Genomic DNA, 72,089 nt, shown 5'->3' on the forward strand with positions numbered 1-72,089 from the left:
AGGGACATTATGGTCATTTACTTGCTTAACATTTTTTATAAGAAATTTTGCAATATATTTTGTTTATAAGCCCGGTACTATTTACTGATAGTGTATTTCGACTGACATCTAAACCTATTTGAGTTATTATTCTTATTTTGTTATTATAAATGTGGTACTCACAAATATATAGTGAATAACCGATTTTTCAATTACCAACACGGAGAGACGAAGGGTCAATATAAAATATATTAAACAAAAAAATCCACTTTTCAATAAGTTCTTTTAATCATCATTATGCTTTTCGATATACCACCACTCCAAAGAGCCCAATACATTGCCCCTGAAGAACCTGAATACGGTTTGTTCAAGTCCGAATAAACACCGCTGCTATACCACCATGCGCTCTTTTGGCTAACTGCATTGTTACCACTATATTTGTCATTGTCTTTGTCTTTTGTTGTAAATGGTTTACCATTAGCTTTGACGTCATCCCTAGGATAATTCATGGCATCTCCTACAAATGATTGAAAAATCCACTTAAAAAATCTCATATTATTATAAACTGTGGAAAATACAACTCAAAGCAATAATCAAGTACAAGGAACTGTAACACTTGTAGCAACAGCTGTTCATTGTATAACACCTAACGGTATGTTGTGCTAAAATGTAGATATAACGGTATCGTGCACAATTTTTTGAATTTAAGGCTTTATAGCCTTTTCAAGTTTGCATTTGATTTGGCCTACAATCTGTTTTGATGGAGTTTTGTTGGAGAGTTTATCTAGAAAGAAAGTGTGGTTTAGTTAAAAAATTATAAGTCTGGTATTTTTAATAAGATTTTCAATCACTGGATATTTGAAAAATAATAGGCTAGTGAAAACTCCTCTACAACAGTATGAGTGTTCTAAGTCATAAAAATCGACTGACACACTTTTTCTATTCAAATATGATCAAAGGTTGTCAATTCTGTAGTGATTTTTGTTAGTTTACAGTTTCGTTATTAGCTGATTGCAAGCTCACTTTATTTCCGATACCACACTTTTCAAATAGGAGCAATTGATTGCAAAGCATGTTACTGTCGGTCCTCAAACGACTTCTGTTGACACATGTCTCTCTCGTTTTTTTTTTTCTTTTTTTCATGTTAACGTCTGAGTCACACTAACATTTCCCAATTAACACGTAGTTTATAAATTTTTACCTAATGTTTCCGTTTGTTTTGTTCACGAATTTGATGCGACTGTCAAACAAGTTAGAGGTTTTTTTTTAGCCATAAAACTAGGTTCAATCCTCCAATTTCTACCTGAGAAAATGCTTGTACCAAGTCAGGGACTCTCCTTTTTGTATTTTCCTCGGAATTTAGTATTTTTGTTATTCTTTTTTTGTATGAATTAAACATGTTTAAAGTTTTTACGAATAACTATTCATCAAGCCTTCCTTTTTTATTTACTGTATATTTAAATATAAACTTATTGTTTCATGAAAAAAAAGTATACACCATAAAATTGCCAAGGACTTAGGTGATAAGATATAAAAATGCAGGTCGACTTAATGTTATTTGGTTAGACTTACGTCCTACAGTTCCGGTATAGCCGGTAACAGTTAAAACATACAAGGACTGTTCGTCACTGACTCGAAATGTGGTATAATTCGCTGTGATGTGTTGGCCATCTGGTATTTCCATATATATACTTATTTCGTGACGACCGATTGAAGTTATTAAATGGAGATTGTCATTTCCTTGAAATAATTATGAAATAATAGAATTTATAAAGGGAATAAAACAAATACTGGTTTAAAATATATGTAATACAATAATGGAAGGTTTGATAATGTGAACAGGGAATGTGTCAAATAGACAATAACCCGAACAAAGAGCAGAAAATGTCCCAAGGCAATCCCAATATCATACATATGCGGCCTTCTGTTGGTCCCTTAACAATAATGTTAATTAGTTCAGCGAAAGGGATGCCACACTCGACTCCAAAACACATAAATTGGCTTGATCTAAAAAACACGCAAGACTAACAAATGCTAGATTTTACTGACATAGGACATGCGCATATAAAAGCAGAAGGGTTAACTATGCTTAAAGATTCCTCTTTACCTCAAGCAAATGTAGACATTAATGTATTTAACAGTTTTGTATGTGCCGCAATATACAAAGTGTACGAAGTTATATTCACTTCCATATGAAATAGGAAACAGTTTTATTTCTGGCACAGCGAATTTTTCCTCAGTTCTCATATTCGCTTAGTATATATTTAATATAATTTCAACTTTTTGCACATAATAATGCATTACAAAGTATCAAGATACGAAGACTAGGTAAGCATCCATCACCCATCGAGTCAATCAATAGTCAGTTCAATTGGCGCCATCAGAAATATGTCTCAAATTAACAGATCAAACAACTTTTCTTCAATGAAAAGAATTAATTCCGCGAGTATACATCTAAAGTTGTATGTGAGACGTAGATAAATTTTGTTGGTTATATATGTGTGGGTTAAAAATGTGTGCTGATGACAAAAAAAAAAACAACTGCTGAATGGATTTAGATAATTCTTTCTTTAACTGTGAGTAGTTTATGTGTCAGGAAGCAAATCTTTTACAGACATCCAATACATATAAACATATACAATGAGTTGGGCATAGGGGTGTACTATAAGAAAATAATTCATGATTTCCTTAAAACTGATGTTTTGTCGAGCCAGTGACTTTTTTTGTGAAGAACATGAGACATGTGGATAGTGATCCAGAGGCGGTGGTGTTAACTTACTTTTTAAGTGCTTAATAATTCAGAATGTAGAAGACCTGGATGCTTCATACTTTATATATATATATATATATACAACTCGTCTAAACATCAACCCAACAATGTTAGATCTGTAAATTTGCTTTCGAAAATTTTTGGTTCTTCCCTCGCCGGGATTCGAACCCATGCTACTGTGATATCGTGACACCAAATCGCCTGCACTGCAGCCGTCCCGCTAGACCACACGACCACCTGGGCTCTCAAAAAAAGAGCTTTCGGTGGGCATGTGTTACCTTTCCACGTCAGTTTTAATCTAGCGGCGTACTACAGTACATGATATATAAGGCATGAAGATGTTATTGTTACAGATCAGCTAAATTATCTATAGTAAAGGATCCTACAAATTAATGTAAGATACAGTCACAGAAAATAATTATATTCATAAGTACGTCTGAGTCAGTGACAACCCTACAACAGATGTATCCATCGGATCGCCATCAATGATAGCATGGGTTCGAATCCCGGCGAGGGAAGAACCAAAAATTTGCGAAAGCAAATTTACAGATCTAACATTGTTGGGTTGATGTTTAGACGAGTTGTATATACATTATGTACACAGCCATGTATCACCATCATTGATGGCGATCCGATGGATACATCTGTTGTAGGGTTGTCACTGACTCAGACTATATATATGCCTTATGTCCTTAAGTGGACATAGCCCTTGACCTCTTTGGCATGGTTCATTGATTACTTACAAAAAGTTTAAGATTTTTCCATCTTAATTTCTTCATTTATCTCTTGATACAAGTAATATGATACGTATATTTTGTTTGTGGGTACTTTTCAAGGACTTCATGCCTGTCAGACAGACTTTGAATTCAATTTCATAAATCAGATAATAAGGTTTAGTTTTCGTCGTCTAGTCCAGATCTCATATACTATAAACAATCTGGCTTTATATGTCAACCATGATTAGTGTATTGAATTCTTGTAATGTGTTCATATCCAACTGGTACGTATCATATAACCTTGACCTCATTTTCATTGTTCAGTGGTTAACATTAAGTTTCAATGATATTTAATGTATGAAAATATTTTACAATGTATGTCAGTCTGAAAGGTTTTTATTTACCTTAAAATCATTTGTTAGGTTTATTGTTCAATATAATTATTTGGTGTTTCGGTCTGTTTTTCAGAAATATCTCGAAGCAAAAGGAACACATGAAAAACATGTTGTGTACTTCTTGATTTACGGAACTAGTAAGCTCTCATACAATATGATTATTTATTTTTTGAACAATGTATTGAATTTATTGTGTTATCATAGAATAGATGTAGGCAGATGTGATATGAATGCCAATGAGACAACTCCCCATCAAATTCACAATTTTTAAAAGTAAACAATTATAGGTCAAGGTCAACACGAATGTCTACCGCTTGTTTTGATTGTAAGATAAAATGCTTACTATTGCCCGCAACTGCCGACTTTGAAATAGAGAGCAATGCATTTATAGTTTGATGTCCTTATCTTGACATTTCACCAAAAGTGGAGGTTAATCAAACAACTATGATTATCAATCGAACAATTTAACTCATAAAAGATAAGTTTGTTTAATATTTCAATATTTTTTACTAACACTTCAGAGAGATTACAGTTTGTAGAAGGAGATCATTACCGGAATAGCCATAATATTAATTTTCGATTTCGTCCTTTGCTCTTGTTTGTTTAATTCTTTGCCATGCATGTTTTGATTTTGTCGCATGGATGGATACCCCTTATCCTTTATTTTTCTATTATATGTTTAAACAAAAAATGAACCATCTTGTAAAATCCTGATGGCCCTGACATTACCTGGTCAAGATTCTTCTTGAAATTGGTTTATAATTGTATCTATTAATATGATTAGATAGAAATAGTGAAATTACCTAACCAATATTCCCCGTAAGCCGATCCAAATCCTTGCTTGTATTCATTCCATGTTCGATAAAAATCAACAGAGCCATTTACTCTTCTTTGTATGACCTTTTAAATTGATAGACAAAACATGAAATAAAGAATGTCAAACAGAAGAAAATACACAGTTAACTCTTGTTATTTGTAAGGCAGTCGGACCAGAGAAAATGTCAAGATACTCATACATCAACTCAAAGAAAACTGAAAAGCCCAGAGATAGACTCATGCTTAGCTTAGTAAGGTTAAAACAAATGTATGAATTTAGAAAGGACTCGATATTCTTTCGTAGATCGTTGTATCTGTATGTAATAATATGTAATAAAGTTCGTTAATTATTATAATTAAATGAAACGATTATTTTTTGTTTCGTCGTTTTTATTTAATAGAGTAATTTTTAATCGATCTTAGCATGATTTAAAGTTGACAAAATTGTTCATTCTCGTATACAAGAGATTTTAGAAAATTAGATTTCTTTTCATTTTCTTATATTTTAAACTTTTTCTAAAGGATCAAGTACAGAAAGATTAAAGACGACGATTGATCTAATTACTAAGTCTCATTCCCTCTTTTATGGAAGACCAAGATCATATTTATATAATTACGGTTAATAGTTTTTAAACATAGTTAATAATTGTGTATTAATTATAACAATGTACAACTATTAATTTATCATGGAGATCATAGATCATCTAAGGTAAACACAGTGGTCAGTGACTGGAAATTCAATACACGTGTATTGTCAGTTAAAATCTTCAATCCATTTAAATACCCGAGGTCAGATTTTGACAAACATGTATCAGCTTTAAATAAATAGTGCAATATAAAATTGAGAAAGGAAATGGTGAATATGTCAAAGCGACAACCACCCGACCATAGAGCAAACAACAGCCGAAGGCAACCAATGGGTCTTCAATGTAGCGAGAATTCCCGCACCCGTAGGTGTCCTTCAGCTGGCCCCTAAAATATGCATAATAGTACAGTGATAATGGACGTCATACTAAACTCCGAATTATACACAAGAAACTAAAATTTAAAATCATACAAGACTAACAAAGGCCAGAGGCTCCTGACTTGGGACAGGCGCAAAATTGCGGCGGGGTTAAACATGTTTATGAGATCTCAACCCTCCCCCTATACCTCTAGCCAATGTAGAAAAGTAAAACAATAACAATACGCACATTAAAATTCAGTTCAAGAGAAGTCCGAGTCTGATGTCAAAAGATGTAACAAAAGAAAATAAATAAAATGACAATAATACATAAATAACAACAGACTACTAGCAGTTAACTGACATGCCAGCTCCAGACCTCAATTAAACTGATTGAAAGATTATGTCTTCATCATATGAATATCAGGTACAATCCCTCCCGTTAGGGGTTTAGTATCATACTATCATAAAATATATGAGAAGAACATAACCCGTGTCATATGAATGCTTTTGCTGACCCTGTGAAAGTTAATTAGGTACGAGTTATTACAACTTTGACACATTAGAAGTCCAAATACATATATCTTTATGGAACAAAGTTCGGGACAAAGAGAAAACTTCATCTCAACCGAAATATCGAGTCAACTAAATTGTAAAAAACGAGTGTCAACTGTTTATTTCAGTCATAACACAAAGTTTTGAAATCAAGCAATGCATAAAACCAGTAAAATAATTCTGTTGTGGCACGTTTTACTCAACATTATCACTTTTTGGTAGATTTTAAGTTCAATATTTTGGAATCGTTTATTTTCGATGAATTAGATTTTGTTGATCGAAAAAAAACCTGCATTTTAGTGGATATCAAATTTTGACGTTCTGCAAGATGATCTCTAGAAAATTGAAGTTTGTTGATTTTATGGGCCCACGCAATCTACGGAATTTGTAACTCAAAAATAATGGATCCAAAATAAATCTCAAGCTGAGGTCAAAAAAAGAAAAGAAGAAATTGATAATATCAACGTTCAGACCTGAACTTTAAAAAATTTTCTGGAATTCCAAATTTGTGTTGTATATAAATAAATAACACGTGTTCGCTGTTGATGTTGGTCCATCATGCATTTTTACTCATTCAAAACCCTAGGTAAACGAAAATTACGTCGTAAGAAAATAAACAATTATTTTTTGGAGGACATTAGTATACTTATTTATTCATATCCATATAAGATAGTAATCTGGACCTGTTGTGTAAACCAGTAATCTCTGTTTCTACTTTATTCGTATCATGGAATGGAAATATTGATAAAACTATTAAACTATTTAATTCATTAAATTATACACTTACAGTCCATTTTTCATGATGACGAACTATACAGAAAACACGAACCGGTTTATTTTTGCCGTTTGGATATATTGTGTATATTCCATCTTTTGATATTGGTAGATCAGCACATTCAAGGCCTCCTAACAAAATAATAATATTCCCATCAGAACCCTATTCGATTCAGAATTCTTCTCATACACATAAACATTATAATGTCTACTAATGTCTGTTCAGTGGTGTTCGAGGACAAAATACCCAAATGCGTTGTAAAGGACGAAGTGCTTCAAACCAAAAAGGACAACAAAGTTTAGCCAAAGCTGGTCAAGGAATCAGAGCTTTGCATGAGGATGATGCATTCCTTAATTTTAAATAATTTCGAAAATTTTGTAACAGCAAATTTTAATAACACAAAATACACGTATTTCCATGCCAGTACCGTAAGTACTTGCTACAGGTGGTGATCTAGGTTAACACAATAATACAATATGATTGACTAAAAGGTAATTACGAATAAGGACACAAATCAATTTAACGTTTAAAACGAAAAAAAAAAGGATCTTCCCTTTGCATGATTTCTGTTTTGATTAAACGTATTAGAAAAGGTAAATTGAATACATAACCGATATTAAAACTTGATATTGTGATAAACAACCAAATAAAATATTTTCGAACGAAAGTCTGTTAGAATACATCATAACATAAGTAAATGTATGATAAACGTGTATACTCACTTAAACATTGAGATCCAGACCAATACTCTGAGATTAGTGGACATACACATTTGGAATCAATGCATCGAAAAGTTGCACATTGTTCATTTGAAGTACATGTCGAATTAAAACTCTTCCCTACAATTATATAATATGTAAACTAGGTAGCTATGAGAATTTCGATCAATATGTGTATCCACAAATATGCAAAGTTTATCAAATCATTAATTGAAGGGGAAATCCGAGTATTCCTTCCTTCCTTCATTCATTCATTTGAGTATAGCATTTAAAAAAACCCTGATTATAATGCTTTTTGTTTTAGCTGCATATACCATTTGCTAAGAACACACATGTATCAATCTGTTTCCTTGTTGTTGAGTTGTGCTGTAGATCTCAACATTTTACACATTGGTTCAAACGAACTATTTCGTCAGTCAGGAGCATTACTCTAACAAGTAAATTTTTTAGCAACTGATACAGATAATTTTTGTTTTTAAGAAATATCAAATAGAATTATCTTAAATTCCAATAGAAGCATAAACTATATGTAGTTTTAATGATTTTTTACATCATTTTATATCATAAAGTTAAAAAGTTATTGGTTTGAGAGGAGTATAGATATATAGAAATAATAAGAAAAAATGTTACTTATATATATATATATATAATATATATATATGGCGATCCGATGGATACATCTGTTGTAGAGTTGTCACTGACTCAGACGTACTCATAAATATAATTATTTTCTGTGACTGTATATTACATTAATTTGTAGGATCCTTTACTATAGATAATTTAGCTGATCTGTAACAATAACATCTTCATGCCTTATATATCATGTACTGTAGTACGCCGCTAGATTAAAACTGACGTGGAAAGGTAACACACGGCCAGCGAAAGCTCTTTATTTAGAGAGCCCAGGTGGTCGTGTGGTCTAGCGGGACGGCTGCAGTGCAGGCGATTTGGTGTCACGATATCACAGTAGCATGGGTTCGAATCCCGTCGAGGGAAGAACCAAAAATTTGCGAAAGCAAATTTACAGATCTAACATTGTTGGGTTGATGTTTAGACGAGTTGTATATACATTATGTACACAGCCATGTATCACCATCACTGATGGCGATCCGATGGATACATCTGTTGTAGAGTTGTCACTGACTCAGACGTACTTATAAATATAATTATTTTCTGTGACTGTATATTACATTAATTTGTAGGATCCTTTACTATAGATAATTTAGCTGATCTGTAACAATAACATCTTCATGCCTTATATATCATGTACTGTAGTACGCCGCTAGATTAAAACTGACGTGGAAAGGTAACACACGGCCAGCGAAAGCTCTTTATTTAGAGAGCCCAGGTGGTCGTGTGGTCTAGCGGGACGGCTGCAGTGCAGGCGATTTGGTGTCACGATATCACAGTAGCATGGGTTCGAATCCCGTCGAGGGAAGAACCAAAAATTTGCGAAAGCAAATTTACAGATCTAACATTGTTGGGTTGATGTTTAGACGAGTTGTATATACATTATGTACACAGCCATGTATCACCATCACTGATGGCGATCCGATGGATACATCTGTTGTAGAGTTGTCACTGACTCAGACGTACTTATAAATATAATTATTTTCTGTGACAGTATATTACATTAATTTGAAGGATTCTTTACTATAGATAATTTAGCTGATCTGTAACAATAACATCTTCATGCCTTATATATCATGTACTGTAGTACGCCGCTAGATTAAAACTGACGTGGAAAGGTAACACACGGCCAGCGAAAGCTCTTTATTTAGAGAGCCCAGGTGGTCGTGTGGTCTAGCGGGACGGCTGCAGTGCAGGCGATTTGGTGTCACGATATCACAGTAGCATGGGTTCGAATCCCGTCGAGGGAAGAACCAAAAATTTGCGAAAGCAAATTTACAGATCTAACATTGTTGGGTTGATGTTTAGACGAGTTGTATATATATGAATGAATTAGTAATAACACTTATTTAAGGAACATATTACTTGTTTTGAGTTTCAAGTCATAAATAACTTAAGTCTTATTTATTTACAAGTTTTTATCTATTTCTATCCGTCTATCTTCAATATTTTCAAGAAAAACGATATTTTAATATTCCATAGATATTTGTTGTCTAGCTTTATGAACATCGATGTTAAATGAAATATAAGTGAAGGTTAAAATGTCTTCCTACCTTCATTAAAGTATAATATTAATTGCGTACATGTATCACTTAATGTATGTTTCACCTACTGTTTGTGCATGCTGAACCCATCCAGTAGTCAAACGCATAATCACATTGGCATTTTCCATGAAGACAAAACAAACTTTCCAAGCACTCTACAGAAGCATCACATGTAAAATTTAAACTTTTCCCTGTAAAATCAAAGAAACTATACGTTTAGAAGTATACATAGAAAATATTGCGTTTTATCTTTATGACTATTTGACTTACATTGATGTTTATGTTGGTGTCCGTTTAGTGTATTCAACGTGACGGATCGTTCATTTAATTCATTCACATTTAAGAAATATTTAATATTAAAATTTATATGACCATATATTAGACCGTTGGTTTTCCCGTTTGAGTGGTTTTACACTAGTAATTTTAGGGCCCTTTATAGCTTGTTGTTCGGTGTGAGCCAAGGCTCCGTGTTGAAGACCGTATATTGACTTATAACGGTTTCCTTTTTTTAAATTGTTGTTTGGATGGAGAGTTGTCTTATTGGCACTCACACCACATCTTCCTATATCTATATAAGTCGAAAAAGTGCTGATCCACTGGTCTATAGTGCGAATTTTCTTGCTACTAGTACTTTCATTAAATACCAAACGTGTCATGTTAAACTGGTGATGTCTTACTTTGTAAACAACTTGTTCCATTCCAATACTATGTAGAAGGGCAGCTACATATATTTCGTATGCATTGTAAAGTCGCATGACATTGTCCTTTGTCTGTGCAAACCTCGCCATTTGATCTATCTGAAAATTTCAATAAAATTAAGTTTGTTTTCACAATTTTGATATATATGTGTACATTATTCTCTTATTACTTCATATAGAAAGTGCCTGTACCAAATCAGGCATATATAACGAGTCGCGATATCGTACATGGTAAAAGATCACTCGACCAGAAATTTAATGAAATAGAATATTCATAACAAAAGAACAGTTTGATGTACTTTTAAATTAAAATTGCTTGATAAATACAGGTAACTCTTGTGAGAAAAAAATAAGTCAGATAGAATGTATACTTTATTCAAATTTAAAGATAATATATGGTGTGATTTATAAATACATATATAGATGATGATTACATGTACCTATACATTAAATTTTGTACAAGGATAGATGATATTCATAAAGATAGATGTTAACAATTTATAATCATTGGAGTTTTTTTCCTCATTTGCTTTTCCCCTGGACAAATGAGTCTGAAACATCGGGTCCCGTTAGTTGCTTCCCTGGGCAACTTATGAGTTTGACTCTCCCTCTGGTATATTTCGTCCCTCTTTTAGGGTTGATTTAACAGGTGATTATTATAATAGTTATCAAAAGTACCAGGATTATAATTTTATACGCCAGACGCGCGTTTCGTCTACATAAGACTCATCAGTGACGCTCAGATCAAAATAGTTAAAAAGACAAATAAATACAAATGAAAACATATTTAAGATTTAAAAAAAAGTCAGAAATATGAATGGTGTTATTATCCAGTCGTTTGATGTGTTTGAGCTTTTGATTTTACCATTTGATAACGGACTTTCCGTTTTGACTTTTCCACGGAGTTCGGTAGGTTTGTTATATTAATCTTGAATATATATTTAAAATAGGTTGGCTGTTTTTCAGTTTTTTGTTTTACCCTTTTCAATTTCTAGAACAAGATAGTTTTGTCACTTCATTCTTACATTATTTTTCTCTGAAATTGTAAATGAAACCTGTTTTTCAAAGACTTAAAATTATATTGAATTGAGAATAAGAAGACGTAGAAGAAAATCCATGCATTTATCTTCCGCCATTTATAAAGATATGTTTATGATAACAGCGTGCTAAGTGTTTCGGCGAAGAAAGAAAGAAGAAAATTTCAGAACCAATAGGGGATGTTAACTTGACCTAGCAGCTTTGTGATAGAAGAGGGACGAAAGATACCAAAGGGACAGTCAAACTCATAAATCTAAAACAAACTGACAACGCCATGGCTAAAAATAAAAAAGACAAACAGAAAAACAATAGTACACACGACACAACATAGAAAACTAAAGAACAAACAACACGAACCCCACCAAAAACTAGGGGTGATCTCAGGTGCTCCGGAAGGGTAAGCAGATCCTGCTCCACATGTGGCACCCGTCGTGTTGCTTAAGTGATTACAAATCCGGTAAATAGTCTAATTCGGTAGGTCATATTCATGAAAGGGAAGGGGATTGTAGTTACGACGTAAGGAACATATCCGATATCATTTGTGAAACGGTTATTCCATAACGGTCAACCAACTCGTGATGGCGTCCGTAAAATTTACGAAGGGATGATTTCAACTTCACCATTTGGAACTCTTGGTTTAATAGCTTCCTTGTGAGCAGCAAACCTCTATCAAGAAAATCATGATAGGAAATGCAAGCACGGGAATATCGTATCAATTGGGAGATATATACCCCGTATGCAGGTGCTGCTGGAATGTTGCTACTTAGAAATGGAAAGTTCACAATTGGAAAGCTGAAATCATCTCTTGTGATAGATTTGATGATAGATAAACTTTGCAACATTAACTACACAAATTGTGACATATATACATTACGTTGTGTATATTCATTTTAAATTGGTTAAATCATATGACAAACTTATTCAATGGTTCTAAGTCTTTCCAAATTTCTGTAATTTAATCATTATATAACTTAATCTGAACTTATATTCAAAGTACTAAATAAATTATCCTTTTCAGTAGTATTCATAAAAAAAACTTTTTTTGGATTTTTTTTTTATAACTTTTCTGCTACATGTTTGTTAAATATTTTGATCAGATATATGTTTTTCTTATTCTTGATATTGTAAAGGTTAATATATTTTTATTTATATGTTAAAAAAATCTAACATCCGCATAAATGTTCAGCAATTGTAAACGTACTTACTTGTAATGCATGAAATACTATCCCAATAATACTTGTTTGACGCACATTGACATTTTCCAGTTATACAGACAAGGTTACTGCTACATTCGGTTGTTGATGTGCATGACGCATTCATTTTTTTTCTATATTGATAGAGTTGTGAAATTAGTAACAATCACATCTGTATAGCAAGGTAACCATCTGGATTTAGATAATGTCCGTATCTAAGATTTGTCATTGAATTAATATTGAAAACACATGTCTGGTTTACTATAGTAGGCAACAAAGAGGGCAACCTAACGCGATATGATTTTTCATGAAAATGGAACTTTTCAAACAAGTGTGACTGTATATTGATTTAATTCACTCATCGATAAGCATTTGAAAACACATTTTATATGTTTATTTTATCCACCAATATAGACTGCTTTACGATTCAAACTGTAGACTAAAATATAATGTTAATAGAATAGAAATATTTCTTCTATTCTTTTATCGCAAGTAAATATGTAAAAAAACACAAGATGATTGATTGAGCAATGTGTTTTTATTTTGGATTTTGTTTAGTAAAACAAGTACTCACGCTCCTGATGTCCACATTGGAGATCAGCGTTACAAAGTTCGGTTCCGCCACAACATCTTTCACATTTTAAATGTCTACCAGCAGTTGATCGGCGCCCAAACAAATTCGTGTTTGAACCATGAAGACATAACTACGACAACGTTATAAATTAGAAATGTGAGCAAGGAGAAAACATTAACATATTGAAATTGATATTAATACGAATACATGTATTTAACATGTTTTACGCCGCTACATTATGTATGTATGTGCCTGTCACAAGTCAGGAACATGTAGTTCGGTAGTTGTCGTTTGCTGCTGTGTAACATATTCGTTTTTCGTAAAAATTTTGTACATACATTATGCGGTTAAATTTCTTATTAGAATTGCTTAACATTTGTGATTTCGGGGTCTTTTATAGCTATGAAATATTGGCTTTCCTCATTGTTGAATGCCGTACGGGGATCTATAGTTGTTAATTTATGTGCCATTTGGTCTCTTGTGGGGAATTGTCCCATTTTGCAAGCATACTACATCTATTATATATATATATATATTATTCGTGTCAAATTTACATGTAGCCGAACATTTATTATCTTCAAATTTGCCCTAGCAAAAATTAGATTTTCAAATTTGAAGTAGTACATTTTTTTATCTCCCTTCAGCAAAATTCTACCTCGTGCTTCTGTATAATCGTATGGCACCGTGCATGAGGTATAGTATGTATAGTTGAAAATTGTTGCTATTCCTTTATATCAGCTATTTAGTTTGTGTTAAAGGATTATGTTGTTAATAACCATGCCGCCACATCAAATTATTTAACACGTCTAAACATGTTACAACTTTATGATGGACATTCTCCATCAGGTAACATGTGGTTATACATGGCGAGCACCATAATATATATATTACTTGTCTCAAATAAAGCTCAACAATGTTAGATCTTAAAATGTGTGCTTGCAAATGTTTGGCTAAACTAGCCTAAAAGGCCGAGTGAGCTTGTCTCATCGATTGGTGACCGTCTTCGGCTGTCGTCCGTCGTTCTCGTTAAAATCTTCTCCTCTGAAACTCCTCGCCAAATTTAACAAAACTTGATCACAATCATCATTTGGGTATCTAATTTAAAAAATGTGTCCGATGACCCCACTTCCCAACAAATATGATTGACATGGCTGACAAAGAGGATAAAATACAAGGTATGTCATTTCTTTTGAAAATCTGTCTTCTTCACACTAGGGATCCTAAAACATACTTCTGTGATATCCGGGCTAACTTAAATTTGAAGAGCCAACATTTTTGGACTGAGTCATGACATGTTTAGCCCTATCTCAAGTTTAAAATGGCTAATACTTTTGAAACGAATTTAGGAAAATAAAATGCTGGTGATTCAGACAGTCAATCAAACAATAAGAAATAGTTCAAAAGAAAAGCACAAAAAAGTGTTTCGAACTCTCTGGTAATATTTATAAATAAACTGTTTTCAAAATTTTGAATTGAATTTTTGAAATACTTCGGCTTCCTACCTCAGGGATAGATTACCTTAGCTGGAGTTGGCAAATTTTTAAGAATTTCGGTCCTCAGTGCTCTTTTACTTCGTACTTTATTTGGCCTTTTTAACTTTTTTTGGATTCGAGCGTCAATGATAAGTCTTTTGTAGACGAAACGCGCGTCTGGCGTATATAAAAAATGTAGTTCTGGTATCTATGATGAGTTTATTTGTGTATTAAAATGGATAGAGAAAGTTTTTTTCATTACTCCTAGTTATATTTTTTTTTTTTTTTCTTTTTGTGCGCTGAAACTTTGTTTGTTTGGTCTTTATTTTTTATTCTTTCCAATGAACTTAAACATACCGTTGAGTGTTTGCAACCAAGGTCATACTTTACATGCTGCGTTTCAGTCAAATACTTATGGAGGAAACAAACCTGCAGGGAAGTTGAATAATGTTATATATTTATCACTTGTATTATTAATTCACTCGTATTTATATGTCTTGTGATTGACTTGCGACATGTCAATTAATATATTTATAGTTAGTCTTTATATGTTTTGATGTTACACTATTGTTTCACGTAAGAATGAAGGTTTGTACGTTACCAAACGTTTAAACCCGCTGCATTTGTTAATACCTGTCCGAAGTCAGAAACCTGATGTTCAGTAGTGGTCGTATGTTAAAGTGGTTTATAAGTGTTTCTCGTTTGTCGGTTTTTTTTTATAAATTAGACCGCTGGACTTCCCGATTGAATTAATCCATTATATTGAAAACAATGTCAAAGAGCGTGTTTGATATTTCATTCTATGTTCATTCGGAGCTCTGTTTCTCTTTTATAGCCTCATCAATCGGTATAATTTCGTTATTGTCAATGGTTAATTCGATTTTGTGTTATTGATATTGAACACATTTCTATTTAAATATATGTACCTCATCTTTGTCACATGTCACAGTACTATTACAGATATTTGGATTGTCTACATTATCACAGAATAAACACGTTTGTCCTGGAACTAAAAACATATGAGATAAAGTATTTAATAAACCATACTATACATTTATTTTCCGTGCTGTAGGGAGATATCTAAATGTGTTCACAGAAGAATATTCATATTTCACGAGGGCTGTGCCCGAGGGAAATATATTGTTTCGAGGGATAGCAAATCTTCATATCTCCCATAGACAAGGGAAATGAATGTTTTATTCCCTTCTTTGCATGCTATCTGAACATCAAATATTAGTTTGCATACAATTGGTTATTTTTTTATTATCAGCCTGTTAGCTTAACTAAACACGACTTACACGTTCTCATTGATAAACAGTATAGAACAAAAGTTATTTATAAGTCTTTTTGTTATAACGTCTGAAATAAATTTGAAGATGATAATGATTTTTGCTATCGGTATTTAAAAAAAAGAAGATCAGCACGTTGCAGTCCTGACTTTTCAGAGAGGAATATGATACTCAGAGGGGAGTATAAAGATTTGTTAATTTACACGTTTGATAGTCTAAAAAATTCAAATATAACAATTGATTAAAATATCAATATGCATTAACAGTGGAATAAAAATATTAATTTTCGTTAGGGGTAATATTGCCATTGATTTTATTATATCCGTCTGTGTTAATCTGGTCTTTCTCAAAATACATTATCTATGTTTCTAATAAAGATATACTCGACATGAATACATTGTCTAGAACATAAGTTAACAAGTATTGCAACATGTACAATGACAAATATTGGAAAAAAGAAAAGTGTTTGCAATGGAATAAAAAAAATAATTTCCGCCTCTTTGTTTCTCTATGAAGTTTTGTAACCGTTTCAACTCAAGTTTCATTTTATTTGATAAACACACCAAATTAAAAAAAAGACGGTTGCCTGGAAATATCCGAGATATATGCAGGGCTAACTCCTAATTACGACAAATTTCAGGGCTTTTTCCGTTCCATTTAAAATGAAACATGGTTTAACGCACTTTGCTTTGGTCGTTGTGGCAACTGAAGTAATAAATGCTGGTTTTGTTTAGATATATGCATATACTAGACTGCAATAAATGTGATAAGTCTTATTTAAGTCAAACATTAAAATAAATTGTTTCATTTTGCTTCATACCTGTTATTGTATTTTGACAAGACAGATCATAATTGCAGACGTTCGAATCATTGCAGCATTTCTGGCATACGATATGGGCATGTCCATCTCTCTTCCCCAAAATATGTCCTGTTATATCCTTTTGGCATAGCTGAAAAAATAAATTTGTAAAGTGATAAATAAGAAATTAAGCTTTTCTAGATTAATAGCATTAATGCAAAAAACGGTTGAAGTATTGAAGTTTAAAAGAGGGTCAAAAGATACCAGAGGGACAATCAAGGGAGATCTAATAATATGCAGCTATTGAAACCAGTTAAAATTTCTTATCAATCAAAACATTTTTATAAATTAGTCAGCATTTTGGTTGGGTTTTTATTATATTCTTGTCTGATTTGCTATATTTGTTTTTTTTTGACTGTCTGTTATAGCTTAAATATTTAACCATATTCATTTGATATATTAGATATATTGCACGTGTTACCACTAATTATAAATATCAGCCACATCACCAAGAAACTATCTTACAATAGTCATTATAGATTAAGATATAGTTTATATATACCTCTTGAAATGTACAACCAACATCGTATTTAGTTTCATTGCTAACGGTGTGGTACTTTTGAACAAAACACATCTGAAAATTGAATATCAATGTAACTTAAACAACAATTTAAACTCATATCATGTTCCAGAACGGCATAAAGTCCAACATTGAAACATTTTGAACGCTCAATTCCATCAGAGAATCAGTGTTTTGCATTAGGGAGATGCATTTTTTTAAGGATAAATAAGGGCAACAGTAGTATACCGCTGTTCAAAACTCATAAATTTAATTTATTGCAAAATTTGAAGTTACGACGTTTTGTTCTTAACTGTCTACTGACCTTAACATTTCACTCCAATGTTTAAAAAGAAGAGAAATGTCATAATTGAAGCATTTATTCGAAATATTAAAACTTTCAATTAAGAGCCGAGGACTCTAAAGTGCGATGGTACTCTAAAGTGCGATGGTCACGCTAAAGTGCGATGGTCTACGCTAAAGTACGATGGTGTTTCACGCTAAAGTGCGATGGTTGATTGTTTGCTAAAGTACGATGGTGTATCACGCTAAAGTGCGATGGACCAAAAGGTTTATTCCATAGGGCTGAAAACGTGAAAGAACATGGATGTTTAAAAAAAGTATCTTTTTGCAAAAGCTAGTAAGCTCAAGTATAAATATGTGATAGGCTTTATAATTTACCGGTAGGCTTGATGAGTGATTGTTTCTAAATCTAGAAGACCGACCACGCTTTTATTGCTTACAAGGTAATTTAGGTGTCACCAAAAATACAATTCGTACGCATCAAATATTTGGATCAATGGTGTAGCTTACCGTTCACAGATCTTCACACTGTATAACAACTATGTGAATTAACACATCCCCCAGGCCTAGTATAAAGTCGTTATTGTAGATAACTAATAAAAAATTCGTTGATCATAGTTTTCGGAATGTATAACATTTATTGCATAAGCTTTAATTCAAATGCGAGAGAAAGGAGATGTTGTCCATGTTTTCTACATTTTCGTAGCGAGAACAAATTAAATGTGATATTTTCCTAAAATGTACAAACTAATGATTTAGCGGACAATCTATAATTTACGCCTGAAAAAATGTAGCTTTATTTTACAGACGTTTCTTTTCCATTAAATCCACAATATTGTATCCACGGGGACTGCAAAGTAAGTTATACTGAACACCAATTAACGTAAAAAGAATTTAAATGTATCCGTTCACTTCCAATAAAAGCAGGATACAGGATAATTATGCGTATACTATTTTGTATCCTTACATTAAACTCAGATTCATGTCCTCCTTCAAGCAACCTAGAAAAAACACACATTTGCTTCAGCCGACAAAGCACGGTTAGGTTTAAATTAATAAAGGCGTGAACTCTTGCTTTCTAACTGCATGGTTTATAGGTTCTTAATGTACATTTATAGTTTGTAAAAACGACTGTTGACGTCATAATCCAATCACGTTTCCTACGTCTATACTTTCGCGGACCATCGCACTTTATCGTATGTAGGCATCGCACTTTAGCACAGACCAACGCACTTCAGCGTGACCATCGTACTTTAGCGTCCCCATCGCACTTTAGAGTCCTACACATATATTCCCGGTAAATTTATATTTTCATAGGTTTGGATAGGTACCTATTTCAATGCAAAAGTAGTCTACAAACTTTCGCTTGTTTCAGTGATTTTTTTTAATTCTTTCGGTTGACAATGACTACAAATACCTGTCTAGTTCTTATCATTTTCAATTATATAACTTCTTAAAGTTACAACTTGTTTATAATTCATGAACATGTTTTTGTTTGTATGGTTAATAATAATAATCCTCAGCAGAGTTATAGGCAGGTGAAAATATTTCACTGTAAGTACATTCAATGTAATGTATGATACTTCGTAGTATTCCTTGAACATCAATATAATATTACCTCATTTTTATCACAGCTGATAGCATGTTGACATTTTTCACCTTGTCTCATTCCGCTGCATGAAAAACATATTCGTTCACTGTCTAATAAACAAGAAAAGGTTTTACTGTATTTGTTGCTACACTAAATATAAAATATAAATGGCTCAATTATCATTATCTACAAAAACAATTAATTCAATGAATTTAAAATGCAATTAAACTTATGGTTTATATGTCCATTTTTATCAAACGTGACATTAAAAAACAATCAACACTGAACCATGGAACATGTAAAAACAAACGCGAGTTGATGACTATACAACAGAGCAATGCTATATACTTTCTTTTCTATTTGTTCATGCGTTTAAATTTGTTAACTAAACCTCATCATAACTGTTGTAAAATATTTCTTTAAACAGAAAATTTCAATACTTGATTTCCACTTGTGTTTACATTTCTTTCATCATGGGTATCCGTTGCAATTGCGCTATGCAGTTTCCAAGATAACGCGTACGAGAAAATATGTTGGAACTAGATTGAAAACGAAATCCAATTAATGATATATTTATTACTTTACGGTTAAGTCTATTAATTTTTTGGTTAACAACGCTTCAGGTTTTAATCGAAATGTTATCATTATATTTACTTATACTGATCACTAGAATTGACAGCAATATCCATCCACTACGCATCAAGCCTGACAAAAGAAAACAAACAAAATGTTATGTAGCAGATGTAACATATTGCATTATTGCACTGTTTGTGTAGTGTGATCAATGCTGATGCAGTGCTTTCTGATTATGAAAAACCATTTACTAATAATTTTGGTAAACATGTCCATATGTTATTTCGCACTGTTGGTAAAGGTTTGGCTAGATTGATATACAAAAATGTATGTAGGTTTAGGTAGATCGATATATGTGGTACACATGACCAGTGTATTATGATCTATGCTTTTCAACTTCGTACATGTTTTAACTGTTTGGCTTTATAACAATTTTGATATGAACGTCACTGATGGTTCTTACGTAGACGGCAGCGTCATGCGTATCAAATTATAAGCCTGATACCTTTGGGAAATATTTACACCACTGGGCCGATGCCACGACTTGTGGAAGTTTCCTCCCTGAGTGTATCACCAATTCAGTAGTGAGCACTTCGGTGGTTGACATGAATATCATTTATATAGTTATTCTTATATAATTTATTGTTTACAAAAGTGTGAATTATTAGAAATACTAAGGATTTCCCATCCCAGGAAAAGATTACCTTAGTCGTATTCGGCACAACTTTCTATGATTTTTAATGTCTTCAATGCTCTTCAACTTTTGACTTGTTTGGCTTTCTAACAATCTTGATATTAGCGTCACTGATGATTCTTATATAGACGAAAGCTTCTGACTTATGAAATTTTAAGCCCGGTACCTTTAATAACCATTGGACTCGTATACGAATATAATGTGCCTGAATCTCAAGTTACTCGCAACATGTTTCCATGGGTTTAGATTTTTAGAAATCAAAATAGAGCTCTTCATTGTGAGTGTTGATTTGAATGGCTGTTTTACCTGTAGAGCAGGAGTGATTTACCTAATTGACAAAATGGCTGTTTTACCTGCAGAGTCTCGCTCCTTTTTTGCTTCAATCAGTTTTTCCTTTGTACTTATATTTTTAGTGAATTCGCGATCGGTAGTCTACTTTTTGTTTTAAATATTAATTTATACTGTCCATTTGTTTGATATGTTTGAACTTTTGATTTTGCCATTTGCATAGGGACTTTACGTTTTGAATTTTCTTCCAAGTTCAATATTGAACTTTTTATAGAAGTATATATGATTATTAAATTAATTATTATTCGTTGGATACCAATTTTAGTGGATTTCATGGGTAAAGGTAAACCACTAGATTAAAAGTTAATGAATGATAAAAAAAAATTACAGACTTTTATGCAAACTTCGGCGAAATCACGAATTAGATATCCACGAACATGTATAAGTTTTCCTTAATCCACGAACATAAGTGATTCAACAGTAGTGTCTTATAATTGTGGATATGTAAGTTTTATACGTAACAATTTAATTTAATGCCACGAAGTTTAACATGTGTTTGTTTTTCTGTTCTTGTTTTGTTACCAAACATTTAATATTCCACGAATCAGCATGACGAAAAGATACAATATACAGAAAAAAAAATATGGTTATCAAAGATATATGCATATATGGTAACAAATACAACTTACTAGCTATCATTCTGGCCTGACAATGAAGAATAGTAGACGTTAACTGATTGTCTATTTATCAAAAGATCATGCACTTAATGATAAATATAGGAGATAAGACATGTCAAAACCGTAAATAGGTTGTATAATATGGACTGTTTTATGGATAATTCGTTGTTCTTTTTTTTTTTGATAATTATTTCTTTACTTTTGATAATAGAAACATCATTATAATTTATGTTTTTTTTTTAAAAACAAGGTGCATTTTCTCAGAAAAATCTTGTATCTCTCTTTACAACATAAGATATCTAAATGTAAAGTAATCTTGGGATCCGCAGAATTCCTTCCTAAAAGAAATTTGCACATATGTTTAATAGTTAACACTGTTTGTTCTATGAGAGCTGAAAATTATTAGCGCTGTTTTCTATGTACATAGGACTTTGAGGTGTTAATGAAATCATGACCTACATTTCATTTTGTTTGTCTAAGTTCGTATTCTCTTTTATCTTTTAACAGTTTCTAGTGTATGTGCGCTTTGTCTAAACTGACAAACGATATGTTACCAATTTGTTTCCGTATAGCTATATCTCACCAAGTAGAAACAAGTCTGCTTTTAAATATTTCTATCATAACTAAATTCATATTTGATTTACATTTTGATAATAACACAAAATAAATATTTACCCTTTGTTATATGCACTTTTTGTGGTCTCTTATTAGCGAGGCTGACCCATGATCTCGGCTAATACATGTAGGTCAACATTTTTTTTGGTTTGGTAACCTAATTATTTACTATTATTATGTGTCTATCGGTGGACACTGTATCATTGTGGCCCTTACATGTATTTAAATGAGATAAGCAGAATGTCCTGTCATTAACATACTTATTTCATATTGTCTTTTGGCATTTATAAATACAGGTGAAATATATCAGTGCCTTATTTGAGCTACGCCATTGTAGGGAAGACTTTATTTGCTTTTAAAAGAGGGACGAAAGATACCAAAGGGACAGTCAAACTCATAAATCGAAAATAAACTGACAAAGCCATCGCTAAAAATGAAAAAAACAAACAGACAAACAATAGTTCACATCACACAACATAGAAAACTAAAGAATAAACAACACGAACCTCACCAAAAACTAGGGGTGATCTCATGTGCTCCGGAAGGATTAGCAGATCCTGCTCCAAATGTGGCTCCCGTCGTGTTGCTTATATGATAACAAATCCGGTAAATAGTCTAATTCGGTAGGTCACATTCATGAAAGGGAAGGTGATTGTAGTTACGACGTAAAGAACATTTCCGATATCATTTGTGAAACGGTTATTCCATAACGGTCAACCAACTTGTGACGGCGTCCGTAAAATTTACGAAGGGATGATTTCAACTTCATCATTTGGTACTCTTGGTTTAATAGCTTCCTTGTGAGCAGCAACCCTCTATCAAGAAAATCATGATAGCACGGGAATATCGTATCAATTGGGAGATATATACCCTGTATGCAGGTGCTGCTGGAATGTTGCTACTTAGAAATTGAAAGTTCACAATTACAAAGCTGAAATCATCTCTTTTGTCGTAAAGTTTTGTTTTCAACCGACCCTCGTTGTCAATTTCTAGATGTAAGTCAGGATATGAGGCCGACTTAACTGTATCTGTAGTCCTTTGTCTCTATTTCGATGGGATAGATGCGTTCCACATAGTCAACAAATTTTGAATTATTTAGTGAAAGAACATCATCTATATAGCGGAAAGTAGAGTTAAAGGTTATCGCTAACTTCTTATTTTTCTTCCTAAGAAGTTCCTGCATGACGTCAGCCTCATAATAATACAAAAAACAAGTCGGCAGGTAGAGGGGCACATTTTGTTCCCATTGGAATGCCGACAGTCTGTTGAAAAACACGTCCTCCGAACGTAACAAATATGTTGTCAATCAAGAAATCAAGCATCTTGATAAAAGAGGGACGAAAGATACCAAAGGGACAGTCAAACTCATAATATCAGTTTCAGAGAATTTTTTGTTAGAATCAGAGTGATCTTTTACAAAGTAGGATTTATCCCTACATAAGACAAGGTACTTGTTTCTGCGTTGGCCATTCTTTTTTATGAAGCAAAGCAATACCAACTCTTTCAATTTGTCTTTCAGTTTGGAATGTGGAATACTTGTGTAAAGAGTAGAAAAAGTCAAATGTTATAATACTATTACAAGATGAAAGAGAGTTAGATTGTATGTACTCTAAAAGATCTTTGGAATTTTTAAGTATCCACATCTGATTCACGCCACTTCTAGAATAGGCAGTTTCACATTAACTTTGAAGCCCGTCTGTGATTGCTGATAAAATAGATGATAATAATTTAGAAAGAGGTTTCGTGGAGCACTTGGAAGACCCAGCAATATATTGTGTTTGTAAGGACACTTGTGTAGTTTAGGTATCAAATACAGTCATTGAAGATCCAGTTCTTCATCTTTGGTTGAAATTCCAAAGGAACATAGAACAGACCTATGATTATCCAGGATTTCCTCTTTGGTAAGTGTCGTGAGAGCATATGTTGAGTTTCCAAGTGAATTGTCAATACCTAATTCGTTTATCAAGCAGTTAATATAATGAGTTTTACACACAAAAACGATGTTGCTTGGAGCTTTATCTGCGTGGACAACAACATATTTGTCATGGAGGTAGGATAAGTGTTTTGCAACATTTGGGTCTTTAAAGATTGACGTAGCATGGGCATTGATAGACCCATTCAATTTCTTAATTCTGATTTGTATCAACGACCTCACTGCCTTAATCCATTCGTCCTTCTCGCGATTTGCCCATTGCCTGGTATAATCCTCGACTGAATCTATCAAAATTTTACCGTTGTATTTCCAATTGATGGTTTTAGGCTCACGATATTTCGGACCTTTCGATAACTTATTTCGTAGAGAACTTACCAAACAAGAAGCAAGTAAAGAAGATAGCAATATTTCCGTCCGTATGGTGTTCATAAAGACGCATCACTTTAAAATCAGAGGAAAAGGTTTATTTGATGTATTTTTCACTTTAAGAATAGTAGCATACACTATACAGTCATTACTTTGGGATAACATACGACACATTTTGATAATAGTGAACAAAAAGGTCAAACATGCTACACAAGAAACAAATGATCAGTATGATGATGCTGAAGTTTCTTATTTACAACATATTTGTTGAATTTGAAGGTAGACTGTTTCAAGGTAGACGCCATCACGAGTTGGTTGACCGTTATGGAATAACCGTTTCACAAATGATATCGGATATGTTCCTTACGTCGTAACTACAATCCCCTTCCTATTAGACTATTTACCGGATTTGTAATCACACGAGCAACACGACGGGTGCCACATGTGGAGCAAGATCTGCTAACCCTTCCGGAGCACATGAGATCACCCCTAGTTTTTGGTGAGGTTCGTGTTGTTTATTCTTTAGTTTTTTATGTTGTGTCATGTGTACTATTGTTTTTCTGTTTGTCTTTTTTCATTTTTAGCCATGGCGTTGTCAGTTTGTTTTAGATTTATGAGTTTGACTGTCCCTTTGGTATCTTTCGTCCCTCTCTTTTCAACAAATCGTCGGCATTCATATGGGAACGACCACTTCACATATCCTTACAGACCTCTGATAACCTAAGGTTACCTTGTTTTTGGAAGGGCTCCTTGATAACTATTTACACCACTGGGTCGATGCCACTGCTGGTGGACGTTTTGTTCGTCTCCTAGGGTATCATCAGCACAGTAGTCAGCACTTCTGTGTTGACATAAATATAAAATATATGGCAAGTTTTATAAATTTCCTGTTATCAAACTGAATTTATTGGTTTTTTTACAATTTGATTTTTGAGCGTCACTGATGAGTCTTATGTAGACGAAACGCGCATCTGGCGTACTAAATGATAATTCTGGTACCTTTCGTCCCCGAGGGTATCACCAGCCCAGTAGTCAGTACTTCGGTGTTTAAATGAATAAGGCAAGTTTTAAGGGTTCAGGTTACTCAGTCTTACGTTTTCCAGTAAAGGCCAGGAGTATACTGTTGTTCACCATTCGTTTTAACTGAACCAAATCCGGGTCACAAACCAAAACTGAGGGAAACACATCAGCTATAAAAGCAAAACAACAGAAACATTCGCCAACATACATAGAAACGGACTATGTTCCTGAATTGATAATGGAGATGGTGAGTTGATCCTGGTTGATTGGCTAGCCGAATCTCCCGCTTTTATGGAAATATTAAAAATACCAATTTAATTACAACATCACGTGACAGGAATACAGTACAAATAAATGCAACAACTTTCAGGACAGAGTTTACATAAATACATACTAAAATAGTACATTTAAACATGTCAACCACAAATTAACAGAGAACACCTTCAATTTATTTACGTCGGAACAAAAATACAGGACAATATAATAATGAACTTTGCGTCCTACGAATGTATCAAGCCTATTTAAAATGACTTGACAGGTAAATATTTTAAAAATAATAACATAAAATTACATGTAGGATCAAGTGTGTAATAGTGTTATCAATATCAAATGATATATAACCTTTTTGAGAATCTTAAACCAACCCAGGCTTTTCCTGGTGTTTATGTTTATAAAAGTTAGGTTTCTAGTGAAATATAGGCACAAGATGCTAGAGTAATATTCAAACTTTACACTAAAGATAAAATGAAAGGTCATGACAAAAACGAAGACCGTTTTAAAGACAAAACACAACTTCCGATCAAAAACGGGATTAATCTCTTGTGCTATGGAGACTACAATGTTCTTTTAAAATGAGCATTTGTCATTTAAACTTTTAAGCGTCGAAGTGAGTCAGGAAAGACTTTACATAGAAGAATATTTTATGCATTCTTTTAATAATCTCCAAAGACTTTCTTGTAAACAGATATTGCAACCTTATTTGTTTGGTCAACATGACAGTTTACATTACACATGTTACACTACAAACTGCTCAGAGTCTTCACTTGATAAGACGCGACACTATCCAGTTAGTACTTAACTGAACTTAACTGTACTTGCCTTGATCTCAACTTTACCTAATAAATCTGGACTTGTCTCAGTTCGTATTAAATTCAGATAGGCATCTTTAATTTTGTATATATTGTTTTTAAATCATTTTTTTTGCATTAAACTGTACAGCTACTTTATTTATACATTGTAAGCCAAGTTGTTTGGTAATTTGGTTTATTATTTTTAAATTGAAGGATTTAATTAATAGGTAAAAAGCTAGAATTTTCAATTCAGTCTGAGTTCAGATAGTCACCTATAATATGTTTTATTACTTTTTCAACTCAACAGAGAGTTTCATAAAACTGTACAACTATCTAAATTGTAGAATGATTTTATACAACTCCAGATTGTCTAATAGTTGGGTGTATTGCTGACAATGACAAATTAAATAAATAAATAAATAGTAAATGTGCAGTACTCATTAAAGTCATTTTTTAATTTTTCGATTTTTTGTTCAAATCAACTTAAATGTTTATAAAACTCTTCGGCTATCTCAATTAGACCATGACAGGTTGTTTGGTAGTTTGATTTATTGCGTCCGAATGTCAGGATTTAATTATTAAGTGTTTTTTTCAAATTAAATATTTGCCTTTAGATCTTATCAATTTGTATCTTCATCAAATTGGATATACTGTTCAAAGGTATACATTAATCATACCTTCTTCGAATCGGTAGTTTAGATTTTTTCATGAAATTTTTTACATCATGATAAGTGGATAGGGATGGATTGGAAAGTAACATTGTGAGCAAAACCAACTTGTTGACCCTCCGAACATTTAGTGTACAGCACCCTGCTTTTGTTTTTTGCAATTTTATGTTTGTGAAGCGATGACATTGTACTTAATGTGTTTACAATCATGTTTATTAAACACATTCTTGGTTGTAATTATCTGAGTATCCATTTGCAATAATTTGAACGACAAAATTATTTTATATTTCTCCCTGTGTCACGTTAACAATTTCTGACATCAAACACGCGAAGCAATGATTTGGATGCAATGAATGTGGTTTTTAAATTTGATAGATGATTTTCGTGTTTTTTTGTTAAATCTTTGTTTGTTTTGAGATTGTGACACAGTGATGACTGCTGAAGCTATATTTTGTTCATTATGCCTATTATGTCTGTTTTGTTTACGCATCGTTGTAAATATTATGGAATTTAATGCGACTGTCATACAAGTCGAAGGTTTAGCGCTATACAACCAGGTTCTATCCACATTTTCTACATTTGAAAATGCCTGTACCAAGTCAAGAATATGGCAGTTTTTGTCCATTCATTTGATGTGTTTTATCATTTGATTTTGCCATTTGATTAGGAACTTTCCGTTTTGAATTTTCCTCGGAGTTCAGTATTTTTGTGATTTAACTTTTTGCAAGGAATCTTAAGATTCACTTCATAAGAAGTCATTTTCTCGATTTATGGTCCCAGATTTTGTGTATCTTCCAGACTTCGGCTGTCGATCGTAACTGGTGCGCTATTTTTGAAACCTAATATTATGCATTAGTTTATTACATATAATTCAATTTGATCCATTATTCAATGCTGCAATACCCTACTTGAACCTATGACTTCATTTTGAATAGAAATATTTTTTGTAAACTTAAAGAAAGCCATTTAAAGTGAGGCCTGGACGATTAGACTGACATGCTTAATAAATCTTCTGCTTGAATTATTTCCCTACACAGCTACTTTTGCATAGGTACTATTTCTGTACTGAAATAATGCAGTACTGGAAATTTACTTTTAATATTTAGTACTATATCTTTACTTTAAAACTATTGTAATATTTAGGTACTTGTAATTTACAGTACTTGATTTGTACTAAATATTTTGGTACAGAAATAATACAATATTCCATGTTTGAAAATCATAACTTTAAGAGATTTGAAATAGAAAAACTTTCAAAATGCTGAAAATGTAACGGTAGTAACCAAAAATCTGAAGTACCTAAATTTCAAGTACAAATAAAGTACTGTAAAATACAGGTACCTAAATATTACAATAATTTTAGAGTAACAACAAAATTAACGGTACCAATTTTTTTGCACCAGAAAATAGTACTGAATTTTGAAAGTAGATTTCCAGTACTACAAATTTTTAGTACAGAAATAGTACCTATGCAAAAGTAGCTGTGTAGGATGTCACCAATATATTAGTCAGTATTCCTATGTTGACATGAATTATCATTGATATGGTCGAAATTATATGTTAACAGTTTACTAAAACTTTGAATTTTTCGAAACACTAGGGATTTTCTGCTCCAAGAATTCTTTGCTGTATAAGCCAACACCTTTAGGAAATATAATAAATGTTTCTCAATTCCATACATGTTTCAGCTTTTTTAGCTTGTTTTTCGAGTGTCACTGGTGAGTGTTTTAAAGACGAAACACACGTCTAGCCTACACAATTTTATTCTTTGTATCTATGATGAGTTTTACTGACAAAGTATAATTGGCTACTAGGATTGAACATTATTTGAAATGCGAATCTGGTTGTCAATATGAATCAGTTTTTATATGTTTGATATTTTCCAAACGGTTAGTAAACTCGTTTTGTGTAAGTGATAAAAAACAACAGGCGAACAGTCTTAAATTTACTTCCTTGTATAAAATAAAAATGCTTTTAGAATTTAAACACTTTAATGCAAATAGCAAAATAATAGATAATAATATAAAGATAAAATATCAATTATGTATATATAAAAAGTACACATATATTTAAACTCTAAGAACTAAGTTCCGTGATAACATGCTCACTTCCCACATATTTGCATAGCTATAGTGAATGAGTTCTGGGTCATTGTCATGTATTTTGACGATTGCTCATATCATCGCATAGTTTTTTATGCTTTCCACTGACACCAGTTCAGTTCGGTTAAAAAATCAACAAAAATCTAAATGGAAAATTTGGGATTTTATTTTGATCAAATATTTTCTGCCTAGGATTTAAAAAAATAATAACTTCTGAAAATTCAGGCACAATAAGAATGTGACAGGTAAGATACTTCTATAAATGACAGTTCTGTAACAATGAGTTGTAAATGGCTTAACTAAATGAGTTTGTACGAAGCACAAAAACAACTAGCAATAATTGACAACAATAGATACAAAACACAGGAAAAAAAAGAACTAGAAAATACTCAAAAGTTACTCAAAAGTAAATTACAAAATTAGTAATAAGTTAATTATGTTATAACAGATTTCAGTATCAAGCAGTACCAATTTAATGGAATCATTTCCAAGACGTCCAAAAATATTCTAAACGCCTAATTTTGTGCAATGTCGACATGTCGGTATCACTTGGAAAGAGGCTCATAAAAATTTACAACTGTACATGTAAAGCAATATATTATTACATATAATTTAAAATAAAATTATTGTTAAAACCCATAAAACTACTATTAATATTTCATACAGGTAAATACATTCTCAAGTTCTTTATGGTGGTACCTAACACTGCAGGAAGATAACTCTGTAAAATCAGCTTACATTTTAATTACGTTGTGTTGTTACGGAAATATTAATCTTATCAATGATTTAAATTAGTGTCTTACAAACTGCTATAAAACCAGTGTATTTTTTCTGTTAAAATGATGGTTCTTTTTTTCTTTTTTTTTTTTATCAAAGGGACAAAGTGAATACTTTGTCAAAATTTTATGAAAATTAAACGAGCCAAATTAATTTTTGTGAAGGCGTTTGGTAACACCTTAAACAAGTTTTAAAATGTATGAAATGAATTCAATATTCTAAAGATTTCAAATTTTAAAAAAGGTTACTTACCATATCATGTCATATTATCAATATTGATTTTATAATATATAAAGTCATTAAAAATATGATTTAAAACTTGTTATCATTTGTAAATTAAGACACTTGTATGACTACCTGCTAATCTTATTAAGTTTATCACTATTTCAAAAGCACTAACATAAATGTATGCGTAAAATTTACGCAGTCATTGTGAGCAAATATAATTACTTCATATATCCTAAGTTTGCACATACTTGCAACTTCTCGTCCTATTAAGTTGCTTGAATTTGCCTTTACAGTTTCATAGTAAACACTTTTAGCGTGTGTTTAGTAGATAAATGGCCACATGAGAAACATTTTATTATATCGTTATTAAGATGACAAAAACAAACAGTGCAATTTGATATTTTGGCATACAAATGTGTGTCCCAAATATAAAAAAAAGGTTTGCAATTAGTGTTCACAATGCATTTTATATATCCAGTTATTAAAATATTCGTTTAAAAAACGGAATTTGAAACGTTAGATTTCTATCATTGAGATTAAGAAAAAAATGGGTTTCTTAATACCTTGATACGGGTGCACAACAATATTATCATTGTCGAAATAGAAGCAACTTAATGATTATAATGAGGAGGAGAATGAGTAAAAGGAGGAGGTGGATAAACAGAAGGAGCAGCAGCAAAATGAAAACGAGCAGGAGGTGGGGGAGAAGAAGAAGAACGATCAGTAGAGAGGACGAACATGATGAGGAGGATAAACAGGAGGGGCGGAGAAGCAGCAGCAGTAGGATAAGGACGAGCAGGAGCAGGAACAAGAGGAGGATAATGAGGAGCAATACAGTACGAGCCGGAGGACGAACAGGAGTATGATATGGAGGATGAGGAGGAGGAGGCGATCAGTTTTAAATGTTCTAACGGAACTTGATCATTTTCAATTGCTACTTGCTAGTCAGCTGGACTACCTTTTACCTAGACTCTTTGTATCTATTTTTATCAAATAAATTGAACAAAGATTTTCTTGTAGTACGAAATTGAAAAATGTTTTCAAAACTTGTAAAACACCCTCTGCAATTCACTTTGATTACCTGTTTTGTTCAATTATTTTGCAATTTTATCATGTATAGACAATAATAGTGCATTGACTTGACATATCAACGATATAAGGATGAGGCTTAGAAACGGGGAAATGCTAGGATGTGCCGAGCATTTTCCCCGTTTTGGGCCGAATCCTTATATCGTTGATATGTCAAGTCAATGCACTATTATTGTCGTTATACTGCAAATCTAAAAAAACATTTTCAATTGTTGTTTATTGTGTTAATGTTATTTATTTGATTTAAATATTGGGAAAAATCCCACTTTAAAAAGGCCTCATATCACACAGACGGAGAAATATAAAACACGATGAAATGTACATCATTACCGCAATCAATGATGAACGAATCCGTTGCAGACTAAAATATCAACAATAAACATAAAACATAATGATTTATAGGTTGCAAACAAAAAAATATGTTTTCCCAAAAATTGCAAAAGAAACCAGTTTGAATCGTTAAACGCATCATTGTTTACATTGGAAACAAGAACAGGTTGAAGAGGTCGTATGAATAATTAAATATAATTTCGGCAATTTCTTTTTAAATATTCATGAGGAAAAGTGATATCAGGTCAGTGACTGTATATGGCATAGAAATATACAGTCAACGCATTTTGACTGCTCAAATAGAACGAGTGCAGTATAAAAAGAATTAGAAATCTCTTTATTTCAATAGACATGCTTAACCAGGACATGTAGGAAATACTGTTTGTTATTCACAGAATAGTAATGATGATATTTATAATTTCCAACGACTCTCATTTGTTATCCTCGCTCTCTTTTGACTTTATCGTTAAATAAATATAGACGTGATTCATTAAACCACACAACAGAAAGATCCATAGATTTTTATATATTTGCATAATAATTTCACGACAATGTATAAACATTCTATACTATAACTTTCAGACAAGAATAATGTCTTGTGGACCGGGACCGTGAATTAATACTGACGTATAAAGTTACTGTATCTAAGCACTCAAACTTCTTGAATATAAAATACATTAATAACTTCCGAGTTAACAACTTGGTTAAAACAATGAAAATAGGTTTTAATATTCATATGTCAACCTCAAAATTATACTTATGCTGTTATCTTCGCAATTACATTGACCTCTGACCTTTAAGAGTTTAAAATATATATTTTATTATTAAATGTTACTTTTTATGAAAACCGAAAATCAGTAATGTTTTAGAGTAGAAAATATTTCCAAAATTGAGTTCTTTGCCTGTACTAAGTAAAACATCTCTAAATAAAATTCAAACATACATAATGTTCCAAATGTCCCAAATCAATTGTATATAAAAAAAGAATGCTCGAACATTTAGTTTGATTTAGAATTTTCAAATAACTTCTCTCTCTCTTTGTCTCTTGTTGTCTTTTTCTCGTGCTTCTTATGAACGGTTTCAATATAGACATTGGTCCTAAGATATTGTCATCGTTCACCAAAATTTACAGTGTCTAGCAATCCTTATAACGCCAACAAACTGATTTGTCACGTTTTTGTCTCTTTCCCTGTCTCTTTCTGTCTCCGTTTCTTTCTCCTCTCTCTCTCCGTATATCTGTCTTTCTCTCTTTGTGTTGTTCTCGGTCTGTCTGTCTGTCTGTCTGTCTGTCTGTCTGTCTGTATGTATGTATGTCTGTCTGTCTCTCTCTCTCCTCTCTCTCTCTCTCTCTCTCTCTCTCTCTCTCTCTCTCTCTCTCTTTCCCTCGCTCTTTCTATTTCAATATTGACATTTGTTCTAAGATAGTTTTCACCAATATTTACAGCATCTTACAATCCTTATTACACGAATAACTAGTGTATCACGTAGCTGCTTACTCATAACAATGTAAACTATAAAATTCAGAGAAAATCCGAAAATAATATTAATGTCACTATATGGTATCAGTGCAAAGTAAATTTCCAAAAGAGTCATTAAGTAAGATGAGTCAAAATAATAAAGCATAAACGTGAAATTTTGGACAATAAGCGCTGACTCTGATAATAAAAAAATGATACAAATGATCATAACCGTAATTGCTGACATACGGTTTCTTTTCTGAACAGCCGGACTATCGATCCATGGTAGATTTCTTCTCAGGCATGTTAATTTACATATAATATAAATAGTACATATAGTCACTACCAAACAGGATGCAAGGTAACAAGCGTTAGATATAGAGTAATGGTATTTAAATGCGTCATCAGACAAAATTGTACAACATCTGCCATTGACATTCTTAATGCTGAGAAGATTTTCTACGAGTTTTGGTGAATTGATGCAAACGCTTATAAAAAAGGCAAAAAATGAAAATATAAAACTGACTCTGCTATTTATTGATCGTTTACTCCACATTGGAAAAAGCAGAGCTACAGTTTTCTGGAGACATAAAAGTGTTGTTATTAAGACTGATGTTAAATGGAATACATATACTAATTCGAAGGAAAACCTATAAATTACACATTCTGGAAATTCAAGAAATAGAACAGACGATCTTTCATAGGAAATAAACAACGGAAGAGTCATCAATAACACTGTAGTAGTATCAGAAACAGCCAGAAGCGAAAGAAGAATTGTGACAGGTGTTCGGTTCTCTTTTTGTAGAAATATAAATAGAAAAATGCTATTCACTAATGTTACTTCAACTGACATTACCATTTGTACATAGAATGTTGTGGAAGCTGGTAAATATCTTTCTATTTCATGAAGAGTTTCAGGGCATGGAAAGCGAACATCCAAACAATTACTTTCATTAGAAAAAATATTTATATTACCAACACTGATAAAAGCTTTATCGCCAAACGTTTTCACATTCCGATAAACGTATTGATGAAATAACTCCCTACAAGATTTGCGTTTCATTATGAACCCAATACGTTTTTGAAAAAATCGGTCAGTATATATATACCCTGAAATGATATTTCCACTACCATTTCTTATTTCGTTCAATTGTACAGTAATGGTTATTTGGTTAGTAAAGAAAGCATACTTCGAGCAGTTTGATCGATTAGTTAGAAAATAATTAACGTGTGCATTTGACAAAATGCTCTTTTTTGATTCAATGAATTTGTTAAAAAGTTCAGTGCAATTGTTAATTCCATCAGCAAAGAAGATACCCAAATCGGAAAAGTAGGGTATGACGTCATTGACTAAACTGATATTATATGTCACGGAGGGGTTGCATAATAATTTTTGAATAACTGTTCCATTTTCGCAGTCTTGTAACCGTTGTAAGTCTCTTTCTCTGAAATATGTAAAGGGTTCTGGCATGAGGTTGGTACAACTGTTGCTGAGAGTAACTGAAATATAGCCTAAGTCATAAAACCATACCCAAAACATACGACTGGACTTTTCAACATGGTATACTGCTCCCCAGGCAGAAGGAGACACAGTATTAGTTATATTGATAATGTCACATGTCATCTGTCCTCCAATCACTAAAATAAGAAATTATTACAAAAACTGAAATGTATATAATATGTGTGTTGATGCGTTATGTATATATTGAAAATGTTGGTGTTCTTTTCGTTTTTGTCTATGTAAACGTCTTGTTTGTTTTTTGTTTTTTTATTTGTGTTTTTATATGTTTTTTTTTATCTTTTCTTTAAATCTTATAAAAGCAAGTAAATCAATTAGAAAATGCAAGAATGATAATAAATATCGGAACCAATGCAACAGTTTCCTCTTGTTATTAATCATTATTGAACCATAAATCTACATAACGCATACAAAAGTTAACAAAACACAATCAGCATTCTACCAAACTCAAATAACGGTCTGTAAAACACAATACGTGGGGTGGGGGGGGGGGGGGGGGTAGTCATGTGTGTTCAAAGGAGTGAGCATGTCCAGTTATAATACTTTAGTCATATTCCACATACGAATTAAGACGATTAAATGATTCAAACTGGTGATAGTATAGATTTGTAGTAATCAAAAACAACAAACTTAGAGATATTTTACTTTATCAATATTACACGACATAAAGGAGTAAGTGCGTTTAATAATTATCAAAGGTACCCGGATTATAATTTAGCCGCCAGTTGAAGATCATTGAGGATAAAAAATTCCAAAGGTTGTGCCAAATACGGCTAAGGTAATCTATTCCTGGGATAAGAATCTCCTTAGTTTTTCGAAAAATTCAGTTTTGTAACAGGAAATTTATATAAAAAATGCCATATAATTGATATTCCTGTCAACACCGAACCTTGTTTTGAAAAGGAGTATGTTCAGTAAGACCCCTTTTTGGCACAAAAATTTAGCAGTTTTTACAAAATCGTGAAAATGTAATCTTTTAGCTATTTACTAGAAAGTGGAATGCTTCTGCTACATAAATATGGGATGTTTTTGACAATACAATGCACATATATTGGGTACTTGCATCATTAAGTCATGCTAAATTACTGAAATCTTCACAATTTTAGCATTTTAGTTTTTTTGTTCAATTTTAGACGGTTTCCGTCTCAAATGAAAGTGGCCGCATTCGTGTTCATTCATAATATTGAAATGTAAGTTGTATTTGATGATAAAACATAACATATACGAAGGTTGAGGATGAACACGGATGAGGCCACTTTCATTTTTGACAAAAACAATCTGAAAAGTGACGTTTCTTGGCATATTTGATAGATTTTTCATATTTAAGCTTAAATCGGAGCGTTTTTAATGACTAAATCAGTTAAAATCTTTCACAGAACCTAATTGAATCAATTGAAATAGACACTTTTAAGTGTTTAAAAAGTATCAAAAATCTTTCGTATGATGCGGCCAAAATAGGCCCTTACTACTTCTTTATCATATTTTCTTTTTCATACGTTTCCATGTTCTCATTACCTTGAGTGTGTAATAATATACACTTCACAGATCATGATTTAAACACTTAAAAGAAAAGTTATAAAAAATGTGGTATAATGTATACAAGTATAGCTAATAAATTATTTGGAACAACTCACAAAGGATCAAACAATACAACAATATTACGGTAAATTAATCATAATTGATCTTCAGGAAATAACAAATGGAATACGTAATATATATAACTGTAATAATAGAAAAAATGCAAATTAAACAATGATCTTCTGTCATACTTTAGATCGAAATGAAATGGAGCATTTCTTCATTAGTGAAGGTAAATTGGTAATATCTTTTTTAGTATACTGATCGAGAATTATAACAAAAAAGGAAGTAAGTAGCTTGACCATGTGTCAAAAATAACGTTTATCGTGTATTTCAATCTTGTATCAATTGCTCTTCAACGTCGTACTTTATTTGGCCTCTTTTTTTTACTTTTTTGGATTCGAGCGTCACTGATGAGTCTTTTGTAGACGAAACGCGCGTCTGCCGTATATACAAAATTTAGTCCTGGTATCTATGATGAGTTTATTGATAACTATTATTATCTCTTATTTAGTTTTTGTCATTAGAAAGATTTTGTACTATGTTAATAAACATAAGATTAGTTTTAACAATCTTTATTCATTTTTCTTTTTCCAAAAATTGACATAAAGGAGCTATACATGAACACAAATAGTCATGCAAAATAAAATATTTACTAATAACACATATTGACAATAGATACTATTGTGAGATATCGTTTCTGTAAACACTCACCTGTTTTCTCCTCAATGTATACACTTATGCCTGGCTCTGTTGTAACACCATTATCATACAAATGTTCTGTGGTCCCCTCTGGATATACACCATAAACATACTTAGAGGTTCTGGTTCCCTTATGGTATAAACTATGGTCATACTTGTATCGTGTGGTCAGTTCTGGTAACACACTATTGTCAAATATTGACGTTGTGGTTTGCTCTGGATACACACCATAACCAGCCATGAATCTTTTGTTTCGCGTAAGATGTATACCAAGGGCATACTTGTTTGTTGTGGTTTGCCCTAAAAGAATTTTTATATCTATATAATTTTATATAAAAAAAAAAAATACAAAAACAAAGAAGTAACTCATTCATGTCAAACAGTAAATTATTCTTCTGGAGCATTTCTTCATTAGTGAAGGTAAATTGGTAATATCTTTTTTAGTATACTGATCGAGAATTAGAACAAAAAAGGAAGTAAGTAGCTTGACCATGTGTCAAAAATAACGTTTATCGTGTATTTCAATCTTGTATCAATTGCCCTTGAACGTCGTACTTTATTTGGCCTCTTTTTTTTTACTTTTTTGGATTCGAGCGTCACTGATGAGTCTTTTGTAGACGAAACGCGCGTCTGCCGTATATACAAAATTTAGTCCTGGTATCTATGATGAGTTTATTGATAAATAGTTATCCAAATGTTATCAAATACATCCAAACTGTAATAAATGTAACGTCAACAATGTAGAACTGATCCGATTTCAGAACCATTATATATAAAATTGAAAATGTTGGTTTTTGAAAATATTTTAGTCCTTTTTCCTTGTACATACAAATCACATAATGTTTAAACACTGTGATAAGGGTAAAATCTCAGTTTAAAAACAAAATTACACATGAGTATATTTATTTAAGTGGGATTGCTTATTTAAAAATGTATATATTAAACACGCCGTATAAGCACTAAATAATCAATAAGCATTTTCTACTTTTACGTTCTACATGTTCTATGTCATAAAACATTTTGTTCACTTAACATTCAGTTGAAAATTGGAACAGTATATCTAACGGGAAATGAATCTGACAGGTTTTTCAGTATAACATTGATAAAATCTCGGACTCCCCGAGACTTCGTGAGATTTATGAAATGTACATTTACAAATGTTTATTGTTTGAAAAGTGATCGTTTCAAACGAGAGTAAGTTGTATGCTTTTTGTTTGTAAAGCAAATAAAGATTATTGTGACAATTGTTTTCCGATGCCTAAATCTCGTAAATAGAGTAGGAAAAGACAAATGAAGGTTATGGTGACAATTGTTTACCGGTGCCTAAATCTCGTAAATAGAGTAGGAAAAGACAAATGAAGGTTATGGTGACAATTGTTTACCGATGCCTAAATCTCGTAAATAGAGTAGGAAAAGACAAACGACGGTTATGGTGACAATTGTTTACCGATGTCTAAATCTCTTAAATAGAGAAGGAAAAGACAAATGAAGGTTATGGTGACAATTGCTTACCGATGCCTAAATCTCGTAAATAGAGTAGGAAAAGACAAAAGACGGTTTAGATTTATGAGTTTGACTGTCCCTTTGGTATCTTACGTCCCTCTTTTATGGTGACAATTGTTTACCGATGCCTAAATCTCGTAAAATATCGTAAATAGCGTAGGAAAAGACAAATGAAGGTTATGGTGACAATTGTTTACCGATGCCTAAATCTCGTAAATAGAGAAGGAAAAGACAAATGAAGGTTATGGTGACAATTGTTTACTGATGTCTAGATCCCGTAAATAGGTCTTTTCTGGAATCATGTCTTTCACCGGAAAAGATCGTTGATTTCGCACGCCTTTATGACGTCATTTACAAGATAGAAGGCGTGCCTGTATCCCTGCTTTATTAAAAAATTCCAGCACTTTTATAATCGTCATTATGTAGGGTAGTATATAAATAATTAATGTTCCGTAAGTACATAATCGTGATTGCCGTCTGACCGAGGGAAGGTGACCATCCTTTTAGATTTATATTTCCCAAATATTTTGTGCAGTATAAAATAAAACTTTTTCACCCGTTTGCTCAACATGTATTGGAAATTTCTATGCATACATTTTTGTCACGTGGTGATAGAAGTCACATGACAGATTCGTCTGAAACCCGTATCCCGGAACTGGCCTATGTAGGAAAAGACAAATCAAGGTCACACACAAAATTTATAAAAGTGCATGTACTCAATAATGAGCAAGACTTGATGCGTCGGCAGGGTATCATCTCCTGACATGCATGCATCACCAATCATGCGAACCTGCCATGCATGCATCACCAACCATGCGAATCTGCCATGCATACATCACCACCCATGCGAACCTGTCATGCATGCATCACCAACCATGCGAATTCTCCTGCCATGCGTTCATCACCAACCATGCGAACCTGCCATGTATGCATCACCAACCATGAAATTATCCTGCCATGCGTTCATCACCAACCATGCGAACCTGCCATGCATGCATCACCAACCATGCGAACCTGCCATACATGCGTCACCAACCATGCGAACCTGCCATGCATGCATCACCAACCATGCGTACCTGCCATGCATTTATCACAAACCATGCGAACCTGCTATGCATGCATCACCAACTATGCGAATCTGCCATGTATGCATCACCAACCATGCGAACCTGTCATGCATGCATCACCAACCATGCGTACCTGCCATGTATTCATCAGCAACCATGCAAACCTGCTATGCATGCATCACCAACCATGCGAACCTGCTATGCATGCATCACCAACCATGCGAACCTGCCATGAATGCATCACCAACCATGCGAACCTGCCATACATTCATCACATACCATGCGAATTCTCCCGACATGCATGCATCACCAACCATGCGAATTCATATTCAGTCAAAATCAGACTCGGGAAAGGACATGATTGGTAGATCAGACAACTTTACTGGTATCTAAAGATTCAAGTCAACAAAAACATGTGGTTTATTAGAATTTGGTACATAGATAATTTAAAAATTTTGCACTGTTATTAATTTTGTTTTATCATATAGAAGTATTTCTGTATACACTTTCGGTTAAGGCATTATGGCATTATTGGATTATAAAATAGCAGAGAACCTAAGGTTCAGATTTTCAATGAAGTCAGCATGATTTGGTGAGGAATGCGTTTAACTAATGTGAATTTTTAATTTAAAAGACCAAATTTATAAGATTTTAACTTAAAATTATTGATCTTTTTATAACGTAGATTACTTTTGCTGGATTTTCAATGTTTTTAAATTGGCGTATCAAGGGGAGGTACCTCTGAAATAGTATATTATCTAAAGGAATCTAAATGAATTTTTTCTATTTTATGTTTCGGCATGAAAAATGTACGGTGACCCTATCTTTTTTTTTTTGATATTCCGATAGCATTTTCTAAGAGCTATCTTCTTGTATTTTATTGACAATTCTATCATTAAGTTTTGCTTCTAATCACAAAATGATTTTTTTAATGTATATTCCATACAAAATGTGTCATGTCTTTAACCTGTAGTTTGAGAACAAGCTCGGTGACCTATCATTTTTATTATATATATATTTGGAACATACCACAATATGAACTACGTTTTGGCAAAATATGAACAAAGTCTATCATTTCTAATTTATACTCCCTAACCAACGTACATGATTTAGAGAAATGAATTATAGTTAGATATTTAAGCCGTTGTAGAATTAACTGAAACGCCTTGTAAGTAGTCTATATAGCTCTTCAAAATCCTGTAACTAATATATGGAGTTTCTATTTAATATGACTATAACATTAATTGAAGAATCTTTGAATAGCAACAATGATGTACTAGTGGATAATTTGCAGTAATTCGTTATCAAAGGTACCAGGATTATAATTTAGTACGCCAGACGCGCGTTTCGTCTACATCAGACTCATCAGTGACGCTCATATCAAAATATTTATAAAGGCAAACAAAGTTGACGAGCATGGAGGCTCCAAAATTCCAATAAGTGGTGCCAAATACGGCTAAGGTAATCTATGCCTGGGTTAGAAAATCCTTAGTTTTTCGTAAAATTCAAAGTTTTGTAAACAGGAAATTTATAAAAATGTATCAACTATCATCATACAAAAATAACAAAAGATATGATAAGACCAGATACAGGACAATTTTCAAAGACTTATATTTTAACACTTACTGCTTTGGCCATTTTGGCCCTGAGGATGTATATCTTCAGTCGCCTCATAGTCATAAATATATGTTGTAGTACCATCTGCATACACATCATGATTATACTTGGATGCTGTTGTAGTACCATCTGGATACACATCATGATCATACTTGGATGCTGTTGTAGTACCATCTGGATACACATCATGATCATACTTGGATGTTGTTGTAGTACCATCTGGATACACATCATGATCATACTTGGATGCTGTTGTAGCACCATCTGGATACACACCATGATCATACTTGGATGCTGTTGTAGTACCATCTGGATACACATCATGATCATACTTGGATGCTGTTGTAGTACCATCTGGATACACATCATGGTCATACTTGGATACTGTTGTAGTAACAGCTGGATACACATCATAATCATACTTGGATGCTGTTGTAGTACCATCTTGATACACATCACGATCATACTTGGATGTTGTTGTAGTACCATCTGGATACACATCATGATTATACTTGGATGCTGTTGTCCTTATCGCATTTACACCATTGCCATTGTAGGATGATGTAGCTCCCTGTTGGTAAACACCATGATACAAATTTGATGTGACTACACGTTCTGGATTTAAATTGTTACCATACTTTGATGTTGAAATCTTTTTTGGATTGGCATACTTGTATGGTTTTGTTCTCCTTATATACACACCGGGTTGGTCAAACTTAAAGCGTGTAGAACTTGCTGGATATACTTGCTGGTCATACCCGTAGAGTGGGGATTCTTTTGAAAATATCCCCTTGTTAAAGTTGGATATTGTGGTCCGCTCTGCATATAAACCATCGTCATGCGTGTATGCTGCGGTTTGTCCCGAATATACCCCATGGTTAGAGTTGGATGTTGTTGTCCGCTCTGGATATAAACCATCGTCATACGTGTTTCCTGCTGTTTGTTCTGAATATACCACGTGGTCAGAGTTGGATGTTGTTGTCCACTCTGGATATAAACCATCGTCATACGTGTTTGCTGCTCTTTGTCCCGACGATATCACGTGGTCAGAGTTGGATGTTGTTGTCCACTCTGGATATAAACCATCGTCATACGTGTTTGCTGCTCTTTGTCCCGACGATATCACGTGGTCAGAGTTGGATGTTGTTGTCCACTCTGGATATAAACCATCGTCATACGTGTTTGCTGTTGTTTGTACTGAATACACCCCATGGTCAGAGTTGGATGTTGTTGTCCGCTCTGGATATAAACCATCGTCATACGTGTTTCCTGCTGTTTGTTCTGAATATACCACGTGGTCAGAGTTGAATATTGTAGTCCGCTCTAGATATAAACCAACGTCATACTTGTTTGCTGCTCTTTGTCCCGAAGATATCACGTGGCCAGAGCTGGATGTTGTTGTCCGCTCTGAATATAAACCATCGTCATACGTGTATGCTGCTGTTTGTCCTGAAGATAACACGTGGTTATAGTTGAATGATGTAGTCCGCTCAGGATTTAAACCATCGTCATACATGTATGCTGTTGATGTCTGCTCTGGATATAAACCATCGTCATACTTGTTTGCTGCTGTTTGTTCTGATGATACCACGTAATCAGAGTTGAATGCTGGGGTCTGCTCTGTATATAAACCATCATCATACGTGTTTAGTGCTGTTTGTCCTGAAGATACATCAACAATTGTATTGATTGAATTTTCAAAACTGGAAATTTTACAAATTGCCAAGACTGAAAAAAAAAGACTTAAAGCATTTTATTAAGGTTGAACACTCAATATGAACTCCTAAATCACAGTGATATTTGAAGCTTTATATCATTGACAGAATTAACATTTATAACAAACTAACATTGAATTGATTAAATGTTATCAGATAAATGCTTAGTCCAAATGCTAAATGATTATTTTCATGTACTAATACAGACATTTAAACATTTATAGTTCTATTACGATGTACACAGAAAAAAAATCTATGTACATTATGTAGTAGGTTTTGAATAAGAATCCTATGAAAAAGTAACGCAAAGACGATATGGTTACATTAAAGATCCACATTAAAACATTGTCATTTTCTGTAATAGTTATCCCTTGAGTCCCTTGAGAATAGGATAACCATTTTACATTCCAGTTTCAGATTACACTTCATAAAATCTTGTTTAGAACGCCACACAATCCTTACTATATCGAGCTTCACTGATGAGTCTTTTGTAAACGAAACGCGCGTCTGGCGTATATACTAAATTTAGTCCTGGTATCTATGATGAGTTTATTTACAACCACTAGGTCGATGCCACTGATGGTGGAGATTTATTTCCCCGAGGGTATCACAAGCTCAGTAGTCAGCATTTTTTGTGCTGACATGAATTATATTGATATGGTTATATTGATAAATTTACTGTTTATAAATTTTTGAATTTTTTGAAATACTAAGGCTTTTCTACCTCAGGCATATATTACCTGAGCTGTAGTTGGCAAAACTTTGATGAATTTTTGTCCTCAAAGCTCTTCAATTTCGTACTTCATTTGACCTTTTAACTTTTTTGGATTCGGGCTTCACTGATGAGTCTTTTGTAGACGAAATGCGCGTCTGGCGTATATACTAAATTTAGTACTGGTATCTATGATGAGTTTATTTATATTAAGTATATAAATATCATTATATGATATATATACCCTTAATGAGCACCGGACACAGTTTTTAAATATCTTAAATTAACAGTGATTCTAATATGACGTGCTTCATTCGCTTTGGGAATAAGTCCATGCTCTAACTTTGTGTTAATTAACGTATTTAACATTGTGTTTGGGACTCATAAAGGGTATATCCTGTATAGTAATAAATACGGTATATTATAATGATTGTGTTGTGTTATAAACTAGATTTTATGAATTTACTTTTATAAATTGCTATTTGGATGCATAGTTGTCTCATTGGCACTCATACCACATCTTTCTATATCTATCTTAATCAAATAAGATTTGTTTGCACATGCGTATATTGACTACTACAGAATAATGAATTTTATTAAATTGGAATTAAATATATTTGATTATCTTAAAGCATTTCCAACCTCTTAAATGATGATGTTACTTATTCCTTTATTATGATTGTAACGTGTTGCAATTCGAAATTGACATATTTGACCTAGAAACGACAACCGTTCATATTGGCTGTTCAAACCTCCTCCACCTGAAAAATTGCATTGCAAGTGGTTTGCTTGTTTTAAAACAAGAAGGGAGGTTCATGGAGGTTCATGGAGGTTCAAGAGCCTACACAACCGCTCTACACTTTTACAAATCGGACATATAAATTACCTTAATTGTCCTAATCACTATTGCTCGGGCAAAAATAATCACGAACATAATGCCTACCCATGTTAAAACTACAATAAAGTATAGCTTGCATTAATTTTTTCTTAAGTAAAAATCTGGTCGTCCTATCGTGGGTCTATATGCAAAATGCCTTGGGTGGCATTCTCAGGATAGACACAGGATTAGCCATTCCCGCCAAAATGTTACAAAACAAAGGAAAGTATGCAAAACACAGAAATGGATTTATTCTTTCATGTTTTATAAACCATGTATGAAAAGTTTAGAAAAAGCAAGAAAAATAATACACCTTTTTTGGTAATTTTACACAGATACCAATGATGATTCATTTCATTTAAAACAAAATGTAATTCAATTCTACAACGCTGACTACGGTGACATATAGTTGTTAATTTCGGTGTCATTTTGGTCCTTTGCGGAGAGTTTTCTCATTAGCAATCATACCACATCTTATTTTTTTTTATATCAGTTCAGCTATAGTATTTTGGGATGGTACTTATGGCTTTTATTACTTTTAGTTTAATCAAAGCTACTTTGTTCTACCAGGGGTGATCCAATCCGGATCAATTCTACCAGATCATCCTGCATGCTTTTCTTTGTTCTTAAGCATTTCATCAGAAATGACGATTCCACAATAAAATATCAATCAATTTGAACTCAGGACCTTTGACATATAGGACTTTTATTCATACCAAGGACAGTTGGATAAACACTTTGTGTTAATTTACGTACTAAACAATTTGTTCGGGACTCATAAAGGATATATCCTAAATAGTAATAAAAACAATATCTAATAATGATTATGTTCTGTTATAAACTAGATTTTATGAATCATAAATGGTTTAATATCTAATTTAGAACAGCTGGGATATCCAAATAGTTACCCGTCAGACTTGGCGTATCTGTTTAAGACCACAATATGTCCCTGACCACGGGGTAATATTTCATTTACACACCAGTTCTATTGTTCTACTACATTGTTTTATATTTCTGATTAAAGTGTAAATTAAATAGATCCATTGTAACAAAAAACAATGGATTTTGGCCACCGGATGTGACGAGTGGGTTTTTTGGAAACTACTGTTTCTATGCGGCGAAAACACTTTCCATTGTTATTCGTTCATAACTTCAGAAAGTATATATTCTTTTAGTAGAATGAACATAAGAAATTACTAATCGTGTTCACTACAAGTTGTTTCAAGACATATACGAACAATATATTTCTTGAAATTCCAATAGCAAAAAAATTATTGAGCATCTATTTTGAAAAAAGAATCATTAAATACTTTGCTTGAATATTTTGAAGCTATAATGTTTAATCCCATATAGCAATGTCTTAAAATATATACATGTATAGAGTTTTAAGTTGAATTATATATTAAAAACATATAGTTTTCATTTCGAATGAGTCTCAATCATAAAATACATAGAACGTGTATTAATGTTTGGAATGCTGAAGACTAATTTTGGCACATAGAGGCTGATCAAGAATTTTTTTAAAAGAGGGTAGCAATCCAAGCTTAAAAGGGTGGTTCATGTTTCTATTCTAAAGCATTGATCTTAAAAAAAATAGGGGGATTCCAACTCCTGCAACACCCCCACCCTTATTGGATGGCACCAAAAAGGGTGTTACTAACTATGAATTCTGTATATTTGTATGTTCAGCTTATCAGGTCGTAGAGTTTATATACAAGATACATCTTTTCCTTAGTATGTCCAAATATGAATGTTTGTTTAATTTTAACAAAAGCGGGGAGATTTTGTTTATTAAACCGTTACAGATAAAATACAATGTCATTTGTGATAACCTTCATTTAACTTATACATGTAAGCACTTCGGATTACAATAATAGTCTCTTTTACCAAAACGCCTGACTCAAAAGGTCGTCCGTCTTATGCCTAATCATATTGACAACTGCATAAAAGGAGCATGATTTGTTTTTTTTAAATGAGAAAGCATGAAATGGTCAGCCTTGACATGCCTGGCCATATTAGCACATTATTTTAACGAGTATATGCTAAATGCAACTTTGACATTTGTTAAATCACTCAATTGTAACAGTTTGAATATTAAATATTAAATGTAAGTTGATGGTATCTATTTTAACGTCATGTCCTAATTGATAGACCTCAATTGGAATACAATTTAAAGTATGTGAAAGATTTTTATAAAACGTAACATCTTGAAGACAATTTAAAACTAGAAAAGTTGCACTTTGAATCTAAATACCTTTAATTAGGAGTTAGAAATGAATAACTTTCACCAACATCAATAAATTTGAACTGAAATTTGTCTAATGATTTAGATGAAACATCTACCAGACAAAATATCCGTATGTAACTGATAGATATTCAAATTAAAAAAAATCTCAAAGATATAAGTAAGAAGTACATCAGAAATTCAAACTAGCTGTATGTATATCTTAACCAAATATGGTCAGCAGCATTAAAGTAGATAAATAATTGTAAAACAGGAAAATATCTATAAGATAATAGACAACTGTAGTACACAACTAATCATGATCAATACACAGCTTCTTTTGCATGGGTACTAATTCTGTACTTCTAAAACATCTGTAGTACTGGAAATTTACTTTTAATATTTAGTACTATTTCTTTACATGAAAATTATTGTAATATTCAGGTACATATATTTTCCAGTACTTGATTTGTACTCAAAATACAAAAATAATACCAACAATGATCACAGTATTCCATGTTTAAATATCATAACTTTGAGATGTGAAAAAGACAAACTATCAAAATGCTGAAAATTAACCGTGCAACCAAAAATCTGTCGTACTTAAATTTCAAGTACAAGTACTGTAAAATACAGGTACCTACATATTACAATAATTTTAAAGTAACAAAATAGAACTGAATATTAAAAGTAGATTTCCAGGACTACAGACTTTTGGTACAGACATAGTACCTATGCAAAATTAGCTGTGTAGGAAACTAGATCAGTAATGCAGAAAAAGCTTTATATAACATGTATAAACAAAAATAGCATGCAGAATAACTGTAGAATTTACAGGAATAGTAATACAATTTAAAAGGGGGAAATATTCAAATGATATTAATGAAAAAATAGATCATGCAGCAACAATCTGTTTTTTTGTATTTTTTAAACTAGTAAGCATTAGTTCATATCGGTTAAAAATAGCTTCTCTTTTCGGATAAAAAGGGGCCATATGACATTCTTTATTCTTCGGTACTAATTTCTATCTTAAACACACAAATAGAACGGACCCAAAAAAACGGACGTTAACATACTTCTACATGCTAATGACCGATGGGGCGTGAATTCTCTGTTTTAAAAAGAGATGACGCTTAAATAAAAATTTCCTGTGTTCAATTTTATATTGAAGTTGTTAACTTGTTCACCATAATTATGTTTTCATTAATTGAAAAATTATAGAAAACTACTGAAAAATTTCACTTTAATGAATGACAGTTCCTTATAGTTTTCACTTTGACTAGTTGTCTCTCTTTCCTATCAAAATCATACAGTTAGTCTTTTTTCTGTCTGTTCTGAATAATTTGAATCGATAAGAATTTTTAAAAACATGGTTCTTCAATAAAATAAATATAATAGTTATTGAAGAACTACATGTACGACAGTCGATATATCACGATAATCACCAGTTTTTCAATATCAAATATGTAAGTAAAACAATCTAACTCAAAAAATGTTGAAAAGTTATAAATGGAAAAAAAATATCATTATGCAAGAGAAAACAGCTATAATCTTTAAATGCTCACTTGTTTTATTCTTAATATTCCAGGGCCGCTCTGCTTTTACAGCATGATCAGGCTTGTGTGTCATGGTATCCTCTGGATGCGAACCTTTGCCATTCTTTGATGCTGGAATCCGCCCTGGATATAAATAGTTATACCTGTGTACAAGGTTCCCAAAACCCAAACCTCTGTAGCTAAATATTGCTAAAATCACCATAACAAAAACTGAACCCATCTTCTCCATCACTAACGATGTTATGGATAACTGCTATTTTAGAAGCTAGACTTTATGACAGAAGTAACATTAATGTCAGTTCTGCCATAACATGATTTTGATCTTATCAAATCACATCGGGTTTTTTTTTTTTAAATGTTAACAGACTAAATTCATCCTATGACATATGCCAAGGTAACTCGTGTAGTAAGTATCCGAATTTCGAAACAAAATAAAATGAAGGTTTAAGGTTTTAAACATGCATCGGCCTTAATGTAACACAAAGACGACACTTCTCAAAGATTAGTGCTTCGTCATAAAAGTAGAAGCATAACATCATGTTTTGAATATCACGTTTTTTTAAAGATTTGATTTGCATTTTAACTGGTACTGAAAGTTTTTACTTTTTTTGAAACCAGACGTTGAATTTTACCTAGAATTTTTTTTTGCCCTATCCATTGAATTGTAAGAGAAAAAATCTACAACCCAAATTTATTTGAAATAACTTACATAGTTGATTTAAAAACAAATTTAAACATAAATGAACCTATTATTTTAGTGATTTGAAATATGACTATCTGAAGTAGATAAGTATCGTCATCAAAGTATTTATATAATATAATCTGTAGGAAATAGTTGTCAGTCTTCAGTTTTTCAACAAAGTTCTACCGATGTTCAAAGTTCGTTTTAACTGAAACAAATCCGGGTCGCAAACCAAAACTGAGGGAAACACATCAACTGTAAGAGGAAACCAAGCAAAACAACAGAAACGCTGAACTGTTACAATAATACACACAAACATACATAGAAATGGACTATGTGATAACAACTGCTATATACCTGAGTTGGTAATGGACATTTTAAGAAAAAATAGTGGGTTGATCCTCGTTGATTGGTTAGCCGAACTTCCCGCTTAAATGGCAATGTTAAAATTACCGCTTCATTAACAACATTAAGTGACAAGAATAAAGAACAAATACATGCAAGAACTGTCAGGACAGAAAAATACATAAATAAATAACTAAATAATACATTTCAACATGTCAACCACAAAATAACAAAGAACACCTTAAATTAATTTACGACAGAATACAAATACAGGACAATATAATATTGAACTTTGCGTCACACGAAAGTATCAAGCCCATTAAAAAAGTGACTTCACAGGTAATTATTCTAAAAATACAATATAAATTAGGACTAAGTGTGTAATAATTTTATCATTTTCAAATGGTTTAATCTTTTTGTGAATCTTAAACCAACCCACGCTTTTCCTGGTGTTAATCAATGTTAAGTTTCTAGTGAAATAGAGGCACAAGATACCAAAGGAATATCCAAACACGAAATGAAAACGTCATGACAAAAACGAAGACCGCTTTAAAAACAAAACACAACATGAATTCGGTCAAAACCGGGATAAATCTCTTGTGCTATGGAGACTCAAATGTCCTCTTAAAATGGGCATTTGTCACTTTAATCATTTTTACATCTAAATGAGCCAGGATAGACTTTCTTGTAAACAGATATTGCAACCTTATTTGTGTGGTCCATAATTACCGTTTACATTACACTACAAACTGCTCAGAGTCTTCATCTGATAAGACGCGACATAATATCGATAGAACTTAACACTGAACTTAACTGCACTCGCCCTGATCTCGACTTTACCTAATAAGTATCGACCTGTCAGTTTGTATAAAATTCAGATTGTCATCTTTTATTGTTTAAAATATTTTTTTTCAAATAAACTTGAATTTGCATAAACATGTACAGCTAATTTATTATATGCCATTTTTTTTTTTTTTTTGTTGTTGTTAATTTGGTTGATTTTAACTGGTAGGTAAAAAAGCTAGAATTTTCAGTTCAGACTAGTGGCAAATAATTTGTTTTATTACTTTTTCAACACAACATAGAGTTTCATAAAACTGTATAGCTATCTCAATTTTATAGAACTCTAGATTGTCTAATACTTGGGTGTATTGCTGACAATGACAGATGAAATAAATTAATTGATAGTAAATACTAAGTATTAAGTATTTAGTACTCATTTCAATTTTTTCTATATTTTGTTCAAATCAATATGAATGTTTATAAAACTCTTCAGCTATCTCAATTATACATTGATCTCACTGAATGTCAGGTTGTTTGGTAGTTTCTTGCGTTCAAATCTCCGGACTTAATTATTAGGTAAACAAACTCATAAATTTTCAGTTTTGACTAAATTCAGAAATTCACCTTTAAATTTTTTTATAACTATTTCTTATCAATATAGATCTTCATTAACTTAGATATACTGTTCCAAGATATATATTAATCATACTATCTTCGAATCGGAACTTTAAATTTTTTTCATGAAATTTTTTACAACATGAAAAGTGGCTGGAATGGGAAGGAAAGGGACATTATGAGCAAAACCAACTGTTTGCCTTTCCGAACATTTAGTGTACAGCACCCTGCTTTTGTTTTGTACAACCGCTCTCATCATTTAATCTACCTTCTGGTTGTTGATGTTGTTTATTTGTTTCATTTAAACACGACTGTAATAATAACTTTCTCCCATTTTCTTTATTTTCATTCTGGATGTTTCTTATTGAATTCTGAAAGTCATTTTTTTAAACTATGACATATAATATTTTTATAATTAACATGATTGTAAACATAATATCAGTACAATGTACTCGCTTCACAAACGTAAAATGGTCAAATAACAATTTTACGTTTGTGAAGCGAGTACATTGTACTGATATTATGTTTACAATCATGTTAATTATAAAAGTTTTTTTTGTTGTAATTATCTGAGTATACTTTTGCGATACTTTGAACGACAAAATTTTTCTATATTTCTTCCTGTGTGACACCTTCATTTTCTAACGTCAAACACGCGAAACAATGCATGTGGTTTTAATATTTGATGGATGATTGCTGTGCTTTTTTGTTAAATCTTTATTTGTTTAAATATTGTGACACAGTGATGACTGCTGTACCCATACTTTGATTTTTATACCTAGTTTGTCTGTTTTGTTTACGCATCGTTGTAAATATAATGGAATTTGATGCAACTACATACAAGTGAGAGGTTTACCGCTATAAAATTAGGTTCAATCCACCATTTTTGACATTTGAAAATGCCTGTACAAAGTCAGGAATATGACAGTTGTCCAGTCGTTGGTGTGTTTTATCATTTGATTTTGTCATTTGATTAGGAACTTTCCGTTTTGAATTTTCCTCGGAGTTCAGTATTTTTGTGTTTAACTTTTTGCAAGGAATCTTAAGATTCACTTCATAAGAAGTAATTTTTCTCGATTTATGGTCCCAGATTTTGTGTATCTTCCAGACTTCGGCTGTCGATCGGAACTGGTGCGTTATTTTTTGAAACCTAATATTATGCATTAGTTTATTACATATAATTCAATTTGATCCTTTATTCAATGCTGCAATACCCTACTTGAACCTATGACTTCATTTTGAATAGAAATATTTTTTGTAAACTTAAAGAAAGCCATTTAAAGTGAGGCCTGGACGATTAGACTGACATGCTTAATAAATCTTCTGCTTGAATTTTTTCCCTACACAGCTACTTTTGCATAGGTACTATTTCTGTACTAAAATAATGCAGTACTGGAAATTTACTTTTAATATTTAGTACTATTTCTTTACTTTAAAACTATTGTTATATGTAGGTACTTGTAATTTACAGTACTTTATTTGTACTAAATATTTTGGTACAGAAATAATACAATATTCCATGTTTGAAAATCATAACTTTAAGAGATTTGAAATAGAAAAACTTTCAAAATGCTGAAAATGTAACGGTAGTAACCAAAAATCTGAAGTACCTACATTTCAAGTACAAATAAAGTACTGTAAAATACAGGTACCTAAATATTACAATAATTTTAGAGTAACAATAAAATTAACGGTACCAATTTTGTTGCACCAGAAAATAGTACTGAATTTTGAAAGTAGATTTCCAGTACTACAAATTTTTAGTACAGAAATAGTACCTATGCAAAAGTAGCTGTGTAGGATGTCACCAATATATTAGTCAGTGTTCCTATGTTGACATGAATTATCATTGATATGGTCGAAATTATATGTTAACAGTTTACTAAAACTTTGAATTTTTCGAAACACTAGGGATTTTCTGCTCCAAGAATTCTTTGCTGTATAAGCCAACACCTTTAGGAAATATAATAAATGTTTCTCAATTCCATACATGTTTCAGCTTTTTTAGCTTGTTTTTCGAGTGTCACTGGTGAGTGTTTTAAAGACGAAACACACGTCTAGCCTACACAATTTTATTCTCTGTATCTATGATGAGTTTTACTGACAAAGTATAATTGGCTACTAGGATTGAACATTATTTGAAATGCGAATCTGGTTGTCAATATGAATCAATTTTTATATGTTTGATATTTTCCGAACGGTTAGTATACTCGTTTTGTGTAAGTGATCAAAAACAACAGGCGAACAGTCTTAAATTTACTTCCTTGTATAAAATAAAAATGCTTTTAGAATTTAAACACTTTAATGCAAATAGCAAAATAATAGATAATAATATAAAGATAAAATATCAATTATGTATATATAAAAAGTACACATATATTTAAACTCTAAGAACTAAGTTCCGTGATAACATGCTCACTTCCCACATATTTGCATAGCTATAGTGAATGAGTTCTGGGTCATTGTCATGTATTTTGACGATTGCTCATATCATCGCATCGTTTTTTATGCTTTCCACTGACACCAGTTCAGTTCGGTTAAAAAATCAACAAAAATCTAAATGGAAAATTTGGGATTTTATTTTGATCAAATATTTTCTGCCTAGGATTTAAAAAAATAATAACTTCTGAAAATTCAGGCACAATAAGAATGTGACAGGTAAGATACTTCTATAAATGACAGTGCTGTAACAATGAGTTGTAAATGGCTTAACTAAATGAGTTTGTACGAAGCACAAAAACAACTAGCAATAATTGACAACAATAGATACAAAACCCAGGAAAAAAAAGAACTAGAAAATACTCAAAAGTTACTCAAAAGTAAATTACAAAATTAGTAATAAGTTAATTATGTTATAATAGATTTCAGTATCAAGCAGTACCAATTTAATGGAATCATTTCCAAGACGTCCAAAAATATTCTAAACGCCTAATTTTGTGCAATGTCGACATGTCGGTATCACTTGGAAAGAGGCTCATAAAAATTTACAACTGTACATGTAAAGCAATATATTATTACATATAATTTAAAATGAAATTATTGTTAAAACCCATAAAACTACTATTAATATTTCATACAGGTAAATACATTCTCAAGTTCTTTATGGTGGTACCTAACACTGCAGGAAGATAACTCTGTAAAATCAGCTTACATTTTCATTACGTTGTGTTGTTACGGAAATATTAATCTTATCAATGATTTAAATTAGTGTCTTACAAACTGCTATAAAACCAGTGTAATTTTTCTGTTAAAATGATGGTTCTTTTTTCCTTTTTTTTTATCAAAGGATTCACTTTGTCAAAATTTTATGAAAATTAAACGAGCCAAATTAATTTTTGTGAAGGTGTTTGGTAACACCTTAAACAAGTTTTAAAATGTATGAAATGAATTCAATATTCTAAAGATTTCAAATTTTAAAAAAGGTTACTTACCATATCATGTCATATTATCAATATTGATTTTATAATATATAAAGTCATCAAAAATATGATTTAAAACTTGTTATCATTTGTAAATTAAGACACTTGTATGACTACCTGCTAATCTTATTAAGTATATCACTATTTCAAAAGCACTAACATAAATGTATGCGTAAAATTTACGCAGTCATTGTGAGCAAATATAATTACTTCATATATCCTAAGTTTGCACATACTTGCAACTTCTCGTCCTATTAAGTTGCTTGAATTTGCCTTTATAGTTTCATAGTAAACACTTTTAGCGTGTGTTTAGTAGATATGGATAAATGGCCACATGAGAAACATTTTATTATATCGTTATTAAGATGACAAAAACAAACAGTGCAATTTGATATTTTGGCATACAAATGTGTGTCCCAAATATAAAAAAAAGGTTTGCAATTAGTGTTCACAATGCATTTTATATATCCAGTTATTAAAATATTTGTTTAAAAAACGGAATTTGAAACGTTAGATTTCTATCATTGAGATTAAGAAAAAAAAATGGGTTTCTTAATACCTTGATACGGGTGCACAACAATATTATAATTGTCGACATAGAAGCAACTTAATGATTATAATGAGGAGGAGAATGAGTAAAAGGAGAAGGTGGATAAACAGAAGGAGCAGCAGCAAAATGAAAACGAGCAGGAGCAGGGTGAGAAGAAGAAGAAGAACGATCAGTAGACAGGACGAACAGGAGGAGGAGGACAAACAGGAAGAGGCGGAGAAGCAGCTGCAGCAGGATAAGGACGAGCAAGAGCAGGAACAAGAGGAGGATAATGAGGAGTAATACAGAACGAGCCGGAGGACGAATAGGAGTATGATATGGAGGATGGCGATCAGTTTTAAATGTTCTAACGGAACTTGATCATTTTCCATTGCTACTTGCTAGTCAGCTGGACTACCTTTTACCTAGACCCTTTGTATCTATGTTTATCAAATAAATTGAACAACGATTTTCTTGTAGTACGAGATTGAAAAATGTTTTCAAAACTTGTAAAACACCCTCTGTAATTCACTTTGATTACCTGTTTTGTTCAACTATTTTGCAATTTTATCATGTAAAGCATTAGACATCTCTTTATTTCAATAAAAATGCTTAACCAGGACATGAAGGAGATACTGTTTGTTATTCACAGAGTAGTAATGATAATATTTATAATTTCCAACGACTCTCATTTATTATCCTCGCTCTCTTTTGACTTTATCGTTGAATAAATATAGACGTGATTCATTAAACCACACAACACAAAGATCCATAGATTTTTATATATTTGCGTAACAATTTCACGACAATGTATAAACATTCTATACAATAACTTTCAAACTAGAATAATGTCTTGTGAACCGGGCTCGTGAATTAATACTGACGTTACTGTATCTAAGCACTCAAACTTCTTGAATATAAAATGCATTAATAACTTCCGAGTTAATAATTTGGTTAAAACAATGAAAATAGGTTTTAATATTCATATGTCAACCTCCAAATTATACTTATGCTGTTATCTTCGCAATTACATTGACCTCTGACCTTGGAGAGTTTAAAATATATATTTTATTATTAAATGTTTCGTTTTATGAAAACCTAAAATCACAATAGTAATGTTCTAGAGTAAAAAAATATTTCCAAAATTGATTTCTTTGCCTGTACAAAGCAAAACATATAATCTCTAAATATAATTCAAACATATATAATGTTCCAGATGTCCAAAATTAATTGTATACAAAAAAGAATGCTCGATCATTTAGTTTAATTTATAATTTTTAAATAACTTCTCTCTCTCTTTGTCTCTCGTTGTCTTACTCTTGTGCTTCCTATGAACGGTTTCAATATAGACATTGGTCTTAAGATATTGTCATCGTTAACCAACATTTACAGTGTCTAGCAATCCTTATAACGCCAACAAACTGATTTATCACGTATTTGTCTCTTTCCCTGTCTCTGTTTTTTTTCTCTCTCTTTCTCCGTCTTTCTGTCTGTCTCTCTTTACTTTGTATCTCTCTCTTTGTGTTGTTCTCTCTTTCTGTCTGTCAGTCTGTCAGTCTGTCTGTCTGTCAATGTGTCTCTCTCTCTCTCTCTCTCTCTCTCTCTCTCTCTGTCTCTCTCTCTCTCTCTCCATTTCAATATTGACATTTGTTCTAAGATATGTTTCACCAACATTTACAGCATCTTACAATCCTTATTACACGAAAAACTAATGTATCACGTAGCTGCTTACTCATAATAATGTAAACTATAAAGTTCAGAGAGAATCCAAAAATAAGAATAATGTCCGTATATGGTGCCAGTACAGAACTAATTTCATCAAAAATATTTAAGTAAGGTGAGTCAAATAAATAAAGCATATACGTGAAAATATGGACAAAAAGCGCTGACTCAGATGATAAAAAGATGATACAAATAGACAAAACCGTAATTGCTGATATACGGTTTCTTTTCTGAACAATAGGACTATCGGTCCATGGCAGATTTCTTCTCAGGCATGTTAATTTGCATATTATATAAACAGTACATATAGTCACTACAAAAAAAGATACAAGGTAAACAAAGCTAGTTATAGTGTAATAGTAATCATTGTTATTATTAGAAAAAGATGAACAACATCTGCCATTGACATTCTTAATGCTGAGAAGATTTTCTACGAGTTTTGGTGAATTGATGCAAACGCTTATAAAAAAGGCAATAAATGAAAATATAAAACTGACTCTGCTATTCATTGATCGTTTACTCCACATTGGAAAAAGCAGAGCTACAGTTTTCTGGAGACATAAAAGTGCTGTTATTAAGACTGATGTTAAATGGAATATTAATACTAAATCGGAGGAAAACCTATAAATTACACATTCTGGAAATTCAAGAAATACAGCAGACGATTTTTCATAGAAAATAAACAATGGAAGAGTCATTAATAACACTGTAGTAGTATCCGAAACACCCAGAAGCGAAAGAAGAATTGTGACAGGTGTTCGGTTCTCTTTTTGCAGAAATATAAATAGAAAAACGCTATTTACTAATGTTACTTCCACTGACATTACCATTTGTACATAGAATGTTGTGGAAGCTGGTAAATATCCGTATGTTTCATGAAGATTTCCAGGGCATGGAAAGCGAACATCCAAACAATTACTTTCATTAGAAAAAATATTTATATTACCAACACTGATAAAAGCTTTATCACCAAACGTTTTCACATTCCGATAAACGTATTGATGAAATAACTCCCTACAAGATTTGCGTTTCATTATGAACCCAATACGTTTTCGAATAAATCGGTCAGTATATATATAACCTGAAATGATATTTCCACTACCATTTCTTATTTCGTTCAATTGTACAGTAATGGTTATTTGGTTAGTAAAGAAAGCATATTTCGAGCAGTTTGATCGATTAGTTAGAAAATAATTAACGTGTGCATTTGACAAAATGCTCTTTTCTGATTCAATGAATTTGTTAAAAAGTTCAGTGCAGTTAATTCCATCAGCAAAAAAGATACCCACATCGGAAAAGTAGGGTATCATGTCATTGACTAAACTGACATTATATGTCACGGAGGGGTTGCATAATAATTTTTGAATAACTGTTCCGTTTTTGCAGTCTTGTAACAGTTCTTGTAAGTCTCTTCCAGTGAACCTTCTCAAGGGTTCCGGCATGAGGTTGGCACAACTGTTGCTGAGAGTAACTGAAATATAGCCGAAGTATGCATGAAACCATACCCAAAACATACGACTGGACTTTTCAACATGGTATGCTGTTCCCCCGTCAAAAGGAGACACAGTATTAGTTATATTGATAATGTCACATGTCATCTGTCCTCCAATCACTAAAATAAGAAATTATTACAAAAACTGAAATGTATATAATATGTGTGTTGAGGCGTTATGGATATTTTGAAATTGTTGGTGTTCTTTTTGTTTTTGTCTATGTAAACGTCTTGTTTGTTTTTTGTTTTTTTATTTGTGTTTGTATTTGTTTTTTTTTTTTATCTTTTCTTTAAATCTTAAAAAAGCAAGTAAATCAATTAGAAAATGCAAGAATGATAATAAATATCGGAACCAATGCAACAGTTTCCTCTTGTTATTAATCTTTATTGAACTATAACTCTACATAACGCATACAAAGGTTAACAAAAACACAATCAGCATTCTACCAAACACAAATAACTGTCTGTAAAACACAATACGTGTGATGGAGGGGGGGGTAGTCATATGTGCTCAAAGGAGTGAGCATGTCCAGTTATTATACTTTAGTAATATTCCACATACGAAATATTTTCAAACTGGTGATAGTATAGATTTGTAGTAATCAGAAACAACAAACTTAGAGATATTTCACTTTATCAATATTACATGACATAAATGAGTAAGTGCGTTAAATAATTATCAAAGGTACCCGGATTATAATTTAGCCGCCAGTTAAAGAGCATTGAGGACCAAAAATTCCAAAGGTTGTGCCGAATACGGCTAAGGTAATCTATTCCTGGGATAAGAAAATCCTTAGTTTTGTAACAGGAAATTTATAGAAAAATATGACCATATATTGATATTCATGTCAACACCGAACCTTGTTTTGAAAAGGAGTATGTTCAGTAAGACCCCTTTTTGGCCCAAAATTTAGCAGTTTTACAAAATCGTAAAAATGTAATCTTTTAGCTATTTACTGGAAAATGAAATGCTTCTGCTACATAAATATGGGATGTTTTTGACAATACAATGCACATATATCGAGTACTTGCACCATTAAGTCATGCTAAATTATTGAAATCTTCATAATTTAAGCATTTTAAGTTTTTAGTTAAATTTTAGACGGTTTCCGTCTCAAATGAAAGTGGCCGCATTCGTGTTCATTCATAATATTGAAATGTAAGTTGTATTTGATGATAATACATAACATATATAAAGGTTGATGATGAACACGGATGAGGCAACTTTCATTTTTGACAAAAAGTGACGTTTTAAGTATATTTGATAGATTTTTCATAAGTAAGCTTGAATCGGAGCGTTTTTTATGACTAAATCAGTTAAAATCTTTCAAAGAACCTAATTGAATCAATTGAAATAGACACTTTTAAGTGTTTAAAAAATGTCGAAAATCTTTCGTATGATGAACCTGAAATTTGAGGCCAAAATAGGCCCTTACCGAACCTACTCCTTTATCATATTTTCTTTTTCATACGTTTCCATGTTCTCACTACCTTGAGTGTGTAATAATATACACGTCACAGATCATGATTTAAACATTTAAAAGAAAAGATATAAAATGATGAAGTGTATACAGGTATAGCTAGTAAATTATTTGTAACAACTCACAAAGGATCAAACAATACATCAATATTACGGTGAATTAATCATAATTGATCTTCAGGAAATAACAAATGAAATACGTAACAATATAACTGTAATAACATTATATTTCGAAAAATTGCAAATTAAACAATCATCTTCTTTCATACTTTAGGTCGAAATGAAAACTTAGCTATTAGTATCTCTTATTTAATTTTTGTTATTAGAAAGACTTTGTACTAAGTTAATTATTTTCAAAACATAAGATTAGTTTTAACAATCTTCATTCATTTTTCTTTTTCCAAAAATTGGAGCTATACATGAAAACAAATAGTCATGCAAAATACAATATTTACTAATAACAAATATTGACTATAGATACTATTGTGAGATATCGTTTCTGTAAACACTCACCTGTTTTCTCCTCAAGGTTTACATTCATATCTGGCTCTGTTGTAACACCATTATCATACAAATGTGCTGTGGTCCCCTCTGGATATACATCAAAACCATACTTGGAGGTTCTTGTTCCCTTATGGTATAAATTATGGTCATACTTGTATCGTGTGGTCAATTCTGGTAACACACTATTGTCAAATATTGACGTTGTGATTTGCTCTGGATACACACCATAATCAGCCATGAATCTTTTGTTTCGTGTAAGATGCATACCAAGGGCATACTTGTTTTTTGTGGTTGGCCCTAAAAGAATTTTTATATCTATATAATTTTATTTTGGATGTTACGCGTCTTCTGATTGGCTGACGTTATTTTGTTATCAGTCCATATACATAACTTAGTCATGTGACCGTGACGTCATCAACGTTTTTTCATGGTTTTTTACGGTTTAAAATGGAATTGATAATTAAATTATAAGAAATGACTGTAATATTTTTTCTGTCTATTCGAAATAACATAAAAAAATGTGGTGCACACTGTTAAATAACCCGCTACGCGCGTTATTCAGTGTGCACCAAATTTTTTTTATTGTATTTCTTCACAGACAGAAAAAATATTAGTCATTCCTTACATAATTATATATATAAAAAAAGATTACAAAAACAAAGAAATAACTCATTCATGACAAACAGTAAAATTATTCTTCTGGAGCATTTCTTCATTGGTGGAGGTAAATTGGAAACATCTTTTTTTAGTATACTGATCGAGAGTGGAGGTAAATTGGAAAATAAAGGCAACAGTAGTATACCGCTGTTCAAAAATTTAGAAATCGATAGAGAAAAAACAAATCCGGGTTACAAACTAAAATTGAGGGAAACGTATAAAATATAAGAGAACTACGACACAACAGAGGTACAACACCGAAATGTAACACACACAGAAACGAACTATAGTATAACAATGACAATTTTCCTGACTTGGTACAATGGTGGGTTGAACCTGGTTTTGTGGCATGCAGGGTTACAATAAATAAACAGATTAATGGGAGAAAATATAGGACAGAGAAACAAACGAATAACAGCCATCAAAAGGTAACAGGTTTAAAAATATTTTTATATTGAGCCCAACAAAAAAATGTGAAAGCGACCATTCCAAACACGAAGACATTTTGTCTGAATCAAAATTATTTCTTTTGAAATTTTGCATAAAAAAATATTCCAATGCTTTTCTTATATCCAGATGGTAGAATTAAAGTTGTTTCATTTTCTTATATCCAGAGAATTAAAGTTGTTTCATTTCAGCAAGCATATTATTATTCGGAAATGTTTAAAAGAAAAAAGCTTTGACGACCCAATGTCGTATTTAACCCATTTAAAAGGATTTAAAAAATGGATGGTTGAAAGATTATGTAAAAATAATAAACATTGAAATATATTCATATGACAAATATTTTAATCCATGAAATTATCAATAACAGGCTATCATATCTATTATACAAAGAAAATAGTATTTCTACAGTATCAATTTTACTGTGAATAAAACAATTTATAGAATGAAAATATATAATTACAAAAATAAGAATAGATATGATAAGACAAGATACAGGACAATTTTCAAAGAATTATATTTTAATACTTACTGCTTTGGCCCTGTTGATGTATATCTTCACTCGCCTCATAGTCATAAATATATGTTGTAGTACCATCTGGATACACATCATGATCATACTTGGATGTTTTTGTAGTACCATCTGGATACACATCATGATCATACTTGGATGCTGTTGTAGTACCATCTGGATACACATCATGATCATACTTAGATGCTGTAGTAGAACCATCTGGATACACATCATGATCATACTTGGATGCTGTTTTAGTACCATCTGGATACATATCATAATCATACTGGGATGCTGTTGTAGTACTATCTGGATACACATCATGACCATACTTGGATGCTGTTGTAGTACCATCTGGATTCACATCATGATCATACTTGGATGCTGTTGTAGTACCATCTGGATACACATCATGATCATACTTGGATGCTGTTGTAGTACCATCTAGATACACATCATGATCATACTTTGATGCTGTTGTAAAACCATCTGGATACACATCATGATCATACTTGGATGCTGTTGTAGTACCATCTGGATACACATCATGATCATACTTGGATGTTTTTGTAGTACCATCTGGATACACATCATGATCATACTTGGATGCTGTTGTAGTACCATCTGGATACACATCATGATCATACTTAGATGCTGTAGTAGAACCATCTGGATACACATCATGATCATACTTGGATGCTGTTTTAGTACCATCTGGATACATATCATAATCATACTGGGATGCTGTTGTAGTACTATCTGGATACACATCATGACCATACTTGGATGCTGTTGTAGTACCATCTGGATTCACATCATGATCATACTTGGATGCTGTTGTAGTACCATCTGGATACACATCATGATCATACTTGGATGCTGTTGTAGTACCATCTAGATACACATCATGATCATACTTTGATGCTGTTGTAAAACCATCTGGATACACATCATGATCATACTTGGATGCTGTTGTAGTACCATCTGGATACACATCATGATCATACTTGGATGCTGTTGTAGTATCATCTGGATACACATCATGATCATACTTGGATGTTTTTATAGTATCATCTGGATACACATCATGATCATACTTGGATGCTGTTGTAGTACCATCTGGATACACATCATGATCATACTTGGATGCTGTTGTAGTACCATTTAGATACACATCATGACCATACTTGGATGCTGTTGTAGTACCATCTGGATACACATCATGATCATACTTGGATGATGTTGTAGTACTATCTGGATACACATCATGATCATACTTGGAAGCTGTTGTAGTACCATCTGGATACACATCATGATCATACTTGGATGCTGTTGTCCTAATCGCATTTACACTATTGCTTTTGCTGGATGATGTCGTACCCTGTTTGTAAATACCATGATAAAAATTGGATGTGACTACACGATCTGGATTTAAACCATTGCTATACTTTGATGTTGAAATCTTTTCTTGATTGGCATACTTGTATGTTTCTGTTCTCTTTGGATTAACACCGGGGTGGTCATACTTAAAGCGTGTAGAACTTACTGGGTATACACGCTGGTCATACCCGTAGGATACGGAATCTTTTGAAAATACCCCCTTGTTAAAATTGGATGCTGTGGTCCGCTCTGCATATAAACCATCTTCATACGTGTATGGCGCTGTTTGTCCTGAAGATACCACGTGGTCGGAGTTGGATTTAGCGGACCGCTCTGAATATAAACCATCGTCATACGTGTATGCTGCGGTTTGTCCTGAATAATCCCCATGGTCAGAGTTGGATGTTGTTGTCGGCTCTGGATATAAACCATCGTCATACGTCTTTGCTGCTGTTTGTCCTGGCCCCGGCGCCATAAAACTTTTTTTTGCTGAGTAAAAAAATATTCTCAGAATGAATTATTTTACTCAGCTGAGAATGAGAACTTTTTTATCCGCCATAAAAAAATATTCTCAACGTTGAGAATATTCTCAGCTGAGTATTTTTTTCTCAGTGATGTAAGTGGTAAAATAGTTGTTTGAAAACTAAAACGTATATACCAAACTTCTCTAAAACGCAGTTTTATCTCTTAAGAAATAATGTAAAACATAAAAAGAATCTATGATAGATAAGATGACAAGTAGCATTTAGTAAGCATCTGTAACCACAGTCCTGACAAAAAAGTCACAGAATATAAAGTCGGCAAATAATTTGTGTTATTATAAGAAATATATAGAACCTAATAGATATTATAAGAGAAAGATCTTGAAATACTTGAGTTATTTACCCGTAGCATCTTATAAATATGTATATATATTTTTTTATATTTCTTTATTTAGATCTATCTTTTGTATTTTTTTAAAAGATAAAATGCAATCTTCGTTGACGTTTACGTGAAGAGTGCTTTCTTTCACGTCCGCACTTCTATCGAGTATGGCGTGCCAAATAAACATTTTAAAAAGATAATTATTACGGATCAATAACATACATTATGTATTCAGACGACATAAGACACCATGTGACAATTTTAAGAGAAACAGAGCTGCTTTTTTCTCACATCTACAATTTGGGGGGGGGGGGGGGGGGGGAACCAAAAAACGACACACCAAATATTTTTAAATCAATATGAAAGCCAGTAAATAATTTGAATCCGTTTTCAATATTCAATATATATGTAACTTTAATATTAATATTAATCTGATACAGAATTTAACATGTTTAATACGATTTAACAATTATGCAAGTAGTCATAAAAATTGCTCTGCATAATGAGTTTAATATCATATTGCACAGGAAGAGAAAATAAAAGTATGACGTCGTGTGAGAAGGCATGGCATATACATTTTTTATATTTAATGTTCATTATAGTTATTAACATTTAATAAAACAAACAAAACTATCTGATTTATGAGGGTCATGAAAAGGGGAGTAGGGGAAGATGTTCTATTTTTCTCTATTCAGTAAGAAATATTTTCTGTAAAATTCTGATCGTGCATATGGAAATTTCCCTTCTGTATCATGATTTTGATATGATTAATGATTTGTCTGGATCAACGACATATGTATGACAACAATACCCCCCACCCCCCCCCCCCACCCCCGAATCTCTCACTGTACTACTGTACTGCACAAATGATACATTCCTGAATGTACCAGTAGTAAATTGTAAAAATAGATTTAAGAGAGAAAAGACATTGATAAGCCCAACTGTCCAACAAAATATAAAAAATTGCCTATCTATCGCATATATTTAAAATTTTATTGGAAGTGAACAAAAAAAATAAATCGAAAACAATGTAATTATCCGTCCTCGAGTATCAGTCAAACAGCCCTTACCCAAAAATGTTGTATTAAATTGCAATGAATTATGGATCTTACTAAACTGGAACATAAGACGTAGTAAGCATGCTGGAGAACGTGAGCTCAGACTTTTTTGATTCTGTAGTTCTATTTAAAGTCATAATAAACAAGTGACCGGTGAAAAATAATGTTATTCCAATTCTTGAACCAATGATTACAAACATCATAAACTTAGTCTTCTGTGCACGATTTTATCTTTTTTTTTCGCATAAATTTCGTATAATAATCGTCAATTTTTTTTTTCAATCGGTCAGTGTTGTGAAAATATAGTAGGTAATTAAAGTTCGTGTTTTGAAGCCGAAGTTTGACGATTGTCACCTGTTTGTCAACAATCCACCAAAAAGCATGAATATTGAGCACGTATTTAACATGTACAATCAGATAATAGTTTATTTTAAGGACATCCATGCGTATTGCGATCACCGGATTTTTACGAGATGGGTCACACGGAGGTCACTTTGCATACGGAAAATATGTCGGGGAATTGCTTCCTGGAAGGAAACAATTAGAATAATGTAAACTTCTTCTTAATATGAACAAATTAAAGAATTTTCTTCAGAAAAAAGTATATGTACATAAGTTTTATAATGAAAACTATCTATTGAGTTATAAAAAACATAAGCATTATTTTTTTTTTAATTTGAGGTTTCTTATGGCTTTAATTACCGTTAGTTGTTCATTTATAAATTTTGAAAAATCTAAAGAAACTGAGATTTCAAATCGGACAAAGTTGACCTTCGTCTCTTTGCCATATTTTTGATTTGTTGTTTTCAATTTGTTTTCCACTATTACAGCGTTTTCGTCAATGATCATATTGGTCTGATCTCTGACACGAACTGTTTTATTATGGTGTAAATAAATGTTTGTGTTATTTCTGACACAAGGCAGGAGAAGGATGTTAGGTTGACTTTGTCTGTAATAGTAGACGAATTGAAACGTCAAGATTTGTTAACTCCTGATGCAAGATCGTGATTTTTTTAGCAAAATACTCCTGGTTATGGATGTACAGAAATTGCAATGCTTACGTACATCAATTGACCAATTCCGATTACGACCAGTTCAATATTTCACTCGTTTTACCTTATTCTTAATTTTTATATAAGAAAATTGTACATTTTAGCACCCCATTTTTCAGTCTTTTTTCCTTATTTTTTTTTGCACATTTTTTCTTCTTTTTTTGGGGTATTTTCTAAGAAAGATCAGATATTCAAGAGCAAGCGGGATATGTTAAAAGTGAAGAAGTATCTACAATGAGAAGCTGTTTAATTGGTCGCTTTTTTTGTAGTATCTTTTAAAATTTGGCAAGATTAATCTAGTACAACCAACTAACAAAGATGGGGATATCAACTTACATTTTTAATTTTCATATGCTTTTACAGAATTATGAGACATATTTCAGTCGTTTTACCTTACTCCTATTTTTTATGTAAAAAATGCACATTTAAGCACCCCATTAATCAGCTTTTTTAGACAACATTGATTTTGAGTATTCATCCTAAAAAAATGAAAAAAAAATATGTTAAGGAATAAAGATGTGTATGTTCCTTTGGATAGAATTTGATTTGAGGTGATAAGTGAAGTTCTTCATTGCAAATTTTAACAAAAACACTATCAACATTTGTAATTTTAAATCAAATTACCTTCAAAAAAAAACATTTAAGATTTTTTTATATACTTAAGTATGGTTTTGGCTATACTCAAATATTTAAGAATATTCTTAACTTTGAGTAAGAAAATATCTGAGAATTTTTTTATGGCGGTGCATTTTGCTGAGAATAAAAAAATTGAGAAAATTCTCAGGCTGAGTAAAAAAACTTTACTCAAATAGTTTTATGGCGCCGGGGCCTGAAGATACCACGTGGTCAGAGTTGGAATTTGTAGTCCGCTCTGGATATAAACCAACGTCATACGTCTTTGCTGCTGTTTGTCCTGAAGAGACCACAAGGTCAGAGTTGGATGTTGTTTTCCGCTCTAGATATACACCATCGTCATACGTGTTTGCTGATGTTTGTCCTGAAGATACCACGTGGTCAGAGATGGAAGTTGTTGTCCGCTCTGGATATACACCATCGTCATACGTGTTTGCTGCTGTTTGTCCTGAAGATACCACAAGGTCAGAGTTGGATGTTGCTGTCCGCCCTGGATATACACCATCGTCATACGTGTTTGCTGATGTTTGTCCTAAAGATACCACGTGTTCAGAGCTGAATGTTGAAGTCCGCTCTGGATATAAACCATTGTCATACGTGTTTGCTGCTGTTTTTCCTGAAGATACATCAACATTCTTATTAGCTAAATTTTCAAAACTGGAAACTATAAAATTGCAAAATTGCAAAGAAAGATACTGGACGCTTTTTATCAAGGCTGACCACGCAACGTGTTCTCCTAAAACACAATTTGAATGTTTATACATTCGACAGAATAAACATTTATAACAAACCAACATCACATTCATTTAAATGTTATCAGATAATACCGTTTGTCCAAATGCTAATGAACTATTTTTTAATAAATGCCAATTAAACATTTATATTGTCAATACGATTTCCAGATTGTTTGCTTTGAATGATGATGGACAATGTTTGGTGGAATCTATTTTTATTTTATTTTTTGAAATATCAGGGTGTGTTGGTCTGAGGGCAAAGCTTATTATTTTCTCCTACAGCACTGTGGTATTTGAAGCTATATATGTTTGTCAGAATTAACATTTATAACAAACCAACATTACATTGACTTGATTGTTATCAGATAATATGGTTTGTTTAAATGCCAATAAATTATTTTTTAATAAATGTCAAGTTAACATTTATAGTTTCAATACGATTTGCACAGAAAAATAAAATGTATGTTTCAGGTTTTGAATATGAATCTCACATAAAAGTTGTAGCGTTCTCAATTATGTCTTGTTTAATAAGAACTTCAAAAACATTGACTTTCAAATCCTTTCTTAATAAGTCAATTCAAAATAAAACGCCTATTATTTTAGTGAAACATCTGATTAATGTGATGCTGACAGTTTTTTGCTTTGAATGATGATGGACAATGATTGGTGAAATCTATTTGTATTTTATTTTTTTGAATATCAGGGTGTGCTGGTCTGAGGGCAAACCTTATTATTCTCTCCTACAGCACTGTGGTATTTGAAGCTATATATGTTTGGCAGAATTAACATTTATAACAAACCAACATTACATTTATTAACATGTTATCAGATAATACCGTTTTTCTAAATGCCAATGAATTATTTTCTAATAAATGCCAATTCAACATTTTATAGTTCCAATACGATTTGCACAGAAAAATAAAATATATGTTTCAGGTTTTGAATAAGAATCTCATGAAAAGGTAACGCAGAGAAGATTTGGTCACGTGACAAATACATATTGAAACATTCTCAATATCTCTAGTATTTTACTGATAAATGGACTAAGTTTATTTTTGCAGCTTACACTTACACTCAGTCTGGGATAAAAAAAAAAGTTTAAAAGAGTTATTGGCAAGGAATCGCTTTTACGTTAAACCATTATTGAGTGAAATTGAAGCTTGGGTTGTTGATATATTAGGCGTTATGACTTAAGGGAAAACACAAAGTTTCAAAATCTTAAGCGTTACCCATTTCAATCAGATTTGTTTCTTCTTTCCAAAACCTCCTGTTAGATATCACATCACCTTCAAAACATATTGATTCTTGGAAAGGGTCAATCGGACAATTACAATTAAAAGAAGAAAAATATGGAAACACATACTAAATGGTTTATTAATCCTTATTTTTTACAATACTTGTTATGCTATTTAAATACCTGTACATTTTTCAATAATTAAGAACTTGTCCTCAGAATTGATGTTAATTTTCTAGTTATCGTTAAAAATTTATTGGAGATATTTTCAAAAGAAACCTAAAAACAAATCACTAAGTGATCTATATGGAAATAAATGAAACTCAGATTCATCAATTTAAAATAAGTATAGATTTTTAAGAAAAATATTACTGCTATTAGAGACAGTAAAGGGGAAATATCCGAAGATCAAGGTAAAATATTAGAAACGGGGATAAATTATGTAAATTTGTATACGTCAACTAAGCCAGAATTAAGAGAAATTGAAAATTATATTGAAATACAAAAATAAACTATAAACTTACTAAACACTAAGGAAATGAAAGTGAAGGAAAGCTGACAATAGAGGAATGTACAAAATCTGTCTTTAAAATGGAACTGTATTGAATTGTATAGATCTTTCTTGGAACCTAATACGATATATTATATGGGGTCAGTAAATTACATATAGAATTTACTGACCCCATATATATCGAATTAGGTCACTAACACACAATGTAACGAATTTATCTTACCGACTAGTTTAACATGTGATATTTAGACTAGTGGCCTATGAAAGTGAGTAAGTCGTCAATGCATTTAGTATTAGGAACCTACTGCCATTGTTATATACAAAAAACAATCCCCAACAACAACAACTTGTTAGCTTTAATGTGTTTTATGAATTGATTTCAATCGTTCATTATCAATTTCATCGTCTGTTGAAACCTTCAACATTTGCCCTCTTTAAATAAAGGGACATAACACCACTACTAACTGTGTATTGCAATACGCCTCGCTTACTAACCTTATATGGAATATACACGGTATCAACGCGGATGATGCTTTTAACCAGTCATATTCCTATAAATGTATAGGAGGTAAGATAATAAATAATGGCTGGATTTCAAGACCCTTCAGCATTGAGCGCGGAATCCGTCAAGAGTGTCCCGCGAGTTCTATAGTTTTTTGCTGCTGAAATATTGGCATGTAGATTAAGACAAGATAACAAAAATTAAAGGTTTTCTAATTAAACTAAATAATGAAAACTATACTTTAAAGTTAAACCAGCTTGCAGATGACCCTGTGTTATTTTTTTTAATTCAAAACAGGAAGTTTCCTTTACTTTGAATGTTATCGATATTTTCGGATCACTTTCAGGGCTAAAGCTAATCGAAATATAACAGAGGGAATATGGTTCGGTCATTTATTGTTCTTTAAAGATAAAGTTCAAACATTTAGTGGACACACGCACCGATAAAAGTATTGGGAATATATTTTGGAATTAATAAAAATGAGTGTAAAAAATTAGACTTGCAATGACAATACGAAAATTCTGAAACAAAATTAAAATCTGGATTAAAAGAAAATTATTTATGTTAGGTAAGATAACTCTTGTTAAATCATTAATCCTACTAAAGTAACCGAAATTGATAAAAAATACCTAGCAAAATTAAAAAAAATAATATATAGTTCTATATGGAACAATAAGCCAAAAAAAGTTAAAAGAGTTATAATAAGTAAAAATTACCATGCTGGCGGGCTCAAAATGATAGATAATAGATAAATATATAGAAGCCATTCAAATTAATTGGGTGAAAAAAAAACTCATTGATAACAAAGACAAATCACTCAATTGGAAAGTCTTACCAAAATTTTACTTTAAATTTGGACAATAATTTCTTAGATTTAAAATGAACTTTAACAATATTAATTTTATTGATAAATTTAAAGATATAATTCCACAATTTTACTAACAAATAATCATATCATGGATAAATTCTAGAAAAAGAATCAGATTAACCAGCATAAAAACCTTTTAGACATCAAAGTATAAGGGGCAAAACATATATCAAATCAAATGGTAAATGTCTATTTTCAAAAACAGGATCAACAGTAAAATTGTATTTGTAAATGACATAATTGATAATAAAGGAAAACTTAATTGAAATATGATTTTAGATAAACTATTTTGCATTGCAAATGCAACCGGAAGTGACTTTGGTGGTATAACAACTATTGGAACAAATAAAAAAATGACCCACGGAATAACAGTAGATTAGGATAAGTAAAACAATATATTTACGAACATTTATCTAAAAAATAAATAAATTGAAAAAAAGACTTGTAATGCAAGCAAGCTGTATTTATGTTTAAAATAAATACTGCCTGCTTCTATACCGTATATAATAAACAGTTAAAGAATCTACAATGTATAGACGCAAAAAATATCGAAAAAGGATGAAAATGAAAAAATATTTAAAAGATAAAAATGAAAAAATATCCCAAAAAAATATAAATGGAAAAAAACAGTATTGCAAACAAGAGCCTGTGTCTCTCACATTGGTATATATGCAATACATGTATTAAACAAAGGACACAGATGGATTCATGACAAAATTGTGTTTTGATGATTGTGATGTGTTTGTAGATCTTACTTTCCTGAACATTCTTGCTACTTACATTTTTTTTGTCTATCTATAATAAACTTGGCCCTTTAGTTACAGAGGAAAATATTTTGTAAACATTAACAAAAATTAACCAAATTAATGAAATTGTTAAAATTTGACAATAAAGGGCAATAGCTCCTTAAGGGATTAAGATCTTCACTTGATAAACAATTTAATCCCACGTCAGATTTGCTCTAAATGCTTTGGTTTTAGAGTTTTAGCCAAATTCTACATTTTACACCTATATTCTATTTTAACCATGGCGGCCATCTTGGTTGTTTGTCCGGGTCACCAGACACATATTAAAACTAGATACCCCAATGATGATTGTGGCCTACTTTGGTTAAATTTGGCCCAGTAGTTTCAGAGGAGAAGATTTTTGTAAAAGTTAACGACGACGACTGACGACGGACGACGGACGCTAAGTGATGAGAAAAAAATACTAGTAGCCCGAGGCATTACAGCAGATAAGGAATAGTAAAACAATCTATACACGGAAGAGTATTCAAAAGATACACATTTAAAATAAATCAGTAACGCAAACACGCTGTCAAAAGATGTATATGAACAAATCAGTATTGCAAGACAAAGCAACTACAGCTATAAATATTAAAAACTCACTTGTTTTCTTCTCAGTATGTCCATCTTTAACTGGCTCCGATATTACAGCATTATCATACTTATAAGTTTGTGTACCCTCTGGATATAAATCGTGGTCAAACTTGTATGTCGTGGTACCCTTTGGATAAAAAACATTCCCATACTTTGATGTTGTAGTCCGCCCTGGATGTACATAGTCGTCATACTTGTGGACAAGGTTCCCAAAACCAAATACTCCATCGCTACATGTTGCTAAAATAACCAACACAAAGAATGGACCTATCTTCTCCATGACTAACTATGTTCTGGATAATTGATACATTACTAGCTAGGCTAGGTGGCAGAAATAACATTTAGATCAGTTCTGCATTGAAATAATGATGAT

The 72,089-nt window shown here is 32.1% G+C and overlaps 1 protein-coding gene and 1 long non-coding RNA gene across 3 annotated transcripts; both read right to left on the bottom strand.

The window, feature by feature from the left end:
- Positions 1–249: 249 nt before the first annotated feature.
- LOC143051022 (uncharacterized) lies at positions 250–12,905 on the bottom strand. Of its 2 annotated transcripts, none has more exons than XR_012970544.1 (8): positions 12,784–12,905; positions 10,520–10,639; positions 9,911–10,033; positions 7,672–7,788; positions 6,962–7,080; positions 4,664–4,760; positions 1,552–1,719; positions 250–496 (listed from the first exon to the last, which is right to left on the bottom strand). It is a non-coding gene; the product is annotated as an uncharacterized LOC143051022 (long non-coding RNA). The 2 variants fall into 2 exon arrangements; XR_012970545.1 differs by having other exon boundaries at positions 10,520–10,635; positions 12,780–12,905.
- A 420-nt stretch (positions 12,906–13,325) lies between these two features.
- Positions 13,326–21,677, bottom strand: LOC143052056 (uncharacterized). Its single transcript, XM_076225028.1, has 8 exons — positions 21,603–21,677; positions 20,013–20,063; positions 19,386–19,468; positions 17,468–17,539; positions 16,927–17,056; positions 15,744–15,826; positions 15,175–15,246; positions 13,326–13,475 (listed from the first exon to the last, which is right to left on the bottom strand). The coding sequence occupies exons 1-8, from the start codon at positions 21,610–21,612 to the stop codon at positions 13,326–13,328; spliced, it is 651 nt and encodes a 216-aa protein (XP_076081143.1). The 5' UTR covers positions 21,613–21,677.
- Between the last annotated feature and the right edge of the window lie 50,412 nt (positions 21,678–72,089).

The sequence above is a fragment of the Mytilus galloprovincialis genome, chromosome 11 (assembly GCF_965363235.1).
Source record: "Mytilus galloprovincialis chromosome 11, xbMytGall1.hap1.1, whole genome shotgun sequence".
NCBI lineage: Eukaryota > Metazoa > Mollusca > Bivalvia > Mytilida > Mytilidae > Mytilus > Mytilus galloprovincialis.

Coding starts and splice junctions, on each gene's coding strand:
- LOC143052056 (XM_076225028.1), bottom strand. Junction 19,469..20,012: donor AATTCTAGTGATCAGTATAA/GTAAATATAATG, acceptor CTTGTTTATTAG/ACAGTGAACGAATATGTTTT. Junction 15,827..16,926: donor TTGTCAAAATACAATAACAG/GTATGAAGCAAA, acceptor ATATGTTTTTAG/TTCCAGGACAAACGTGTTTA.